At 37.1% G+C, this 72089-nt stretch overlaps 2 protein-coding genes and 1 long non-coding RNA gene across 7 annotated transcripts; 1 reads left to right on the top strand and 2 right to left on the bottom strand.

Moving 5' to 3' along the window:
* Nucleotides 1-29120: 29120 nt before the first annotated feature.
* LOC114420559 (homeobox-leucine zipper protein ATHB-13-like) lies at nt 29121-33141 on the top strand. Its single transcript, XM_028386423.1, has 3 exons — nt 29121-29159; nt 32100-32327; nt 32872-33141. Exons 1-3 carry the CDS (start codon nt 29121-29123, stop codon nt 33139-33141), a joined length of 537 nt encoding a protein of 178 aa, XP_028242224.1.
* Nucleotides 33142-34049: 908 nt separating this feature from the next.
* On the bottom strand, nt 34050-42381 carry LOC114419251. Of its 5 annotated transcripts, XR_003668219.1 has the most exons (10): nt 42251-42381; nt 42061-42158; nt 39352-39420; nt 39183-39250; nt 38479-38513; nt 37818-37997; nt 37173-37325; nt 34868-34943; nt 34635-34738; nt 34050-34378 (listed from the first exon to the last, which is right to left on the bottom strand). It is a non-coding gene; the product is annotated as an uncharacterized LOC114419251 (long non-coding RNA). The 5 variants fall into 5 exon arrangements; XR_003668217.1 differs by lacking the exons at nt 42061-42158; nt 42251-42381 and adding an exon at nt 40170-40811 and having other exon boundaries at nt 37173-37337; nt 39352-39461; XR_003668216.1 differs by lacking the exons at nt 42061-42158; nt 42251-42381 and adding an exon at nt 40170-40796 and having other exon boundaries at nt 39352-39451.
* Nucleotides 42382-46340: 3959 nt separating this feature from the next.
* LOC114420558 lies at nt 46341-69722 on the bottom strand. The gene is made up of 4 exons (XM_028386422.1): nt 69473-69722; nt 69128-69345; nt 46581-46643; nt 46341-46412 (listed from the first exon to the last, which is right to left on the bottom strand). The coding sequence occupies exons 1-4, from the start codon at nt 69720-69722 to the stop codon at nt 46341-46343; spliced, it is 603 nt and encodes a 200-aa protein (XP_028242223.1).
* Nucleotides 69723-72089: the final 2367 nt, after the last annotated feature.

Genomic DNA, 72089 nt, shown 5'->3' with positions numbered 1-72089 from the left:
ACCTTAAAAATGATCTTTTTTACTTAGTAAGAAACTGAAATGATAAACTTTCAAAAAACCTATTTTTGTGGACGGGCTTGACTAGGCGAGTTTGATTTTAGCCTTAGTTTCACTTTAGTTATTAGTCAATTCAATTAAGAATGAGAAATCCCAAAGAGAAAACGTCCGATTGATTTTTCGTTTTATTTTACTAAAAGGTATTTTTTGATTATTATATTATTTTTTTACCTCTTTTTTTATTTCCAACGTGGTTACGGCACGACCGAACGGTCGGAATTCATTTTAACCAAAATTAACGGATGATACAATTCAAACGATCGGTGGAAATTTATTTTATTTTTAGATTAGGCGAGAAATGACTTAAATAAATGGCTTAAGCACGTCAAAAGGGGTATAAAAAGTAAATGAAAACGAGAACAAAAATACATGAAACAAAATGTGGACCACCACGGGTACATAGAATTAATTGAAAAGCTTGGTTTAAGGTACTTACCCGTTGAAGACTGAAGAAAACGAAGAACAAATGATGAATCTTGAAGAACGGTCAAGAATCTTCGCGTAATTACTCACGGAAACGTTACGGAAGCGCTTCGGCTTGGATTTTCTTCACGGAACTAATTTTCCTCAGCTATTTCGAGAGAGAGAGAAGTGCCTAAGGGGCTGAACCCTTTTCTTCTTCACTTCATCCCCTATTTATAGCAAAATAGGGGAGAAGCTTGCCGCCCAGCTCGCCCAGGCGAGCTCAGCTCGCCCAAGCGAGCAAGGTTGCTTCCTCCAGAAGCAACAGCCTTCTGGAGGAATCTTCTGGAGGGCCCAAGTGGGCCTGGTTGCTATTTGCACCCCCATTTTTACTAAATACACCCCCTTCTATTTTTTTGGTGATTCTTTTTCCGTAATGTTACGAAACTTTACGAATTTCGTAACGATACTTATATTTCTTCCGCAAGGTTACGAATCCTTACAGATTATGTATTTACTTTTTTTTTTAGCTTTCGAAGAAGTTACGGAAACTTACGGATTGCGCAAAAACACCTCTTTTCGACTTCCGCCACATTACGGAATTTCACGGATCGCGCAAGCCTGCTTCCTTTAGATTTCTGAGACGTCTCGGGACTTCATTTATTGTGCAACAAAGGACGCCAAGTATCTCAAAGCGGCTAACCAAAGGTTGCATGTCATCAAGTAATAATCCCCGGACGAAATTAGGGTATGACAGTTGCCCCTCTTTACTTACCTCTCATCGGAGATAAGAGGAAAGCAAAGTTAGGACACTGATTTCGTCCGTCCTGCCCTTTCCGTGATGACGACTCTCACCTCTACTTCTTCTTTTTTCTTCTACACAAAACAAAATACAAAAAACAACCAGAACAACGAATATAATACACATATACACATATACACATACTTGGCGAAGGAACCGATCTGGAAAACAACAGAATAACGTGTTTCCCAGTCACCAGAAGCTTCGCACTTGATAATGGAGAATGCATGAACAGCGCTAGGCAATGACATTCATGGTGCTCCGAACAAAGGTGGAGTATGAAGGATTGCCTTGAGGGTCCGCACTTAGGCAATCATGAAACTCAGCTCCAAACTCGAAAGTGGAGGACACATGAACAGCCCTAAGCAATAACATTCACGTGGCTCTGGAAAAGGATGAGAATGGAGGATTGCCTTGAGGGTCCTCTCTTAGGCAATCATGAAACACAGCTCCAAACTCAAAATCGGAGGACACATGAACAACCCTAAGCAATAACATTCACGTGGCTCCGGATAAGGATGAGAATGGAGGATTGCCTTGAGGGTCCTCTCTTAGGCAATCATGGAACACAGCTCCAAACTCGAAAATGGAGGACACATGAATGACAACGCAATTCATTCATGGGGCTCCGAAAAAGGGTGAGAATGGAGGATTGCCTTGAGGGTCCTCTCTTAGGCAATCATGGAACACAACTCCAAACTCGAAAGTGGAGGACACATGAACAGCCCTAAGCAATAACATTCATGTGGCTCCGGAAAAGGATGAGAATGGAGGATTACCTTGAGGGTCCTCTCTTAGGCAATCATGGAACACAGCTCCAAACTCGAAAGTGGAGGACACATGAACAGCCCTAAGCAATAACATTCATGTGGCTCCGGAAAAGGATGAGAATGGAGGATTGCCTTGAGGGTCCTCTCTTAGGCAATCATGGAACACAGCTCCAAACTCGAAAATGGAGGACACATGAATGACTACGCAATTCATTCATGTGGCTCCGGAAAAGGATGAGAATGGAGGATTGCCTTGAGGGTCCTCTCTAAGGCAATCATGGAACACGACTCCAAACTCGAAAATGGAGGACACAAGAATGACAACGCAATTCATTCATGTGGCTCCGGAAAAGGATGAGAATGGAGGATTGCCTTGAGGGTCCTCTCTTAGGCAATCATGGAACACAGCTCCAAACTCGAAAATGGAGGACACATGAATGACAATGCAATTCATTCATGTGGCTCCGGAAAAGGATGAGAATGGAGGATTGCCTTGAGGGTCCTCTCTTAGGCAATCATGGAACACAGCTCCAAACTCGAAAGTGGAGGACACATGAACAGCCCTAAGCAATAACATTCATGTGGCTCTGGAAAAGGATGAGAATGGAGGATTGCCTTGAGGGTCCTCTCTTAGGCAATCATGGAACACAGCTCCAAACTCGAAAGTGGAGGACACATGAACAGCCCTAAGCAATAACATTCATGTGGCTCTGGAAAAGGATGAGAATGGAGGATTGCCTTGAGGGTCCTCTCTTAGGCAATCATGGAACACAGCTCCAAACTCGAAAATGGAGGCACATGAATGACAACGCAATTCATTGATGTGGCTCCGGAAAAGGATGAGAATGGAGGATTGCCTTGAGGGTCCTCTCTTAGGCAATCATGAAACACAGCTCCAAACTCGAAAATGGAGGACACATGAACAACCCTAAGCAATAACATTCATGTGTCTCTGGAAAAGGATGAGAATGGAGGATTGCCTTGAGGGTCCTCTCTTAGGCAATCATGGAACACAGCTCCAAACTCGAAAATGGGGGCACATGAATGACAACGCAATTCATTCATGTGGCTCCGAAAAATGGTGAGAATGGAGGATTGCCTTGAGGGTCCTCACTTAGGCAATCATGAAACTCAGCTCCAAACTCAAAAGTGGAGGACACATGAACGAAAATGCAATTCATGGGGCTCCGGAAAAGGGGTTGGCGGGACCGAACGGTCCACCGGGTTTTTCCACCTAAAAGGATAAGATGCCTTTTGCAAAGAAAAATAAATCATTCGCGAGAGCACCACATCTTAGAGAAACAATATACTTGTGCCAAGGGTAACCTTCCTTGTAACCGAGAATGAAGGGTAGGATGTCAACTTCTAGCTTTCAAATGAACACGCAGGGAAACATCGGGCTAAGCTGAAAATAAATCACTCATAGTGTATAAAACTCACAAGGCAAGTGTTTTAACCTATTCCCAAACCATAACTGCACCATGACTCTATTTTGCACACGATTTCCTATCGAATCAAAGATCAAACGCACGATCACGGACCAATAGGATTTTCTCGCAGATAGTGTTTTTTGGAGAGGAAGCTAGGTGTTTCGGTTTTTTTTTTCCTCTTTGTTCATGTGGGGTGGGATATTGCCAGTCAAGAATGATTATGAGTGGCAATCTGTTTTTGAAGAATTTTTGTCTTCTTTCTTTCATTGATCGAGAATCGCTTCTTTTCCCTTTTCACTTCTTTTCGATCTTTGATCGGGAATCCTTCCTTTTCTTTCTTTTGTTCCTTTCTTTATTTTCATCTTTTTCTTTTCTTTCTTTCCATTTCTTCCTTTTCTTTCTTTTCACTTTTCTTTCCCCATCCCCTTCTTTGGGAAATCGGGTTTTAGCATTCTATTCGCTCTCCCTTGAGGAGATTCCACTGTCCTTTGCTTCGGGGGAAAGAATGAGGATTCCCTTTTTTACAGGCCAAGGTTCAAAAAGGTCTAAGGTTGTGTTTCGATGGAGTCTTTCATCGTGGGAACCCAATCTTGATATCTGGGGCAAAACAAATTTGGATGACGAGGTGTCGGTCTCGGGCCGAACTTCCACATTATTCCATAAGGCACGCGTGACAATGATGATTTGGAAACTACGTGCAAAATTAGTCATGGCTACAGCCAGGTGGGCACTCAAGCATCCTGTTTATGGCATTGTGATTCTACGGTTGGGAATTTATACAAACAGACCCAACGTTTCCAAATTATGTTCTTTCATCAGTTCAATGCATTCATCCATCCTTATCTCGGTTCATTCCGGAAAATAAACTCTTAGCATCAGTCCCTTGTTTCCAGAAGATGCGTTTGCTCTTTACGAATGATTTATACTTCTTAACTATAACATGTCGACCCTCACGGTCTTTCTTTCTCTTTACTTTTTGTTTTATTTTTATATACGTTCACTAAAACTATACACCTGTGATCCTTTATGAGGAAAATCTTTCTTTGTACATCTATATTTTTATACATGACAAACTTTTTCTGTACACGCATTAGAACTCTTCTTTTTACGTCACACGGTCTATATACAAACCCTATTTACATTCAAAGATTTTTCATTTTTCCCAACACACACTTATAGTTCACACAAAAGTTCTTTCATATACACTCGTTGCTCACACACACAAGAATTCCTTTCCACGCATCATTTACACACAAAGACCTTCTATACACATTTTCCTTTTACATACATGTATAGATAAAAACCTTTTTCTTTTCTTTATGAACATGACTTTTATTCACAACGCTTCTCTCTTTTTATTAGGATTTTTGGTTCATTTTATTTTTAGGACGACGTTCCTAAATGAAAAAACTCTACACAGTTCCGGAATTTCAACAGACATTATTGACAACAATGAAACAAGTACCGACGTAACAACTCAAACGATATGTATGTACAAAACAAAAGTCAAAACATGAAACAAACGTTAGTCCCTTAGTTAAACAAAAATAAGATGATATGTAACAGAAAAAAAAAACAAATGGAAACAAAAAGAAATATGAATCAAGAGATCTCCCAATCATGTGGCCCCGCTCCCTCCTAAGAAATCCAGTAAATCGGTCATCTCCTCGTCCTCGCGGGCCTCATCTGCCTCGTCGGGAGCCTCTGCTGGTGCCTCCGCTGGTGCCTCTCCTGCCCGGGCCTCAGGCCAATCTCCAGGCCATGCGACCTCTGCCCTGAACTGGTCCGGAGTAGGGCACGGAAAAGAAGTAAAACCCTGGCTCTGCAGGCTGAGGCTCATCTGGTAAAGACAATCATGGGTCTGTACATGTGCCCGGTGGTTGGCCGCCTGCTGGCGAACCAAATGCCGCAAATACTGCTCCGTGTCAAATGATCCGGCTGGACCAGCCTGATGTGGTGGCAGCGCGTCCGCGGCCTGTGGTGCATCACCCTGGACCTGTCTCTGCGTACAATACTTCTCAATAAAAGCTCGGGTGATGGGCGGCCGAATCACCTTGCTAGGTGCGACGGGGACACCGAACGACTGGCAGAGTCCTGTGATCAAGGCGGGAAATCCCAAGGCTCTATTGGACTTATCTGGGTCCAGAGGGTCCTGGTAGGCGCCATACCTGCAAATATATAGATGGCATCAGCGATTAACTGAGCCACATGAATGCTCATCCGCGTCAGGATGGCGTACATCAGCTGACACTTCGGCAGGGGGAGGTCGGAATTATGGTCGTTGGGCAGGATGTTGCTGAGCAGCAAAGTCATCCATATCTGAGTCAGGGTGGTCATGTTGGTGCGCATGATCCGCACCCGTCTCCCGGCAACAGTCCGGGCAAAATCTTGCCCCGGTATACATAGCAACTGGGCGATGGCCTCCTCATCGAACCCATCGGACCAGTTCCTCCTCTGGCCATACTCACATTCCTGGCCCTCTTCCTGCACTAAAGGATATCCCAGGAGCTGGCCGATAGCATCTGCATCAAACGGGATCCACTGACCCCTCACCCAGGATCTCATATCACGCACGCCCTCCTCTGTAGGCCAAGCATTGGCGTAAAATTCGAGGACTATGTCTGGATCGAACATGGCCACGGGGGTGACCAGTGATGCCCACCGCCGGCGAACTATTTCATCCTGGAAATCGGTATACTCATCGTCCCTGAGCTGGACGCGTCGCTCCCAGAGAAATGACCATCCCTTGAGGGCCTCGAAGTGCTGCTGGTGTTCAGCGCTCCTAAAGCAGTGACTGTCATATTCGGGAGCGGAACGGGTTCCTTCAGTCGCTTTATCCTTCCTGGATCTCTTTGAGGCAAGTTTCCTCGGGGCCATTTCTTGTTGGAGTGAATAGAAACACCAAAAACGAAAGCAAAACGCGATCAGAAGTGGCTTAGGGGAGCAAGAAACCACAAGCCTTCGTGTTCTTTATCTTTTGAATGAAGGGGGGGGGGGAGTTTTTGGATGCCAAAAACGTTCCCCTCCCTCGTTTTTTATAATTTGGGTGCAGGGGTTACTCGCCCAGGCGAGCTAACCTGCCATATTTTTTTTTTGAGGGGAACATTAACCATGTCCCCTCCTCCCTTACGGGCTACCGTTTGCCTACTTGAACCTACTAAAACTAGAATTAGGTGTTGATTACATATTTAAAACAAACAATAGTAAAAGAAACCGCGAATGCAAAGGATACTGGGCTGCCTTGCAGCGATGTTCTCTACTTGTTTAGCGCCGGGAAAGGGCAACGATCGATCGGTCGTGACCCTATCCCCACTTGCATCTGTCCCCATGTACCTGCAAGTAGGAAACAAAATCTATGGCCAATCGTGTCCGTTCATCGTCTTACCTTGGTTGATTTCCGCAGTCAACTTGTCTTGACTTCTAACTGTGACCTGAGACGATTCTGCTCCTTGCTATCACAAGATATGCATGTGCATGTGCATGTATGAATGTTTCTAATGCGATGATTTTATTTTAGTGAAGGCTGGTTAGGTTCAATTTTAAATAAGCGTTTGGGGCACCCCATACACCGAGCGAAGAGGGCTCATACTTATAACAAATCTAAAACACAAAGTTTGAAACCAAAGGGAGGACTAAAACCTTGCCTATCTTTTCCTCTTTTTAAAAGAACAAGACAAATACAGAGGAAGAGAATCCCTGGAGGAAACCAGGAAGCACAAAAACTCAGAATTAAAAGACCATGCAACGGTCCTCTCGATTGCCCCAGACTTCAAGCGTAATATCGTTTAACTACATCGGAGTTCCAAGCGAAGGCAATTCTTCGCCATCCATGTGGGTGAGTATCAGAGCACCCCCAGAAAAAGCTCTTTTCACCACGAAAGGCCCTTCATAATTCGGGGCCCACTTGCCTCGATTATCTTTAACAGCGTGGGACATCTTATTCAGCACAAGGTCCCCCTCGTTGAACTTGCGCGGGCGTACCTTCTTGTCGAATGCGTTCTTTATCCTTCGTTGATACAAACGCCCATGGCTCATGGCAGCCAAACGCTTACCTTCAATAAGGTTAAGTTGGTCGTAGCGTGCTTGAGCCCATTTTGACTCTTCTAGGCCTGACTCCGCCATTATCCTCTGAGAAGGAACCTCTACCTCAAACGGGAGTACTGCCTCCATCCCATAAACCAAGGAATACGGCGTTGCCCCAGTAGAAGTTCGCACCGAGGTTCTGTACCCGTGTAGGGCGAAAGGCAACATCTCATGCCAATCTTTGTATGACACCGTCATCTTTTGAACAATCTTCTTGATATTCTTATTCGCAGCCTCTGCAGCCCCATTCATCTTTGGCCGATAAGGGGTAGAGTTATGATGCTGGATCTTGAAGTCTTCGCACATCTCCTGCATCATCTTATTGTTCAGATTGGTGCCATTGTCAGTAATGATCTTCCTGGGGAGTCCGTATCGACAAATCAACTCCTTCTTTATGAATCTAACTACCACATTCCTTGTGACGTTAGTATAAGAAGCTGCTTCGACCCATTTGGTGAAGTAATCTATCGCCACAAGAATGAAGCGGTGACCATTCGACGCTTTGGGTTCTATGGCCCCAATGACATCTATTCCCCACATAGAAAAAGGCCAAGGGGCGGACATAACATTCAGAGGATGTGGCGGAACATTGACGTTGTCCGCGTATGCCTGACATTTCCTAACATGAGCGCAGCAATCGCTTTCCATGGTGAGCCAATAATAGCCGGCCCTGAGGATTTTTCTGGCCATAGCATGCCCATTAGCATGTGTCTCAAAGGAACCCTCGTGGATCTCCTCAATCATGAAGTTCGCCTCTTTGGCATCTACGCATCGTAGGAGGGTCATGTCGTGGTTTCGTTTGTAAAGGATAGTACCACTTACAAAGAAACCAGTAGCCAATCTCCTTAACGTCCTTTTGTCATTGTTGGAAATCCCTGGTGGGTATTCTTTGTTCTCGACATACTGCTTGATGTCGAAATACCATGGTTTCCCATCCCGCTCTTCCTCTATTGCATAACAATATGCCGGCCTGCCTTGAGATTTGAATTCGATGTACGGCAGATCCCCGTGTGGGGCGAGTTGAAACGTGGATGACAGGGTGGCTAATGCATCAGCCATTTGATTCTCTTCCCGAGGTATGTGGTGGAAGGAAATGTTGTCAAAGTACTTGGCTAACCTCAAGATGTGAGTTTGATAGGGTATCAACTTCGAATCCCTAGTTTCCCATTCTCCTTTCAACTGGCGTATGACCAAAGCTGAGTCTCCATACACCTTGAGTAGTTTTACATCAAAATCAATGGCCGCCTGAACCCCGAGGGCGCATGCCTCGTACTCGGCCATATTGTTGGTACAATCAAAACCTAGCCTAGCCGTGAAAGGAATACACTGATCATCCGGGGATACAAGGACTGCCCCTACTCCGTGGCCCAAAGCATTGGATGCCCCATCGAAGCAAACAATCCATTTGTCTATGTCCTCGTGCGTCCGCTTCTCTTCAAACAGGGCCATGATATCTTCATCTGGAAACTCGGGGTGCATCGGCCGATTATCCTAGAGGGGTTGTTGGGCCAAATAATCCGCTAAGGCACTTCCCTTTACCGCCTTTTGGGTGACGTAAACGATATCGAATTCAAATAATAGTACCTGCCATCTAGCAATTCGTCCCATGAGGGCTGGTTTTTCAAAGATGTATTTCACAGGATTCATTTTGGAAATAAGCCACATGGTGTGGCTGAGCATGTATTGCCTAAGCCGATGAGATGCCCATACCAGAGCACAACACGTCTTTTCCAGCATTGAGTAATTCATCTCACATGCGGTAAAATTCTTGCTCATATAGTAGATGGCTTACTCCTTTTTCCCAGAATCATCATGCTGACCCAGCACGCATCCCATAGACTCGTCCAACACGGTCATGTACAGGAAAAGAGGTCTTCCTGTTACAGGTGGCATGAGCACCGGGGGATTCGCGAGACTCTGTTTGATCTTCTCGAAGGCCTCTTGGCAGTCGCTGTTCCATAGGACCGCTTGGTTCTTACGTAACAATTTAAAAATGGGCTCACAGGTAGGAGTGAGTTGCGAGATAAATCTCGCGATATAATTCAACCTGCCCAAAAACCCCCGAACCTGCTTCTCCGTGCGGGGTTCCGGCATTTCAAGGATGGCCTTCACTTTCTCGGGATCTATCTCTATCCCTTTCTGACTTACGATAAATCCTAGCAGCTTCCCCGACTTCACCCCAAAGGTGCATTTGGTTGGGTTTAGTTTTAATTGGTATTTTCGCAACCTTCCAAATAGCTTACGCAGATTGACAAGGTGTTCGTCCTCAGTCCGAGACTTGGCAATCATGTCATCTACGTAGACCTCTATTTCCTTATGCATCATGTCATGGAACAACGCCACCATGGCACGCTGATAGGTTGCCCCAGCATTTTTCAGTCCGAAAACATCACCTTATAGCAGAACGTTCCCCATAGGGTGACGAAAGTGATCTTCTCTACATCTTCGGGTGCCATCTTTATTTGATTATACCCCGAGAAACCATCCATAAATGAGAAGAGGGCGAATTTGGCTGTATTATCTACCAATATGTCAATGTGTGGCAGGGGAAAGTTGTCTTTAGGACTGGCTCGGTTCAAGTCCCGATAGTCTACACACATTCGAACCTTGTCGTCCTTTTTCGGGACTGGGACAATGTTGGCCACCCACTCCGGGTACCGTGCCACAGCTAAGAAACCTGCATCAAACTGCTTCCTTAATTCTTCTTTAATTTTTAAAGACATCTCGGGTCTCATTCTTCGTAACTTTTGCTTAACCGGAGAAGACCCAGGATTCAAAGGCAACTTATGCTGCACAATGTCGGAATCCAGACCGGGCATATCTTGATATGACCATGCAAAGACATCTTGATACTCTTTAAGAAGGGTTATCAAGCCTTGGCGGATAGGCGCGGTCATACCGGTTCCTACCTTTACTTCCTTCTTTTCCTCCGTGGTCCCCAAGTTTACCAATTCGGTTTCTTCTTGGTGAGGCTTCATTTCACGTTCTTCCTGAGCGACCAGCCTCTCCAACTCTGGTGACAGGATGTCCTCTTCCTCTTCCTCGTTTATCGTTTGGCTTATATCTCGATCGAAATCGATTGTCAAACCCTCGTTGTTAGGTTCCTCAAAGAATCGACCCTCACATCTATACCAAACAAGACAAAAAAAACAAAAACATGCAAAATGATATCAGAAAAGGTGGTACTGCAAGAACAGATGAAACAAGATCTCTTTGTTTATTTAATAAGGTAGGTTTCACAAAACAAAAGAGAACGGAAATCTATAGGCTCTAATTACATTGAATCGGCGGTATAGACTTCTGACTGGCTTATCACGCGCCAGTTCCCCACTTGGGAATCGAGGTGGCATGGTTGCACAAAACTTGGTGGGTCTTGAGGGAACTCCTCTTCTATCGCGGCCACCTCCTCCTCGGACACCATTCCAGCACTGGTGAAACACTGGCTAATACGGCCAGGCCATACCCTATCCGCCCGAAATCTTGACGGCACGTTCCTCCTCCTCGGCATTCCCGAGGCAGTCCTTGCCTAAACCCATTTCGGGCTCAAATCCGTTCCTGAGCATAACACGCGCCACCATTATGGCCGCTTTGGAGAAAGAAGGTAACGACGGACTTGGTTCCACAGAGGCGCAGCTCACCACCTCAAAGGATTGGAAAGCCGTTTCCAATGATTCTTCCGCCGCTTCTACGTATGGTGTGGAGGAGGGGCAGCTCACCAACATGTCCTTTTCACCCGACACTATCACTAAAAGTCCACCCACTGCGAACTTCAATTTCTGGTGAAGCGTTGAAGGGACCACTCCCAGGGCATGAATCCACGGTCTTCCCAAGGGGCAGCTATAGGCGGGATTTATATCCATTACTTGAAACACCACATTGCAAGTGTGGGGGCCTATCTGAATGGGAATGTCGATTTCCCCCATCACTTCCTGCCGAGTACCATCAAAGGCTCGCACCACCATCGAACTTGGTTTTAAACGTGACGCACTAAAAGGAAGCTTTTCCAAAGTGGTCTTCGGCATTACATTTAAACTCGATCCATTGTCGATAAGTACCTTTGCGACAACGTGGTCCATACATCTCACCGACACATGTAGAGCCTTGTTGTGTCCTCTCCCCTCAACGGGAAACTCTTCTTCCGCAAACGCGATGTAGTTGTTGGTGGCTATATGATTAACGATGCCTTCGAAGCCCTCCACTAAGATATCATGTGCTACATGGGCATCGTTAAGGACCTTCATCAACAGCGCACGATGAGGCTCGAAGTTTATGAGTAGTTCAAGCAAGGAGATCCTTGCCGGAGTTTTATTCAGTTGCTCGACTACCTTAAACTCGCTTTGCTGGATGAGGCGGAGGAACTCATGGGCCTCTTCCAAAGTCACTGTTTTTCCTTGAAGTCCTTCTTTCTTTTCGGCCCCTCTTCCCACTGGAGGATCTACTTCTTTCGAGGGGGTGGCTATGTCTGTGGGCTCTTTGACCATGGGCGCTTTCCCTTTAGAGGGTAATTCCGCCGGGTGAGGGGAGGCGAACACCCGACCACTGCGGGTTACGCCACTGAGGCCGATGATGTTGGTTACCTTAGCCGATAGGGGGTCAACTTCGGTTGCAACTCTTTCGCTGGACGCGGGAGGGGTATACTTCCACGGAACGGCCTTATTACTTTGGTATGCAAATGGCGTCGGCTTGGGCGCCGCCCGGGGGTATATGGGTGTGGAGCCGGTCTCTTTCCTAGTAAAACATATTACTAGGGCCTTGGGGGTTAGAGGAACCCTCTTCTCTTCCGACTGCATGCAAACTTGTGGTTCTTCCCCCCCCCCCCCCCTCCTCTATGGACACTTCAAGCTGCCCGCAATCCATGAGCCGCTGAAGCAATTCTTCTACCGCGGGACAGGTTTCCATGTCATGCGACTCCCCGAGGTGAAACAAACATTCATCTCTTTCGCCTCCACCACTGGAGACCATGCACGCCGCTTGCAGTGATTGATAGATGAAGCGCCTAGAAGTAGCTACCTCTCCTAACCTTTTCGTCCGTGGCGGCTCATCCTCTTTAACGGCGTTCATGCTAGTCCCTCCATGACTAGCTAGCGGGTTGGTTTTAACATTTGGGCCTTCCTCCTGAAATGATAGCCAGCCGGCACTAATCAGGTGCTGCACCTTATACTTGAACGGGATGCAGGAGTCAATATTGTGTCCGGAAACTCCACTATGGTACACACACTTGGCACCCGGGTCATACCACTTGGGGTAGGGTGACTGGAGAACCTTTCCGGGTATGGCCACCACCAAATGATTCTCCAATAATGAAGGCCATAGCTCGGAGTATGCCATGGGAATAGGAGGGAAGTTGTCTTTCGGGTGCTGTGCATATTTATAAGTCACGCCAGGGGCTGTATTATTAACTGGCCGGGGTGCGGCTGGAGCTGTGCGTTGGGCTGGCGTTCTTTCTGCTGCGGGTGGTCCTTTTACTTGATTCGGGAGGGAGTTCCCGGCTCGGATTAAAAAATTTGGGGGATTGGGCTGGTATGAGCTTTGGATATTTTGGGGTGCTTTCATCCATGTTGGGGCGGTGGTGACTGCGTGGGCATCTCCTTCCTTTTTCCTCGCGCCCACTACTGGGGCTCTTCTGTTGTTGTTGGGGGCCATATTGGCAGCATATTCGAACTTGCCTTTTCGTAGCCCGGATTCAATCCTTTCTCCGGCGAAGACGAGATCCGCAAAGTTTGCTGGCATGTAGCCTATCAGCTTTTCATAGTAGAACGTGGGTAACGTATCTACCATAATTGTGATCATCTCTCTCTCCGTCATGGGCGGTACGACTTGGGCTGCGAGATCTCTCCATCTCTGGGCATATTCCTTAATGGACTCATGCTCTCGTTTAGTCATACCCTGAAGCTGGTTCCGATCGGGAGCCATGTCCGTATAGTACTGGTACTGCCTAATGAAGGCAGTTGCCATGTCCTTCCATGATCGGATCTGGGAAGCTTCCAGATTGGTATACCATGCTACAGCTGCTCCGGCCAAGCTGTCTTGAAAGAAATGGACCAACAACTTCTCGTCCGCAGAATACGCCCCCATCTTTCGGCAATACATCCGAAGATGCCCCTTCGGACATGTCGTACCTTTGTACTTTTCAAAGTCCGGTACTTTGAACTTGGGAGGGATGACGATGTTGGGCACGAGACATAAATCCGCTAAATCCGAGAATGGGTAATTGCCGAGGCCCTCGACTGCTCTCAACCTCTCTTCAAGCGCCTCAATCTTTCCCTTATCTTCCGCAAGGGAACAGATTCTTTTACGGGTGTGGGTGAGGCCGGGGTATGACGGACTATGTTCGGTTGGGGTAGTTCAGGCGGGGACGGATCTTTGAGGTGGAGTAGGGGGCCAAGATGGGTATCTCCTTCCCCATCTTCTTGCCCGGGATAGTCTTCATAAGGTGGGAGTTGCCCCTCGAAAGTAGGGGCTTGGCTTAAATCTTCCGGGGTGGCACGGGGGGTAAAGTCCGGAGGCAGGCCATAAGGATAAGCCTGCGGACAATACCTTCGACCGAACACGGCCGTGTTTCTGTCTAGGCCCGGATTCAAGGCGGGCTGCAGCACCGGCTCCGCTTCCCTAACTGTACTGGAGGCGGTTGCGGTGGCTTTATCCTCTATTGTTTTCTGAAGTTTTAACATGACCTCCAAGATGGAAGCCATTTGATCTTTTAAGGCCGATAGATCGGCCTTCATCTGTTCCTGCACGCCCTCTTCATTATCCATTTTTCTGGATCGAGTGTTATAGGGGTGCCTTGGTGTTTTCTTAGTTATGATGAAATTCCCGAAGAAATAAACAACGGTGAGTATGCTACCAAAACATGAGTATGCAAATGGATGATCGGAGCACTTGGATCCACCCCAAGATTTTTAGATAACGTAATGAGTCCAGAACTTCTCATTTTATAAAAAGAACAAAGCTTTCATCTAGCCAAGATTATACAAAGGTGTTACAAAAGAACCTAACGATTCCTAATTATATGGGCCATCAAATCTATCATGTGCTGACAGCAATTGATTAGCCCATGGATCTCCTCGGGGGCAGTACACACTTCGGCCATGGCTTTTGCTTTGGCTAACAGACGCGGGAGGTCTTGACTTCCATTCAAAGTCAAGGTGAACCTATCCATCCACATAGCCGCTTCTTGATGCAACGCATCAATCACCCTCCCTCTTGCTTCTTTTTCGGCATACACTTGTGCAAAATCCTCCACTAGCTTTTGTTCATGGGCCATGGAATGGTTCAATTCTTCCTTGTATTGCCCTATGATAGCTAGCATGCTTTGCTCCGTGGCTTCCAAGTGTTGAGCCAAACTCCTTTTGGACCTCGCGCAAGTAACTAACTCTTCTTTTAATATCATGCCATGCACCCGTGACCGATCTCTCTCCTCTCTTCGGAGCTTGAGCTCATTGTTACTACCCCACAATGCTCCTCAGAATTTCTCTCGGCCATATTCCTCCTTGCGGGCCCTTTTGGTTTCTTGTTCAAGGGCTTTTGCAGTGGCCGCGTTTTCCTCTTGTAACTCGGCGCACTCCTTCCGGATGTGTGTAGCAGCTGACTTGAACTTCTCCTTGGTGAGTCTTGCCTTCCCTAACTCTAACTTTAGAGCTCAGACTTCTTCATCTTCCTCCGGAGCTTCGAAATTCTCCTCATCGATAACTTTCAATTTGGAGAGCCAATCTAACCCTCGCGCATGAATTCTTAGCCATCCATGATAACCTCCAATGACGCCATTTCGGATGCCCCTAAGCTCCTTGTCTTTCTTCAACGGATTCCTCCACGCCTTGTGGATTCTTTGTATAACCTTAAGACCTTGCGCGCCTAGATCCCTCACAAGGCAAGGCGAGAGACTTTCTTCGGTTGGCGCTCCCTTCATGTGGTACCCTAGCTATCTTATGGCGAGTGTGGGATTATAATTAATACAACCCCTAGTCCCTATCAGTGGAACATTAGGGTAGTCCCCACACGAGAAAAGAACTCCTTCCTTGCCTTCCTTCCAACGAGGAAACCAATTGATCGCGCTGCCCCCTATCCCAGCCAAATGTTGGTCCCAATCGACTCTTCCTTTTTCGGCGCATGAGCGATAGCTTTGAAGCGGACACGGGTGTCTCGTGTCTTGTCGGAATAGGTGTGAAATCAACCATACATAGAGAGCGGGTAAACAACAGACAATCCGCGCGCTGTTTTTCTCACACCTCCGGTCAAAGGTGTCAAACAAATCTGCCAAGATAGCCACCACTGGACTTTCCTTGCTATGGTGATATGCGAGGAAAGTATCAATGGCGGCTAAGTCTACCAAACCGTCGATGTTTGGGAAGAGGACAACCCCAAAAATCAGCAGGGCTAAAATATCTGCAAACGGGCCCCACTTCTCTTGGCTCGCCATATCCCTTGCCTTTCCTTCCAAGTATTTCCGAGGCAAGCCCACTACGCCGTTCTGAGTTTGCTTCGTGCGATCCAACTCCTTTGCTGAACCCCCAACCACAGCCGCAATCTTGCTCAAGGAAGGAAGAAAACCGGAGAAGAGATACGGTTTCCTCCCCCCTAGAGGGCATCCTAATATTTCCTCAAACTCTTCAATAGTTGGGACCATTTGGAAGTCCCCAAACGTGAAACACCTCAACGGCTGGTCATAGTATTGGGCGAGGGATACGACAGCTTCCGTAAATACCTCCGCTGCGGCCAAATCTAGAATCTTTCCGTACACTTTGCGGAAGGCTTGCCTTTGGAGAGGTCCCATCAATCGTCCTAATTCCTTGAGGCTAGTGACATCTAGAGTTTTAACCTTGACTTGATAAAACCTTTTGCCGTTTTGATTTGTCCCCATCATTTACCTAAAAAAAGGGTGGATCAAGACTCCGACATGAATGATGCAATGCGTATGCATGAAACAGGAGGAAAACAACACAAAGGGGGAATTCACACACACGAGACCGCAGAGATCCAATTTTAATGCTATGTTTGGGCATGATGGCGCCTCGACGTAGCATTAAAAAGGTTATGTATTACTTTAAAGAAACCAAACACCACTAGCAAAAACTATAAACTAGTGCTATTTATCAAAAGATGCATGAGAACAAATGGCACGGAGCGTGTTTGCTCTTTGCCCCTATTTGGGAACCTATAGGACAATATCTAGGGGTCTCTAATAACAATTCCCCAACAATTCATAACTCACACGGTTGTTTTCTAGAGGTATCATCACTCAAGATAATAATATTGTGGCGGTATGGAATTCCAGCGACAACATATTTATAAAGAGAGAAAGCTCTAGACGAGGTTTCACTATTATCAAGCAAGTCGGAGACCTAGCATGATGATAGATTCACCTCCACTCCTTAAATTCCCATGAACCCTGGTGTAGGGCCCCTTTTTACTCAAAACCCGTGGGTGCTTTAGAATGCAGTGTAAAGAATGCAAAATTGACAACAGTTTATTTACATTTTACACAGTTCAATGAAAGCACACACAAAGTTTCACAATTCCACAATTCCTAAGATAGGCCTAACTCACAAAAGTCCCCAGTGGAGTCGCCAACTGTCGCAACGTGCACTTCGTGGGCGAGCGAGGGCGAGGCTCACGGGTGCGCTTTCCAAAGGAGGAAAGATGCGCGGAGTCGCCACCAACATTTATTTGTGGAAAACGTCAGGAAAACCGAAGGAAACTGGTCAAAATGAAAATTCTAAGTTTGGGAGTTGTATTTACGCTTGAGGAAGGTATTAGCACCTCTCACGTTTGTCTCAAAGGACAACAGCCTATTTTTTAGAATTGTGGAAATCGTGTTACCTTAACTTTATTTCTTTTTATTTTTTGAGGTCGACAAAAGCGGGGCTTTTGCTCCTACGTACCCTCCTTTGGAGAGGAAATCAGACCTACGTAGTTCTTTCTTATGCATGAATCAAACGATTCTTTTTACTTGAGGGGTGATTATTTTAAGGCGTTGGACCTTAAAAATGATCTTTTTTACTTAGTAAGAAACTGAAATGATAAAATTTCAAAAAACCTATTTTTGTGGACGAGCTTGACTAGGCGAGTTTGATTTTAGCCTTAGTTTCACTTTAGTTATTAGTCAATTCAATTAAGAATGAGAAATCCCAAAGAGAAAACGTCCGATTGATTTTTCGCTTTATTTTACTAAAAGGTATTTTTTATTATTATATTATTTTTTTACCTCTTTTTTTATTTCCAACGTGGTTACGGCACGACCGAACGATCGGAATTCATTTTAACCAAAATTAACGGATGATACAATTCAAACGATCGGTGGAAATTTATTTTATTTTTAGATTAGGCGAGAAATGACTTAAATAAATGGCTTAAGCACGTCAAAAGGGGGTATAAAAAGTAAATGAAAACGAGAACAAAAATACATGAAACAAAATGTGGACCACCACGGGTACATAGAATGAATTGAAAAGCTTGGTTTGAGGTACTTACCTGTTGAAGACTGAAGAAAACGAAGAACGAACGATGAATCTTGAAGAACGGTCGAGAATCTTCGCGTAATTACTCACAGAAACGTTACGGAAGCGCCTCGGCTTGGATTTTTTTTCACGGAACTAATTTTCCTCAGCTATTTCGAGAGAGAGAGAAGTGCCTAAGGGGCTGAACCCTTTTCTTCTTCAATTCATCCCCTATTTATAGCAAAATAGGGGAGAAGCTTGCCGCCCAGCTCGCCCAGGCGAGCAAGGTTGCTTCCTCCAGAAGCAACAGCCTTCTGGAGGAATCTTCTGGAGGGCCCAAGTGGGCCTGATTGCTATTTGCACCCCCATTTTTACTAAATACACCCCCTTCTATTTTTTTGGTGATTCTTTTTCCGTAATGTTACGAAACTTTACGAATTTCGTAACGATACTTATTTTTCTTCCGCAAGGTTACGAATCCTTATGGATTATGTATTTACGTTTTTTTTAGCTTTCGAAGAAGTTACGGAAACTTACGGATTGCGCAAAAACACCTCTTTTCGACTTCCGCCACATTACGGAATTTCACGGATCGTGCAAGCCTGCTTCCTTTAGATTTCTGAGACATCTCGGGACTTCATTTATTGTGCAACAAAGGACGCCAAGTATCTCAAAGTGGCTAACCAAAGGTTGCATGTCATCAAGTAATAATCCCCGGACGAAATTAGGGTATGACAACATGGAAGAAAAATAGTCTACAGTAGGCATCGCTGTTTTCTAAGACCCACTCATCCTTACAGACGACTGAAAAAAGCTTTTAATGGAAGTCAAGAGCATGATATTGCACCCATACCGTTGACTGGTGAGCAGGTATACCACCGGGTTCAACACCTGAATACTGTATTTGGAAAGACCCAAAAGAAGGATAAAAGTAAGAGTTGCATATGGAAGAAGAGGTCCATTTTCTTTGATCTTCCGTACTGGTCTGATCTAGATGTTAGACATTGTATTGATGTTATGCATGTGGAGAAAAATGTATGTGACAGTGTGATAGGGACGCTTCTTAACATTCAAGGCAAGACGAAGGATGGCTTGAATACCCGTCAAGATCTAGTTGATATGGGGATACGATCACAATTGCATCCAAGGTCTGATGGTAACAAAATTTACTTGCCCCCAGCTTGCCATGCTTTGTCCAAAAAGGAGAAGATAAGTTTTTCTCAGTGTCTTCGTCGGGTGTGAAGGTTCCACAAGGATACTCTTCAAATATTAAGAGCCTTGTGCAGATGAAGGAGCTGAAGCTTGTAGGGTTAAAATCTCACGATTGTCACGTGCTCATGCAACAATTGTTAGCCGTGGCTATACGAGACATCTTGCCAAACAAAGTCAGGTTAGCCATAAATCGGCTGTGCTTTTTCTTCCATGCTATATGTAGCAAAGTCATTGATCCTGTGAAGTTTGATGAGCTGGAAAATGAGGCCGCAATTATACTGTGCCAGTTAGAGATGTATTTTCCCCCTGCTTTCTTTGACATCATGATTCACTTGATTGTGCATCTGGTCAGAGAAATCAAATGTTGTGGTCCTTTTTATCTACGGTGGATGTACCCTGTTGAGCGAGCGATACATTAAGATCTTAAAAGGGTATACAAAAAATCTATATCGTCCAGAAGCATCTATTGTTGAGAGGTACATTGCAGAAGAAGCCATTGAATTTTGTTCAGAATACATTGAGAAGGCTAAACCTGTTGGCCTTCCTGAGTCTCGGCATGATGACAGGGTAGGTGGTAAGGGTTCAAGAGGACTGCATGTGATGACTCCAAGTATAGAAGATTTGTTACAAGCTCACTTGTATGTCTTGAACAACAGTAATGAAGTTTTGCCATACATACTTAGGCATGAAGCTTTAGTCAAACAGAATAATCCAAAAATGTCAAAGAATTGGGTGTTAAAAAAGCATAACAAGACTTTTTGTGATTGGTTTAAAGATACAATCTTTGTAGATGACAATGCTTCAGAAACATTAAGAAAGCTAGCAGATAGGCCTAAAAGAAATGTTATAACTTGGCAAGGATACGACATAAACAAGTATTCATTTTACACAAAAGCTCCAGATGACAAAAGTACAATGCAGAACAACGGGGTCACCCTAAGGGCTGAATCTCAACACTTTGCAAGTGTGAATGACGCCAATCCCTGTGTAGCATCCATCCCTTACTTTGGGTTCATTGATGAAATTTGGGAGCTTAACTATGTGAAATTTACTGTATGTGTTTTTAAATGTAAATGGGTTGACAGCAACAGCGGTGTGCGCACCGATGATATAGGATTTACGCTGGTAGACCTAAAGAAACTTGGTTACCACAATGACCCTTTCATCATGGCAGAACAAGCTAGACAAGTATTTTACGTGCAAGACCCTTGTGATGAAAGGTGGTGCGTGGTTCTGCAGGGCAAAACAATTGGTGTTAATGTAGAAGATGATGATTCATACATGGACACCTATGTTAGTCCTTTGACCGCACAAATCACTCCTAACGTTGTCGGAGAAGAAGAAGCTGACGACTTTCATGCTAATCGTAATGATCATGATGAATGAGAATTGATTAACATCGTCTAATGTAATTTTCTGCAAAGACAGAGGTCACCAAAGCAAGTAAGTGACAGCTACATTTTTTCTGATTGAGGCATCGGTATTTTGTTTTAGATGGCATCCTTAGGACTTCATACAACTCATGTTTGTCGCCAGTTTCATCATCCACCACCCTTTTCTTCTCTGTCTTCTCACGTTTATTGTTGTTAAACCCATATTTATGCTCTCCTCCCTTCATGTCTTGTTTTATCACAACTTTAGCCGAATCTCCTATCTTCAGCAAAATTGAATCTCCTATCTTATTCTCCAATGACACACTTTGATGGCCTGTATCTCTTTTCTTCATATGTTCTAGTGCTTCAGCTTCAGAATGCATAGAGCAATCAGAACTTTCCAGTGATCACCAAAGGCTTTTGCATCAGCATTGACACTCTCCACCCTCTTTGCTTTATGCTTTTGTGCTGCATTTTGTGCTTCCTCCTTATAAATCTCACATTTATTAGAGGTTGCACTGGAACGGTCAACACCAATCTGTGCTTCTTCCTCGTCTACCAGCTCAATATCTTTCCTTTCAACTTTTGTTTTGTAAATTATAGTGTAGTTTACAAAAGCAAAGGTGAAACGAAAGATATTGAGTTGGTAGAGGAGGAAGAGGCACGGATTGGTGCTGATTCTTCTAGTGCAACCTCTAATAAATGTAAGAATTATAAGGAGGGAGCATGGAATGCAGCCAAAAGCATAAAGCAAAGAGGGTGGAGAGTGTCAATGCTGATGCAGAAGCCTTTGGTGATCACTGGAAAGTTTAGATAGCTCTATGCATTCTAAAGCTGAAGCACTAGAACATATGAAGAAAAGAGATACAGGCCATCAAAGTTGTGATAAAACAAGACATGAAGGGAGGAGAGCATAAATATTGGTTTAACAACAATAAACGTGAGAAGACAGAGAAGTTAAGGGTGGTGGATGATGAAACTGGCGATCATGAGCTGTATGAAGTCCTAAGGATGCCATCTAGATGTGTATGAAGTCGAAGGTTTTGGTTTTTGTATAGGCAATTAGTTATATTTTTTAAGGAGTGATTTGACATTAAATTGTAAAATTTAGAAACTAATTTATTTCTCAGACTAATTTATCATTTTCCACGTATTGAAAAATTAAATTAAAACTTTTTACATGTTTCAAAAATTAATTTATTTCTCAGACACTTTATTTACCCTTGAAATTTACTATCATAACTTCATTGTAAGTTTGAAACTATAAAAAGTTTTGTAACAAAAAAAAAAGAAATTATAAAAAACATTATTTAAAAATTGGTGAAAGTATAGACTATAGAGTCCTTCCTGCACATTAATTTAAACGAGAGATCGTACTGAATTTTAATTAAATGCTGAGATGTGGCAAACTATGAATTGAATCCTCCTTGAACTTGTAGGACACAATATGGACCTACCTCTTTAGACATGCAGTAAATTAGCCTAGTGAGAGTCAGAGCAGTAAAATGTTGAACATAAGACATGTACAAATTTGTTAAGTAATAACAGGTATGCAATAGCTTGTACTTCTCATCTCAACATCTAAACATACCAAAAGATCAGCAGTTCTATGTTGAGTTTTAGCCTTTTCCTTTTAGACATAACTAATGTACTCTTTTGTATCTTCCAAAACAATTATCAGCATAGATGAAAAGCCAATAAAACATATGTTTTAAAATTTTTAAATCAAATTTGCAAACAACAATTCAAACACTTCCTTCCATCTTGATGAATTTCTGAACCATTCAAATTTTGATCATACTGAACATACATAAAAAGCATCTATGTGTCAGGCTAAGCTAAATCGATCTCCCCATTCCGCAGGAATTCATCGATTTCACAGCACTTGACTGAAATTTGAAGAGGGGGCCACACCTTTAGCCCATTCCAATTTGTCATGGTTAGAATGGTCTAGTACAAGAACATACATAACCAGGTCAAATTCAGCCCTAAACTGAACATAACCTGTCCCAATACACAACAAGGAAGCGGTTCTTACTCCATGTATTAATTTACACAAGCAAACCTACTCTGCTTGTAGAGACAAAATCTGGAAATTATTCTTACTAAAAAACTTCTACAAAGAAAATCAGTTCTTAACTAGAAGCAAGGAGTGGTGGCGCAGGTGAAATAGAGAATCCTTTTTTGTTCTCATCCAACTGCTTCAAGAAGCACTCCTCCTCTATCTCACTCAAACATCCAGCTTCCCCTTCACTCCATGTATTAATTCACTTTGGTGAGTGTCTCCTCCAAGAGGTTAGCTAAGAAGGATATACATTTTGAAATAAAGACAAATATTAAAGAAATTTCCCTTCTTAGACAAGCTCCACATTTTCTCCTTTGTAAAAAGACACTTGTTAGCATTGCCACATCTCTTAGGCTTGAGTTTAATCCTCAAGTAAAGGAGTTGTTGGATGAGGGTTTGGTTCGCAAGAGATTAAATCCTTGTGCTTTGTTGGTGCCCAAAATAGGTATTATTAGGCACCAAATCCCTAAAATAGGTGGTGTGATGAATGTTTTGGGTGATGCAACACTCTTTTGTAAAATCACTCGTGCACCCAACATCTTCATGATTTGTGTACATAGGGACTCATTAGGTAGGTTTGTTCTTATTTTTAGTTTCAATACAAACTTAGACACTCATATGGGACACCTTAGGTTTGTCATACTTTTTGGTAGGAATAATCAACATGAAAATACAGAAAAAGGTATGTTCTATTGCTTTACTTTTCTTAATTTTTTAAATTGTGATCAAGGGGTTCCCATGAACCCTAAGAGAGTAAAGGTCATTCCTGAGTGGCCTGCTCCACCAAGTGTAAGAAAAATTTGGGGCTTCCAAGACTTAACAAACTTTTACAAAAGGTTTGCCCCATATTTTTCTATACTTGTAGCACCACTCATTGAGTTGGTGAGGAACCATGTTCCTTCATGGGAAGATGCCCAGGAAATGAGTTTTCAGACCTTACCTTACTTCAACATACTAAACACCACTAATACATATGTTTTTGTTCTTTTTGCAGGTGTTGAGGAAAAAAGCCCAGAGTTTCAAGAACCTCGGGATTTGAGGTCAAATCCTTTTCAAGGGGGAGGGAATGATGCAATCCTACCCCACAAGGGCATTGGATAGAAAAACTCCAAGTAGATTGGGCCAGAGATGCAAGAGAAGGCCCTAGGGTTCTTATGAGCCTTAGGGTAGATTTCGGGCCCATGGGCTAAGTACGAGCCACTTATCTTTGTAAATATTAGATTAAGGTTTCATTATTTTTGGGCCTTGTATTTAGGGCTCCATAATGTAGGTAGGGTACCCTAGAAATATAGGATTTTTCAGCCCTTGTATTAGGGCACCTAGACTAGTTTTTGTATTAGGGGTAGTTTTGTAATTTTACATGCACTAAGTGGATATTTGATGTGTGTGGTTGGAAATAAATTTAATTGAATTGGTAGAAGCCCAATCCAATTAAATTTTAGAGGGGGAGGTGAGCATTTGCTTACTACACCCCATTGTCACATCATATAGTCACACTTTGTGCATGTTCTTCATGCTTTTCATGCCTCATGACACCTAAGCACACTTAGTGGAGAATCTTGGAATTGATCTTGGATTAGTGGGCTGAACCATAACTAAAATTCACTAATCATAATTAGTGAAATTTTGGCTACAAAGTTTGGCTCCACAAATTCAATTTCAAATTCAAGTGAAATTTGAATTTCCCTCCAATTTTGTGTGACACTTAGGCTATAAATAGAGGCCATGTGTGTGCATTTTTTTTTCAACTTTGAACATTTGAATATTAAACTTCATATTTCAAAGCTCATTTAGAGCACAAAATTTCGTGCTCTTCTCTCCCTCTTCCTTCATTCTTCTCCTTCTTCCTCCAAGCTCTTATCCATGGCCTCCTATGGTGGTGAGCTTCTTCTAGACTTATCTTCTCCTTGAAGTGGCGTCTCCTCTCTCTCTTCCTTCTCCATTCCGCTACCATTTATCTTCCAAGAAGCAAAGGAATCCATTGATGAAGAAGATCCTAGACCTACAAGCTCCAATGGAGCTTACATCACAGACGTAAATATGTTGTCATGTGTTTGGCTTCATCTTACCAGTTAGTTACACAAAATCAAGAGTACTTTTGACAATCTTCATAATGAGTGTATTCAATCTAATCATTTCACTGCACATTCGTGATATAGATACACAGGCATTTTATTCATTCAAGATATGTTTAAACAAATTGTGTAAATAAATTGCTCTGGCCCCTGATTGATTTTTTTATCCAAATTTTGAACTTACCACAAATGATATATAGCATTTGCTTGCTCATTATGGTAATAAGCAGTATTTCTCAATGACCATATTTGAATAAAAAACTAATTTGGATCGCAAACTTAAAAGTAGTACTTCCAGCTTAAGATAGCCAATAATTTGAAGACTTAGGTAGCATTTGTTAAAATAAGTACAATTGGACGAAAAATTATATATGAATTTTTGCTATATGTTTTGTTATGTAGAAACAGAAATAAGACTGCAAGAATAATACAAATTTGAGTTCACTAAAAAGATAGAACCAAAATTCTCAAACAAACAAAATAAAAAAGATAGAACCAAAGACAAAAAGAAAATGTATAACATTCAGAATATGGACATTAAGACTCTCATTGGATAGATTTCTTATTAAATCTTATAAGAAAAGATAGTAAAAAGGTAAAATAAACTAGGTCTTTTTCATAAGTTAAAACTAGGTTATGCATAAGTTAAAATTAGCTTTTAGAGAAGTTAAACTAGATAACTTCTAAGTATTTATTGAGAAGTTTATCCAAACATGACCATAAGTGCAAAACATCTCCTAAATTCTCATGATTATAATTTATCAGAAAACACAATGTGAATGCTAACTATGAGAAGGAAAAGAACAGTGAAATTGGCTGAAAGAGAGTGATATTATTAATGACCCACTATCAGGCATCTGAAGTGTGGAAACCGTAGCCACGTAATTGAAACTCATCAACAAGTGTCAATCAGAGCAGAATGCAAATGTATGTAAGACAATAAAAATTGCTTCGACCAGTCAAAAACAAATTCCATCTACATGGTTGATGAAATGTTAAACCATCTAAAGTTATAAAAACTAGCTGTCTTGTCACCAAAAAGTAGAATAATGCCGAGATTGTTCATGTCACTAGAAGACACAACCAATGACAAGATAGCTCCTATTATTTTCACCTGATAGAAGCATGCATGGTGTTAATTTTTTTGGCCCTTCTCTTTGTCTCTCTTTAAATCACGAGGATGAGAATCGTGATGAAGAGTGGTTGTGGTGTCATGTGGAAGTGACACAATCCTAAAGGAATAGAATTATTGACTCTGCATGATGATTGATGCATATATGCTTCAATTTGTGCACAATTGGTGTAGTGATGACAAACATATTTTGTCTCCTCCTTTTTCACACCTTCAGTCTTCACCCTCCAGTACCCACATCTATGATCAAAGTTGGCACTGATCACAGTCTTCCTTAAAGCTGGTTTTATGTGAAATGGTCAGCATAGGCTTTGAGATAGGCCAAGAATTGTTGTTTGGTTGGATAAGAGGGAAAGTTTTGGGGGAAAGGCATTAGAGGGAGTTGGCAGAATTGCTTAGGTAGATGAAGGCATAGGCGGTCATAAGTCTTGAGCTGCCACATTGAAGCCAAGCAATCATCCCTTTCAAGGATTAGGCTTCGAATGCCTTTTTGTTTAAGACATGTTGCTGCAGCAAGCCCTGATGGACCAGCACCCACTATCATTGGTCCTTCCACAATGATTTTAAATTGCGGTCGCAATCATGGTTTCATGACTATTCTTGATAAAGGGAAAATCTTGTGGATAAATGCAACCACAATTGTAGTCACGTTGTGGTCAGACAAACCTCAAACACCTTGATGTTGAGGCCAAAATTGCAGTGGCCGACTGCTTTTTAAAACTTTGCATAAAATAAAAACATGATAGTACTTTGAGTGGAGTTGAAACAGATGAGATACAGTATGGTTTGATTGATCTGAAGATCAAATCAACATGGTTTTTAAAGGGTATGACTTGCTTCAAGGCTGAAAACAGTATGAACTTTGGTTTTGTTGAATGGATGAGAAAACAGAGTAGCATGGCATAAACAGAAACAAATAGACAACTAGTTAAAGGGATTTTGTATTGGGATTCGATGTATACATGTATGTATATATATTTGAATTGGTGATTGCTGATGAGTGTTAAAGGAGTTTGGTTTATAAGTGGGACAACTCCACCTTAATGATAACTAACATTAACAACAAACAAACTTTCATCACCCAAAAAACCAAATACACAACACATATTGGGAGTGGGAAAAATTTTGGCCTTATTATGTACAAACTGTGACTCAAATCCTAGAGATGGTATCTTAACTTATTATGTACAGCAGCAGCAGCCTATTTAACTCATAAGTGATTGGTCATAGCTAAAGTATGTAGGTGAATTTTATTTGTAACATGAGATTTAAATTATAGGGTTGTCACTTTAAAAAGAGAATTCTACCCTTCTATCACCTCTAACTTAAAATTTAATGTTACTGTTATATAAGACCAAAATATCATTCAATGGCCACACCTTCTGAAGTCCCTAGAGCTGGAGAAGAAAGGTAGCCAGAAATGGTGCTGAAGTATTTGCACATTGCAGTCTTCTTATTTAAGAAAATGATGCTAAGGACATTAACTAAGATTAAAGTCCAAACCATATGACTGAATGAAGCCAAATCCATCTACATTTATTTTTTAGGTTATATAAAAATTCAGGGAAAAGGAAACTATCCTATTCCAGAATAAGGCATGAAGAGTAATTTGACTCTTTTGAAGTTCCAATTTTCAAATATCTTAATCCAATCAACCTTTATGTCATAAATAAAAAATAAAAACCTTAGAGTCCTACTAGAGATTGACCCTAGAAGAGAATAGACACTGCACTAAACTACCATTATGCAGGTCATTTGCAGCAAGGACAGAAGGACCAGGATGAACCAAATTCAGCAGTGAGATGCCTCATAATTGTAATCAAACACATATGACAGAGTTTAAAATAAATTCAATTAAACACGCTTTTGACTTTATAGGCAATTTAGTGCATGCTTGTGGGTACTTTCTGTTCAGTTTGAACATGATGATGGGTGGAGACTTGCAAGCTTTGGATGGTTCAATTAGTAAAATTATGCTTTCTAGCGTGTGTGAGTGCATCATATCCCGCACCGTGCGTAAGCAATTTTTTCACCATCAACGCTTCATTTCATGCAATCAACGTTATGGTAGCACACCAAATTAAACATTTATTTTAGTCTTATTTGTGTAACCTTTATTTATATTATGTACGAAATACTTATACTGGTTTAATATATTTTAAATGACTTCAAAAGTAAGTTTTGAATTTTTTTTACATGTTTAACATCATGTTTTTTTTACTTTTGTTCTCTTAATTTATAGTAGTGTACCTAAGTTTGATATTTATTTTATAGTTTTTGAATACAATGAACTGTTGATGTCGATATTTGTATGTAACCCAAAATTACATTTTAATGATGTATACAGGATCAAGGCTTCTCCACCGGCCTCGCCTCCTCCTTCTCCTCCTCCTCCTCCTCCTCCTCCTATTTCCGATGCATCAGCTTCACCGTCTGCTGTGAAGCGGACACGCAAAGCCTCACGTCTACGATCCTTGTCTGCTAGACCAGCTGGTGTTGAGAGACCAGTGGTCCACATTGATCCTGCTACCGGCAAGGCTGACGGTCCCCATAAGAAGAAATTAAGAACTTATTTGGGGATTGTGGCGCGTGATAAGGTGAACATCACGTACGAGAACTGGAAGGAGGTCCCTACTGCTTAGAAGGACTTGATTTGGGAGGATATTAAGGTATTTATATTTTCTTATTTGATGTTGTCTAATTAATAGCCAAAAAATGCATTATTGTAACAAATAAACCTTATTTGATATTGTCAGGCGGAATTTGAAATCCCAGAGGATTCTGATAGTAGAACGAAAAGGAAGTTACTTCAAACTGTGGGCGAGAGATGGAGGCAGTTTAAATCAGACCTCACGAGGAAATGGGCCCTTGCACCCGATACCGATAGTGTGGAGACACTGTCTGTGAGAAATACGGGATAAGCAAGGAAGCTGGTGTTGCCAGACTCGCAGAGATTCTTCTTGGGAGGTATGTTCCTTGTCATTTAAGTTGTTTTTCAAAAAACATGAACTTGTTATACTTCATTCTACCAATTTGAAAGATTGTTGTTTTATTTTTGTAGGATGTGCGCAAAAAGGCACAGGCCATCCAGAAACAAAACACTGCCCCCCACGTTTTGTCTCGTGGGGGTTATGAATATTTGGAGCAGAAGCTCCTAGCTGAGAAGACGAAGAAGAAGCTCAAGGAAGCTGCACAGTTCGGAAGCGTTGATGGCGTCATCGACCCTCCATCCCCGGTCAGACGCCACGTGAAGTGGAAGATGACCCGCACGAAGAAAACAGGGGAGATGACGACTGAGGCTGCAGAGGAAATCGCTAAGAAGATCGTAAGTCATTTTCAAATAACCATTACAATTATATTTCAATAATTTGGGAATGCCATGTACAACTGTGTGTTTTCTGTACAGGATTCCTTTGAGGAGCAGGCGACACAGGGATCCTTCGTCCCCCATGGACGTCAGGATGTTCTGACCACTGCTATTGGACGTCCAGAGCACCCTGGACGTGTCCGTGCTGCTGGAGCCGGTGTCACCATCAAGTACTACTTTGGTTCGGCTCCATGGATGTCCTGCACCTCTTCCTCCCTACCTTCTGAGGAATTGCAGCAGTTGACCCAACAAATCAGGGACCAGCTAGAGGAGTCCATCACAGAGAGAGTGACACGGCAGGTCATGGCATCCTTCAGCCAGATGTAGTCCCAGCTTCAGTCGCAGATGCAATCTCAGGGACTTACAATGCCTCCTAACCCTCTGGTTGGTCCCTCCGGTCCTCGAGTGAGGACAAAGGGGAGTTGTGTTGATCCCTCAGGAAACGATCCTGAGACGGGTGACTCTGATAGGTGCGACTTATACATAGAAGCAGATCCTGCCCGCCTAGTTTCCATGGGGAGAGTTTATGAGGGATCCACTGTTGTTCATAACACTCCTTTGTTGCCTGGCCAAGTAAAGGTGAGTGTGGAGGAGGTTACACATGCAGATGCTCCAGTTCCTGTACCCACTGATGAGGTTTCCTTAGTGGGGCAGGCACTTCACACCTTCCTTGCTTGGCCGACACATTTGGTGAAGTCTTTATCACAGCAGATACATTATTCTTACTTTATGTTTGTTCTTTTAAAATTAATTCATTCAATGTGTCTCAAATTAGGCCATTTAACTTTGTTTCATGAACAGGTAGTTGTGTCTCCGGCAAAACCACCTCCAAAGCCTGATCCGGAGGTTGATGATCCACTTTATCTGATGACATTGACCATCCCAAAACTTTTCTTGAGGCCTTACCAGGTTACATGGGATGCCACCGTGTTCGGAGTCTTTAATCCAGATTTCCCGCTCTACATAAAGCACGAAGACCTCTCGGAAATCACACACGGTGGTCAATGTCTCAGCATATCAGTGTTACAGTTGTGGATTCTGTAAGTCATTTTATATTACTTTTAATTATCCATAGATATACCACCGGCATCTGACTAATACAAGTATGCGAGTGGGGAATTCTCATATCTATGGATTCCTCGAGCCACAGTCCATTCAGAGGTCTGGGCAATCACAATTTGAGTCTGAAAGTTATATAAAGACTTGGATGCAAAGTTCAAAGCGCGATGTCTATCTTGGAGCCTACCTAAATGGGTAAGTCACACAAAATAACTTAATTTAATTAATGTTTACTAATATACTAACTCATATTCGTCTCCACTACAGCGGACACTGGCAGATGGTGGTCATCCTGCCCAAGGAACACCTAATTGTCTGGTTTTGTTCATTGCATAACAGGCCAGACAACTACCTTAAGGGGATTATTAACAGGTTAGTGTTATTTTCTATACATTTGCATTGAAATACCTCAACAACAACAGTTTTTAATTGTAACTCATCTAGAACAGTGCTTTAAAAGGTCTTGATGATGCTCCACAGCCTAAATCAAAGGGTCCTACTAGGTGGATTGTCGTCAAGGTACGTCATTTACATAAAACTTCCACTTATATATATTTCTTATGTGTTTGTACACTAATTGTTTAATTAATATCCAAATTTCATTATGTATTTAGTGTAATAGACAAAAAGGAAGTACTGAGTGCAGCTACTATGTCATGCACTGGATGTCCACCATCATTTTAGGAACTTTTAGGAATAACTGGGAAGCAATACGTTTATTTCAAACAAATCCGATTTTTTTTATAATTTGTATTACATTATTAATTTATTATCATTTATTTCATCATGCAGTATTTTAACGATCCTAGACCATTGGAGCCAGAGAGATTAAAGGCGTTGCGGATCCAGTGGGCACAGTTTTATCTCCGATGTAGACATCAAACTTAGGGTATATGGACATTAAGTTTAGCTTAGTTTACTTTGGTTTAACATTTTTTACATTTCTTATGTAATTTGAACATTGATTTCATTTGTTTATGATAAATCAATTATTAATTGTTTATTGTGTGATTAAAACTGCTTGAAAGCAGGTTAAATGTTTATTTGTTGTGAATTGAGTCAGAAATTACATTTTACAGGTACAATTTTGGGTTTATTGTAAAAACAGAAAGGTTATATAAAAAAAACTTGAAAACAACATCGGTTATTAACAATAGCCGATGTTACTAAAGAAAACAACATCGGTTATTAACAAAAACCGATGTCAAATTTCAACTTAACATCGGTTATTTCTAAAAAACTGATGTTAATGTACATAGGTTAACATTGGTTATTTATAAACAACTGATGTTAATGTACATAGGTTAACATCGGTTATTTATAAATAAGTGATGTTAAACTGTATGCAATAACATCGGTTATTTATAAATAACCGATGTTATACATAAATTACTACAGCAAAATAGGTGCATGAATGATGAACGTTGACATCGGTTTCCTCTAAAAATTGATGTTAATGTAACCTATTAACATCGGTTTTAGCAGAAAACCGATGTTAATATGTTACATTAACATCGGTTTTCTTTAAAAACCGATGTTAATGTAGCATATTAACATCGGTTTTAGCGGAAAACCGATGTCAACGTCCCTCACGCATACACTTATTTTGTTGTACTTCTTTCTTTATAACATCGGTTATTTATAAAACCGATGTTAACATTTTTATGTTAACATCGGTTTTTGAAAACCGATGTTAACAACAATACATTCAACTTCTGTGCTTTCAACATCGGTTTTACAACCGATGTAGAAGATGTTGAAAATGTATTTTCTAATAGTGCTTCTAGCAATTGCAGGGACAAAAATGAATCACTAATTTCTGCTTATGTGATTCCTCAGGATATTGTAATTGCTTCCATCGGCTATAATGAGGTTGACCAACTACCTCAAGCAAATATTGGTTTTCCTTGTGTTTCAACAAAATTAAGGTCTAAAAGGGGTTCAAGGGATCCTGAAAGTCCATCCAAGCATGAAACTAAATCTTCAGTGCTAAAGAATAATGCATGTAGCACTAATGATAATCAAAATTTGAACAATGTGGTTGTGGATGACAGCGACAACACTGGAGTAGCATCTAATCATGGAGACAATGGATCTCAAGAAATAGATCCTCAAATTAGACAAAATAGTACTTCACAGGATTTGCCAGAACCACAATCTTTTTTAATTTTTCTGAAATTTTAGGCATGTTCCTAACTCTATGTCATTATTAAGATTACTAAAAAAGTTATAATATAGAGATTACTAAAATTTTTATAAATTAGTTCCACTCAACTCAAGCCTTGTTCCTTTCAATTTTCCACGAAATAAAAAATAAAGTAAACTCAACTCAAGCCTCAAATTATGGCAAACAAAATTAAATTTATTTCACTGAAAAAATTAAGGGTCATTAAGATTTTCTGTTTTTTTTCTATTTGTTGAATGATTTTTTTTTTGTTTTCTTTTTATTTGTTATGAAGACTATCTCGATGAAAAGTTGGAGGATAATTCATTTTTTATTATGCTCATAAAAATTATTTTTCAGCCGAATTTAATGCCTTTAGAGACAAAAAAAAAGTCATAATAAGTATAGACTATCCAAATTTTTAAGTTTTCTTTAGATGGATCACAGGCAAGAGATAAGAAAAGGAGGCTTAACATGGAACAAGTGAAGACACTTCAGAAGAGCTTTGAGTTGGGAAACAACCTTGAACCTGAGAGGAAAATGCTGCTTGCAAGGGCTCTTCGATTGCAACCTAGACAGATTGCTATATGGTTCCAGAACAGAAGGACTAGGTGGAAGACCAAGCAGTTGGAGAAGGACTATGATCTTCTCAAAAGACAATATGAAGCTATAAAGGCAGATAATGATGCACTTCAATTTCAGAACCAAAAACTTTAGACTGAGGTTTGTAATTTTCTTCCAACTTCTATGTAAGATTTTTCTTGTTTTAATTTTTGTTTCACATGTGAGAAGAAAACTTAAACAAGAACAGTCTCACAGACTCTTTAAAAGATATCATTTTTAATTCTAAAAGATGTATCTATAGTCCAAAATGCTTGGCATCTAAGTGACAGCTGGAACTCAAATGAGAACATACTCACATACTCTTTACTCTTGAGCATTTAAGATAATAATGTGCTTTGATTTGGGCATAAAGTTGTTTAGAGAGATCACTACTAAAAAAAAGGTCTTCTACATCGGTTCTAATGGCCTTTCTACATCGGTTATGACGCGTGGTGGTAACACAGTGTCGTTGAATACCAACATCGGTTGGAGGACCGTCTTTGAAGGCCGACCTTTCTACATCGGTTGTGTAGCTCAACCGATGTAGAATGTGAGCTTTCTACATCGGTTCTAAGGTTGAAACCGATGTTGAATGGTAGGGTTTCTACATCGGTTATCAGTCAACCGATGTAGAATGGGTAATAATGGCAAGATTTCTACATCGGTTATAAGTCAACCGATGTAAAATTTGAAGGATTTCTACATCGTTTATTACTGAACCGATGTAGAATGGGTAGGAATGACAAGGTTTCTACATCGGTTATAAGTTAACCGATGTAGAATTTGAAGTGTTTCTACATCGTTTATCACTCAACCGATGTAGAATAATGAATTTTTTTTATTATTTTTGCGAAATTTATAATTTCCCCTTCAAAAACTCAAGTGGCCAACCATGCCAAAAACTCAAGCTGTTAGTTGGAAGTTAATGAGTGATTTCACAATTTTCATATAAAATCTTTAAAAACAAAAAATGGTGAAATTGTTATCACATTTTTGTCACTATAGGTGAAAATAAACAAAAATTGAAACAGAAAACACTCTTATACCAACATGTCCTTAAATTAGCAAATATATCGTAGAGCATGAACTCAGTCACAGTTATACAAATCCAAGGGTCCAGAAGTAAAAGTGAACATATTTAATTCATGCCATTCAAAATATTAAACAGCCATTTAGAGACAAAAACAAGTTGATTAATATAAAAAATAAAAAAATACCAATATCATGAAAGTAGCGACACCAAGATTCTCTCTACGAAGTAACTCAACACATGCTTGAGCTACATTAGTTGTTTCCACCACAATATAATCAAGTCCATGGCATGCTGTTGATATTGCAACATCATATTTTGCTGCAAAGATTTGTAAGAAGTTAAACTAATGGAATGTGTTGATTATATACAAAGTAGAGTATTGATAAAGATAAAATTAATAGTATTGAGGCTAAATTGCAATTTTAGACCCCCTTTAATTCCTTATCCACAATTTTTGCCCCCCTGTTCTTTTCTAGCAATTTTAGTACCCACATGTTAGAAACTTCGCAATTTTTGTCTAATCCTAAAAGCAACTTCTAATATATTGTTGAATATAAAAAAGAAAAGACTTCACCTTTGGAACTCTCTGTGATTTCTTCTAAGACCTTCTCCTCATCAAGCAATCCTCTCAAACTCTTTGAACTCTTCCTTGCACTTCCTCATATCATTATCTAACTCCTATTTTATGAAAATGAAAGAAAAAAATAATGACTAGATTACTTCCTCAAAAGCTTATCATTAAGAATAATATGACCAGCAATATAATCATGCAAACTAATTCAATTTGAAAACCCGTGTCATCCAAACCTCTTGTCTTTTCATATAGTTGTTGTGCGTAGTTTCAAGCTCTTTGAGAGTTAGTTTACTATCTTGGATTTTATTCCTGGAATAAGATACCACCATGTTCTTCGTGAGGCAAGAATTCAAATTCACCAAATAAAGAAAAAAAATTACCCATTGAAACGTAAATGTGTAACCAAATTTCAGAAACCATTGTAAAATTAATGTATTTGAACTTTGAAGAATTAATTATGATAAAGGATACTCCCAAGGAATTTTGCTTAATAAAGCACGGCCCTTCTCAACAAACTTTAAGGGAAGATGTGCCTCTTTTTCAAATTCCAGCATTATAATCAGAAACTATAGAAATCAGAATAAATAAGAAGCACTTAGCTAAAGCTTATATGGAGAGAATTTTATATAATGGTTGAAGAAATAGTTCTCGATCAGATTTCATTTATCTTTGGATTAGTCAAGATGTTTATCCCTGAATAAACTAAAGATTAAGGAAAAAAATATGGAGAGAATTCAAAAGAGTTTCAAACAAACCCAATATTCAAAGGTAGAAAAACTAATAATTAATGGGTTTTTTTCTTCATCTTTTCTATCTATTTTCTCGAGTTCTAAATTCAATGTGGCTAAGAAAAGTGGAAAGGAGAGAAATTTATTCCAGAAGCTCAAACCAAGAATTCTAATTAAGAAATGATAAACTCACAATTCACAATGGCACTATCATATTATTATATATTATAAAATATTGATGCGTGTATTAATTTAATGGTCAATTGTTTAAAATGGCACTATCATATTATTATATATTATAAAGAGTATTATATTTAAAAACAGATTTATTTTTTTGTTTTTAATATCATTAAATTCTAATTTAATATAATTAAATTCATTAAATCTGACTAGGTAAATTATTTAGTAAAAAAACTATTTACAAAATATAAATGTAATGTTATTAATATATAAGTGCAGTAATAATAATAATAAGTTTTTAGTTCCTTTAACGGAAATTATCATTAAAATAATAGTTAAAAATTTAGTTTTGAAAATAATTGTTATTTTATTATTTTGTATAAGAATACATTTTTTCTTATTTTAAGACATTATAAATTTCCTTTACTACATTATTTATTATTTATTATTTTTCTCTTATTCTATTTAATAATAAATATATAAAATATAGTAATTGTAAACATAACAATATCTTAAACAATACATAATTTCTATTAAATCATATTTTCAGATTTCTTTTTTAATACACCTATTAAGAAAAAAGTTTAATTTACATTTTAAATAACAATCATAAATTTTAAAATAAATCATAAGAAAGTAAAAGTAAATAATTAATTTTAAATTTTAAATTGATAATTCATTATGTCTTATTTTATTAGTTTTCTTCATTTCTATTTAATAAATATACAAAAAATAATTATTATAATTATAATAAATTATTATTTTAAAAATTGATAATCTTTCATTAATGTTGGATCAATTAAAATTGTATCAAATCAAAGATTGTTATTAAATTGATAATCTTTAAAAATTATTATTTTAATTGATAATCTTTAAAAATTATTATTTTAATTTTTGATCAATGGCTAAATACGATTAAATCAAATCAAAGACTGTTATTAAATTGAAATTTCAATTATAAAAGTTTCAAATCTCCCTTATTTATACATAGATGTAGATATAGATTTTGATCTAGTTTCGGTTGTAGTAATATGGGTAACCATTGTAAAATAAGATACCACCATGGCTCGGGAGCTGTCTCAAATATGTAGAGCTGCTTCTACCAAATTGTTCTTGTTTGTTCAGTCATCAAGTTCCTCATCTCTTTTTTTAATACAAGAGTTAATCTTAACACAAGGAAACTAAATCTTGTCTTAAACAAGGAAATAATTAATGTCGTGAGAATGATAAGGTAATTATATGGTTATTATTTAAAATAAGGAGATCCTGAAAGATATTGTCCGTTTTGTATCCAATTCTCCCTGATTAATTATTTGCTCTTGTATCTCTAATTAGTGCATAGGATCTTCACTGTGACGAAATCTGAGACACGGCTAGCTATCATGAATGCACAATCGAGATTTAATTTTAGATAGGAACTAGTAATAGTATTTTTAGTGTACGTATGTTGGGATTCTCTGCTTGGTTAACTGTTAATCATCTAAAATAAATTCTACTATATACTAAATTGAGACTGAGAATAGTCAATGCTAAGAAGACAACCAAATTAAGAGACGAAAGAAAAGGTTGATTAAGTGCTTAGATATCTTACTTGAACAAGCAATCGAGAAGAGAGTGATGCTATGCTAACCTTGTAGTTAGTTTCAAGGCGGTGCATGACATAGAATCCAAGGATGCCTCCAAAGATTGTACCAGCCATGATCCGAATGTAGCCCCATTTCTGAGAAGCAGTTCTCATCATCGTTGTTTCACTCTTGATTAGTTCATAGAACGGTTTCAGGATCTGCGTTAAATGCTATCATGGGCTTACTGATTTGTGAGAATTATACTTAATGTATTCTAAAAAAACATGGAAAGGCCTGTAATGATGTTTATAAAGAGATGAAGGACTTGATTGAATTGTAGAGTTTCAAATTGGGACCAAGTATTGATGATGTAGATGTAAATTTGTGATACTACATGGCATTCTCAATCAAAATTTTATTCTGTCATACAAATGTGTTAATTATTTAAAAATGGGTATGTGAAGCTGTGAAACAATGTATAGAATATTTGTAACCCTTGACAGCAGGGACGCTCAGTTGGAGATGCTGATGCCCATAGGGCAAACCCAAAGGTAAAACAAGAGGAAAGAAATCCCAAAGAGAAAAGAAATCAAGAGCAAAGAAATCCCAAAGAGGAAATTCACCTAGAATGTTATCCTTTAATTATAGTGCCTATATTATTTGGTTAGGAAGGAAACCAAGAGCAAAGAAATCCCAAAGAGGAAATTCACCTGTGCCACACTCTTGCCTATTGCAATTGCAATGTCTTTTAGGACTGGACTATCTATCACAGCAAGAGAACCCCATGAAGCACCATTAGCTCCCAAAGGGGACCATGCACTCACATGAATTCCTTTCTCTTGGCAGAATTTTCTCAGATTTCCTTGTTGCCATGCTACGTTCATTTCAACCTGTAAGCAATAACAAGTTATTGGATGAATGAGAATGACAAATATCTACAGCATATATATTCCCTAAGGAATTTTGTATTAAGACCAAGAATTTGTAATTTCATACATGCACATGTAAACAAGTATTGTTGTCATCCTTACAAGGATTCAGAGATAATGGAGCATTAAAGAAAAAACCAGTGAATTTGTATACATTAGAAAAAAGGATAGATGTGACTATAACTGATAGTTTAAACTAAAAGTACTACAAAATTTAACATTGAATATGATGCGCATCAAAATTACTCATCTCTCCCCAACAATTATTCATCACTGTGCAATCTTCTATTGAATATATAAACAATTTCATTTGCGTAAGTATTGAAGGTTATGTATTAAAATTAAATTATCAAACAAAAGAGAAAATTAATTCCAAAGAATAAAAGTAAACATATATAGTTGTACAATGATTACTAATATGTTCAATGATTGCTACCCTAACCTTGGACAGTGTAGGCTTGAAACCTCCATCAGTTTCTGCAAAATAGAAAGTCTCTCAGAAGACCAAGCATCATTATGTTGTACCCAACAAAGCCAAACACATCAAAGCAGAGACAGCAGAAAAAAGGCCCCTCTAGGGAAATTAGGATACCTTCTTTTTATAGTTTCACTATTACCTTTGATACATTTTAAGTAACACACGGTTTAGAGTATTTCATATTTCAACTTGTAGGTAAAATTCATGGAAGGAAGGTGCAATATACCAACCAAATCACTAAAAAATTAATTGAGCTAGTTCCAAACCAAGCTTGAAAATTTTGGACTATTCCATCATAAAAGAGACACCAAGAAACATCATGCATTAAAGGTATGAAGACAAAAGGGAGATGCATTGTTCCAAATGACTACAAAATAATGGAGCTAGTTCCAAAACAAAGAGGAAAATTAGATGACTCCATCATCAAACAGAGAGACTAAGAATAATGCAGCTATGTACTGAATTGAGAATTAGGTAAGAAGTTACACATCTATATTGTTTTTTGGTGTATAAAGCTATTAGATATATGATAATCACGGGATCCATTCTTTTTGGTGAAATACTTCAACGAGTTTCACCAACCCACTAATTAATAACTAGATCTACAGCAAAAATTTATGAACAATGAAAATTGAGGAGGAGCTTGTGTTGTGAGAGAGATTGTATACATTATTAAATTAACTAGCATCTGTCAGCTCTTGTGATCTTCAGCCTCTTCACACTGTTCAAGAACATCCTGTATTAATTATCAAATACAAAAGGGTTAAAAAAATACACTGAAAAATGGAGCTAATAGGATTTAAGAGTTCAATTTTGAGACATATATGTATCACTTACTCCCACGACACATCTCCAACCATCATCCAGTCCCCTTCTTGATCCTCATAAGTTAGCACGTGAAAATTCCTAGAATTGCTTAAACAATTACCTTCCTAAGCTGTATTCAACTTTCATGGAGGCATATTTTCATAATAAGTTTCAATATTTAGCTTGCAAAAATAAGAAAAAACAGATCATATAGCTGGCAAATGATGGTGAAGGAGTGGGACTTCCAGAGCTCGAATCCATCGAGGAGGAACATCAAGGGAAGTAATGACAACCCATCTCACCATAGTAACACATTTCCTTTTTAATTTTTCAGAAGCAAAATTGCAGTCAACAGGCTTCATAAAAATAGAACCAAATAGGAAAGTCACACCACCGTTCAAACATGAATTTAAGAGACAAAAATCGCAAATCTATTCTGTCCATAAATAAAATATTCATTTTGCCAAAAAAGAAAAAACATTGAAGGAATATAAATTAAAAAAAATCCATCAATCTCACAGAACACAACAAATCCAACGAAAAACTCATCCACAACATAAACAAAAAAACAAAAAATCCCTAAACAAACCTAAACCGAAGATCCCCGTAACCGAACGTGAAACAACTCGATCCGAATACACAAAACAAAATTAACGAACGCAAAGGCTTTGGCGCACACGAAAAACACACAAAACAAACGCCAGTCACATCGGAGAAAAAAACATAAAATAAAAAGGAAGAATCAGAGGGAAAAATAAAATCTATAGTTAGAAAAGGAAGAGAGATGCGGAAGCGGCGTTTAGAAGGAAGAGAGAGAGAGAAAAATAAAATCTTTTACTAACACTTACGCTGCTTCGCTGGAAGTTGTTGTCTTCAATCAACAAACTGAAGCTGGAGCGGTAAAGGCTATTGACGAAGGCGCATTTGGGTGCAGCGGCGGTGGAGAAGGTGCCGAAAATCGTGGAGATGGCAAAATGAAAAGTCACGAGAGAATGGAAGAGTGAACAGCTAGAAAAATATTGTATTGATTTAGGGTTGCCAGTTAGCCCAATTAAAATGTGCCACGTCAGCAACAGAAAGTGGGTTTCAAAGACGGTCTTAAAAAAACGATGTTGTAAAATATTTTTAAAGTCGTTTGTGAGAAAACCGCCTTAAAAAAGTAACAACTGTTTACAAAAATGCCACCGCTTAACTTACTACATCGGTCTTCGTACGACCGTCGTAGAATCAGTGTCGTAAAAAGACTTTTTTCTAGTAGTGGATGGATATAGAAACCCTATACACATAATAGCTCATATAATATGTTTTGCACATCCCATAAACTGGGCACTTTGTTGCACAAACCCCCCACATGAACCAGCTAGCTAGAAGAAGCTGATCCAAATGACTAAACCTCTTGAATTATTTTAACATTTTTCTACTATGATGATTAGAAGATTGGGTTAAGCCAAGAAATGGACAGCTGAGATATGGAAGTGTTTGATAACTTTTGGACAAGAAAGGATATAGTAATGGCTGAAAGTAACATGTGTAGTGTAAAGAAGAGACTCAAAGGAAACTTCATTTGTGAAGAATACGTAAAAAAACTATGAAAATATCCTAAGAAGGAAGAAGTTAAAGGGACATAATAACATCTCTTATTTTCTATTTTTTTATTTAGTTTTTAATACTAGTAACTTTCTTAAGATTTCATTATAGACTTAAATTTTCTATTTGTCCCTGATTTTGGTTCAATATTATTCATTTTACTGCACCAAAAATCTTAGGCTAAATAAGGATCGAAATTATAATCAATTTATAAATACTCTCTTCTTCTTACTTAGTAACTATGAAACATAGACATTTCTTTTATTTGAAGTGTCACAATGGTAATGAATTTTTTTTTTAATTACACTTATCTGAACACTTTTTTATACATGTTAGAGAGTTTTTATTGGATTTTTTATATATAAGATTTTTCTTGTTTTAATTTTGGTTTCACATGTGAGAAGAAAACTTAAACTTGAACAGCCTCACAGACTCTTTGAAAGATATCATTTTTAATTCTAAAAGATATCTATAGTCCAAAATGCTTGGCATCTAAGTGACAACTGGAACTCAAACATGAACACACTCACATACTCTTTGAAAGACTGGAAAAAAATTTGCTTTGGGAATATCTGCAGAAAAAGAAGCACCTTCTTGCTACAACCCAAGGGAAGGAGTGCCTTGCAGTGGCATAATAATAAGGATTTTGAAAAGACTAGTCAGTCCTCCTCCTCCTCACATTGTTCATATGCTCCCATAGTCTTATATAACTAGATAATTTTTCCCCTATTGTAGACTAAAGTCTAAACTAAAATATCGTCATAGTGTGACTTGACTTGTACCCATAAGCATTTCCTCTAAACATACACATCTTAAGGTAGTGGCCTGCAGAGTTCGAAACCTCATGTATCTAACTTGAAGTATTCTAAAAGGGATAACCTTTACCGCATTTAGGCTACCTCCATTTCTCAATCTTAAGGTAGTGGTCTGAAGAGTTTGAAACCTCATGTATCTAACTTCAATTAAAGGGATAACCTTTACCGCATTTAGGCTACCTCCATTTCTCAATCTTAAGGTAGTGGTCTGAATTGTTTGAAACCTCACGTAACTAACTTCAATTATTGTAAAAGGGATAACCTTTATGCTAACAACGACACAAAAACAGAAAAGAAAAAAATCAAACACGACATGAAGTATTCTAAAAGGGCTAACCTTTATGCTAACCTTGTCTAATGCAAGACCGACACTGTTCTTTGCTGCAGTTAGGCCTCCTTTTTTCCAAATGCAGTTTCCCAAATGTAGCCAAGCGTCTGCAATTCAGTGGAGTCATCCCAGATGATATCAAGAAATACCCACGCTAAGCACACAAAGGAATACGCGATGTTGCCGGAGTAAAACTTACCAAGCTAACCGGAAGGACAATCGGTACTGCTGTTTCACAAGCTCTCAACACGCGCAAAATGTTTCCAAAAGCAATTAATGACCTCGACAGCAACACATCGTGCGAATTTTAGGGTTTATTAAACAAAGATGGTCCTTCAGCAAAGCCATTTTTGTTTAAATTTCCCCAAATTGCAAAAATGTCATCTTCAAGCCTTCTAAGATGGGTCTATACGACCATCTTTGAATTCGCGATGTAAAAACCGAAAATTTTGTCCCTAATTACAAAATTGTCACCGTGGTAAATTCTACATCGGTTTTTAATAACCTAGTAGCATTTGCATCGTAAAGTCAACTTTTTTTAGTAGCGTATGTAACTTTATGCATTTTTTTCTTTTCATTTCTTATTTTACTACCATGTTTATTTCTGTTTTGATCATTATCGTTCAACTATTTCATATATGTTTTTATATTTTTTCTTTTATGCTATATTTTAAATAAATAACGTGTACATTTTTATCCTTTCTCATTTTTTCAATAAAAAACCAATAATTAATTTGATTTTTACTCTATATCTTCAGCTTATAATATTTTGTTAACATTAAATATAAAGAGTCCTTATTATCGATTATATTTAGAGTAATAGTGCAGTAGTACTACTAACTTCCCTTAAGTTTGTTTCAAAATTATTTTCTTTGTGTATAAATATAACACTTTAAAAAATGATAATTAAATTAATGCAAAAAACTCACTAGTATTTTAAAGAAAAAATTATATTAAATAGTACACAATTTAAAACACCAATTAAATTTAATATATATAAGTAATATACAAATAAGATAATAATAAAATAAATATTACTTTTTATATTTATGATACTTAATGAATATTTATTATTCTTTAATAACTAAATTTATATGAAAAAATTCCTAATGCCTTATAATTGATCATTATGAAAAATATTTACCACTATTATTATTAAAAAAATTATCAAAATATGTGGAAATTATTCAATTATAAAATAATAATAATTATTATTAAATTAAATTGTATTTCCAAATTCATCAAAACTGACAAAAAAAGTAACATATAAAAAGTAAAATGTAATAATATAAAATAATTAGGACTACATACAAACTCTAATAGATATATAATTCTAAAAATAATTAAATTAAAACATGTAAAATCTCAAATATGTAAAAATTATTATAGTTAAATAACCTCAAAAAGTAATAAGTAATGAAGTTAAAATCAAAGAACAAAATAGTAATAATAATATTAAAAACTACTATCACGTAATTGAAACTAATATATTCAAAATGATTAAAATATGAATTTCAAATAAATTTTTTATTTTTACAAATCAAAGTATTTAAAAATATTAATTATAACACAAAAAAATTTAAGATAATATGAATATTACAAACAGAGATGAATAGTCAATTTTAAATAATTATTAATATATATTTCTTATATTTTTTAATTTATACATATCATATAAGTATTACGTTATTATTATTACTTGAAAAAATAACAATCAAAATAAATTTCAATAGAACTAGTATTTTTAAAGACAATATTTTCTCAATTTAAAATATAATTAATTATTTTTCTTAATATTAATATAATTATATTTATTAAAAATATTTTTTATAAAAATAATATATATATATATATATATATATATATATATATATATATATATATATATATATATATATATATAAAATTTAATCGAATCGGTGCATGTCACGGATTTAATAGTCATGTAGTAATTTTTACTTTTTTATTATAAACGGAAGGAATAATACCTCCCCTTTAAAAAACAATCTTCTCAAAATCAATATAAAAGTTAAAAAGAAAAAAGAAAAAGAGAAAAAAAAAAGAAAAAGAAATTAACGTATAAAGTTTGCAGCATGGATCATCACCCTCCAATACACGTACAGTGCATCCAACCGTTATGCTGATTAGTCATATCTTGCACTGCCCGGAACTATAACCTTATTAAAGTCATGGACCATGCCAAATATAGAATAAGGTATGAGAAAAAATTGTTGCAACCTGCAGATGGCAACTAAGACGCAAATGTAAACTTGTCAAGGTGGAACCAAGTTATATATTGAGGCACGTTAAAGTTTTAGGGAAGTTAACCGTGCAAAATGTCAACCCAAGCAAATAGTGTGAATGGTTCTCATAGTATAGTAAGCTCAAATTTTTAGTCAGTTTGACCCAACTTTTTTTCTTAACTTATATTAAAGTTATTTAAAATTTATTGGTCAAAAATAGACTTTTAATATTAATTTTTTTCAACTTTGATGTTGAAACCACCGACATTAATAAACTCAATGTTAACATCGAATTTTTAAAAACAGATGTTAACATATAATACACAATATCAGTTTTTTTAGAAAAGTCGATGTCGCATAATAAGTAATAAACAAAAAATGTAATATATACAAAAAAACAACATCAGTTTTTCTAATAACCGATGTTGTAGTGCATATATCAAAATCGGTTTTTAGAAAGATCGATGTTGTCGTACACCTAACAACATCAGTTTTTTTAAAACCAATGTTGTCATGTGCAACACAACATTGGTTTTCAGGAAAATCGATGTTGTCAGGTGTACGATAATATTGGTTTTTCTAAAAATCAATGAGAGCACTACAACATCGGTTTTTTTAAAAAAAAAATGATGTTTTTTGCACCACAACATCATTTTTTAGAGAAATCAATATTGTTTTTTTGCAATTTTTTAATATCCTGTGTATTTTTTAAATTTTACCCAAACCTGTATATTTAAAAACGGGCCCATCGAGATAGTTTCACAATACAAATTTTTATATTACGATTGAATAATTACTATCAATTATAAGAAATAGGTAAAGAAAACAATGATGTCAATACATAAAATCATCTAATATAATTGAATTTAATTAAACATAACTATATACAATTATAAAATTCCTTAAACACCTAGTATTTCATTTTTAACTTTGACATAAAATCTTACCCACTAAATGCAAATTGTCTTTAATCTCTTCGGTTCCAATGGTTTTGGATCAGTGATGTTGTATGATATAAGAAAATATAATTTAATCAGTATAAATAATAACAAGTATAACAAATGAAATTAGTTTTGAAGTTCCTAATTACCATTTCTCAAATATCCTTGAAACCTCCTAGGACTATCGTTGACATCCAATGCATCATATAGGAGCCACACTCAGTGCTTCCTTTTTGCTTATTACACTAAATTCAATAAGATCTTCAAAGTTAACTGAAAATTAGTGTACACAGTAATAAAATGTAATTTTTAAGACATTAACAATTTTTTAAATGACTTACTTTAGCTGCAATACATTTAGCAATTGCCTTGGATTTACTTCCTTGAATATCCTTGAATCCCTTTAAAGCACTGGTTAATAGAAACATGCATGCATATTATACAATTTTAAAATATCGATGTCAAATACTAATGATAAAGTAAATATCTTACCAAATACAATAATTGACCTCATAATAATTCCTTTCAAGTAGGTGTTGGACTTATTGTGCAACAAATAGAACCATACAACAACAATATCCTTAGGACATATAACGATCAATTGCCAATGTGAACTGCATTGGAGAACATTAAGTTATTATAATGCATACATTATTTAAATTGATTTATTCAATTTTACTTACCTATTCAAGTAAGCTCCTAGGTAGACATCTCTCTGTGAATTCTGCATCAATTTCTTCATATAATCCTTTGATTTAAATTGCGATTGCCTAGATCTCTGTATGGACTATGGCTCGAGGAGTCCATACACAGAGGCATTCCTCGCTCGCATACATATCTCAATCATATGCATATTATTGTTAAAATAAAGTAAATTATGAATCAATTTAAAACAATCAATTAGGTAATGGACAATAATGTAAAGTGACTTATAAAATCCACATTTGTATAACAGAGATGCTGACACATTGGCTACTGTGTGTTTTTTCAGAAAATTTTCATGCTTTATGTATAAGGGGAAATTATCATTATACACCCTAAACACAGCTGAATCCCATGATACCTACAAAGGCTTGAGGAAAATTTGCAGGATCATCAATGTCATCTAGTATAGGGGAACACCATAAGGTTTCAACCTATCTAGAGGTTTTGTGAGTTCTTCAACTCTCTGTTTATCCTACATAGTTAATAAACATAAGTCAATGACAATTAACACTTTATTTGTAACAAATCCTTTTTCAATAATAACAAACACAACAAAATGAAATACATGTTCTGAAAAAGGATGTACAAGATGTGTCACACAAGTAAGGAAGGTATTAAGAGTCGAACCTACTAACTAAACCTCTTGAGTGGGTATAAGGTCTCGAGCATCAGCATCTCGAACTTCACCAACACCAACCTTCACCTGATCATTGCCCAAATAGATGTTGTGAACGGTTGCCCTCATAAAATCTTCTAAGGGAAACCAAGCGGGGCAGATTGTCATCAACATACAACCCATGCTTGACTGATTCACTTCGGCCTAGGTCCTGCCTCGTGGGATCGACACAACTTCGTTTTGTGTTGACATGGGCAGCTGAAGGAGCAACCTCAGGCTCAAGAGGAGGTATGACCCCCTGGGATTGTATTTGGGACTACGTCTAGCTAAAGGACTACATTAGTTGCCTCGTCACTTTTTAAGTTATTGACTGCTCTAGCCCGTCCCTTATATTGTGTGTTAGCTTCTCCTTAAGATTTTTCTTGATTTGATCCAACTCTTCAGGGCTGATCGACGAAGATGTGTGTGAGACTCCTGAAGTTGGTCCAAAGTATTGTCTAATCTTCACAATGGCTCTAATAGCACAGACATGGCCAGGGTGCATTAGTCGCCCAATGGCAGTAGTCAGTACGTCCTAACGCCTATGGGCTACAAAGCTACCATGTGCAAACTGCTCTTTCAAGGAATCCTGCAATCAACAAAATATTGCATGAGTTTATGAACTATTGTTGTTATCATAAATAATGAAAGTTGAAACAAAAATTAACTTACAATCCTATCTGCAATTTCACATGCAGCCTCATGTGTCATCTGACCAGATTTTTTTCTACGAGTCATCTTCCACTTCATGTGTCGTCTAATGGGAGATGGAGAATCAAGGATTTCAGTGCTCCCAAATTGGGTTCCTTGCTCCAATTGTTTCTTTTGTTTTTCCTCCATTAAATTCTCTTCAAGATAGTCATACCCCCACGAGACAACACATGAGGGGCAGTGTTTACTTTCTGTATGGAATGCACCTTTTTTCTAACATCATGTGACAAATACACAATATATCAAAAACTGCTTAAATCAATTATAAATGTAAATTTGAAAATTTTGAAGGTTCATAACTAACCTCCAATGAAGGGTCTCTACGGCTTTGTCATCGTCGCGTCCTTGCCTTGTGCGAGAACCCATTTGGAGGTCAAATCTGACTTTAATTACCTTTATTGCTCTCCTACAACCTGAAATATTTTCGTCTTCGTCCTTTTATCAGACACTTTTGGAATATAAAATTTAGCCTGAGAAAAACACATGTAATAGTTAGTGAATAAAAATAATGTAAGCAATTTAATACAACCAATTACAATAACATACAAGATTTAATCGAAATATCTGAATGTCCTCCCAAATTAAATCTTTTTGAATTGCAAGAACTTGTTTCTAGTTTACATATGTAACATCCACCTTATCTCGAGCAATGACCCCCCAAATATGTCCTTAATTTCTTTTTGTGGGGACTTTTAACTTTCCAGTGGTAGGATCCACATGAACCAGTGGTCTCTCTGCCCCTCATGGTATAACAAATAGTGATTTGAGTTGTGTAGCTTTTCTAGTCCTCTTCCGTGTAGATGGTGAAGGTGTTGACTTAGGAGGAGGGGAGCTTGGTGGTGTAGCCATGTGCCTACTAAAATACAACATTAATCAAAATAAACTTAAAAGATACTAAGTTATGTAATTGTAAATATGGAAACAAGTAAATATAAAGAATGATTACACTATATGATGTTAATTAATTCTCCTTCATCATGATCATTACGATTTGCATGGACGTCGTCAACTTCTTCTCTATTCACCTTAGGCATGTTAATAGAGAAAATAGTGTGACAATTATTAAGGGTTGAATCATCATCTTCAACATTGAGACCAATGATTTTTCCTTGTAGAACCACTGACCACCTTTCATCAACAAAATCTTCAACATAAAACACCTATTTAGCTTGTTCTGCCAAGATGAAAGGCTCATTCTGATAAGCTAGTTTTTTCAAATCTACCAAAGTAAATCCAAAATCATCAGTTCTCACACTGATATTGCAATCAACCCACTTACACTTAAAAACAAACACAATGAATTTAGCATAATTAAGCTCCCAGATTTCTTTAGTGACTCCAAAGTAAGGAATAGATGCCAAACAAGGATTGCTATCATTTACAGTAGCAAAGTGTTGGAATTCAACTTTAAGTCAAACTCCACTATTCTGCATTGTACTCTTGTGATTTGGTGTAGAATGAATATTTATTAATATCGTATCCCTGCCAACTTGTAACATTTCTTTTAGGTCCATCTGCTAACTTCCTTAACATTTCAAAAGCATTATCATCACTAAAGATTGTACCTTTAAACCAATTTAGAAAAGTCTTGTTATGCTCTTTTAGCACCCTATTCTTGGTCACTTTTGGGTTACTTTCCTTGACAAACGCTTTGTGATGAACTATGTATGGCTCAACTTCATTATTGTTATTCAATATATATAGATGAGCCTGTTACAATTCCTCTAGACCCGGAGTTATGACATGTAGCCCTCTTGATCCCTTACTTCACACTATCTTGTCATGATGAGACTCAGGAAACCCAACAGGTTTTTCCATTTCAATGTACTCTGAACAAAATTCAATAGCTTCTTTTATAATGCAGCTGTCAACAATGGATGCTTAAGGATGATGTTGATTTTGTAATGCACCGAAATTTCGATAATTAAAAATACATGTTTAATGTATTTCTTGTGTTATTTGATTACTTGATTAATTTGAATTAGTTGAAGTGTTGTGTGAGTTATCCTTGTGCAACAACAGGGTGAGGAGTTTGATTGATCTGCGTTGGAACTGTGGCATTTTAAGATTGACCCAAAACCAGTTTTGGTAAAAGCATGATCTCAGATTTGTTAACTGTTGTATCGCCTTTAAATTTGGACTGTAGGCTATGGACCCATGCCGTCAGGTTTTAGCTATTGGGATTTCAGAAATAACATCTGGAGCTTGAAATTTTCACATAAGAAATGAAATATGTTGGAGTAGGAATTCGCCCAGAACTCGCATAAGTGAGTCTGAGTTGGGCCAGCTCACCCGGATGAGCAAAATTTTTCCTGAGCGAGTCTAGTAGGTTACAAATATGTCCAACATCGTAAACACATAGATTTTCCTCCCTTCTTCTCCCCCAAACACTCACCTAACATGACAAACCTCCTCCTCCACCACCCACGACCACCAGTGACCGCCATTTTCATTTCAGAGTACTCTGGACAAAACTCAATAGCTTCTTATGCAATGCAGCTTTCAACAATAGATGTTTCATGATGATGTTGATTTTGTAATGCACTGAAATTTTGATAATTGAAAATAGATGCTTAATATATTTCTTGTGTTATTTGATTACTTTATTAATTTGGATTAGTTGAAGTGTTATGTGAGTTATCCTTGTGCAAAAACTTGGTGTGGAGTTTGATTGATCTGCGTTGGAACTGTGTCATTTTAAGATTGACCCAAAACTTGTTATGGTGAAAGCATGATCTCAAATTTGTTAACTATTGTATCGCCTTCAAATTTGGACTGTAGGCTATGGACCCAGTCGTCAGGTTTTGGCTGTTGGGATTTCAGAAATAACATCTTGAGCCTGAAATTTGCACATAAGAAATGAAATATGTTGGAGTAGGAATTCACCCAGAACACGCCCAAGTGAGTCTGAGTTGGGCCAGCTCACCCAGATGAGCAAAATTTTGCTCGAGCGAGTCTTGTAGGTTGCTAATATATCCAACATCGTAAACCCACAGATTTTCCTCCCTTCTTCTCCCCCAAACCCTCACCTAACACGCCAAACGTCCTTCTCCACCACCCACGACCACCGGTGACCGCCATGAGCTACCATTGCTTGCCTCCAGACCACCACACGAAGAGGAACACTTTAATTATACCAGAATCTTCAAAACTCAACTCAAGGATTTGGTAGAGAGCGGAGTCTCAAATCCTTCTTTCGTGATTTCTTCTAGGTAAACATGATTTCTAAGCCTTCTCCTAGTTAGTTTTAGTTTATCTGTGCATCTCTTATGACTTGGGTATGGTTATTTGATATTTTTACACTTCCTTTGAAAAACCCTTGAAAATGAGATGTAAAAGTTACCTCTTTATAAAATAGACTTCATTTTTTTAACCTTCATTGAACCTTGATCACAATGAGGTGATTGAAATTTCAAAATGACGTCTCTTTGAAGTGGCTCTCAAAACACCACTTTTGAGATCTCAAAACAATGCTGCATGGAACTAACAAAGAGATATAGATAGGTGAGGAGAGTTTACTGTTTGTTTACAACTTTTGATACCATAGTTGGGGTCAAGGAACCCAATTATGGGGATGTATGTTTGTCATTGTGCATGTTGGTTTTCAAGAAAAAAAATGTGTTTTTAACTAATGGGATGTGATATATTTGTTATGGATGATTGAATTTGTGAATGATGTTGTTGTTGTAATTATTGGAATTTTTAGGAGATTGTGCCTAAAATTTTATATTTGTTCTTCTATTTACTTCTTTATTAAATTTTAAATGGGCATAAGAGTTTGTTTTTAGTGCCATAACTCTCCTCTTTAATTTAGAATTTTCCCTAAAATATCAGTCTCATGATATTGTGGATTGTTGTTGTATGAGGTTTGTGTTGTCTGAAGACTTGGGGAATGTGAATCCCAAGCATGAATTTATCATGTATATGGAATGCGATTGCTTGTGATGTTGATGATAATATTGATATGAGATAATGTTGATGATAATATTGATATGAGATGATGTTGATGTTGATGATGACATTAAGATGAGATGATGTTGATGTTGATGATGTCATCGTGATAGATGTATGTTGTGTATGTACATCGGGGGTGTAGTGACCTACTTGATATGCCTGAAGAGGGAGGGGGATTGGTTTAAAAATTTCAAGCATCCATGGAGAGGGAAGGGGATTGCTTAGAATTTTTAACTATTCATGTATAAACTAGCTTTTTCAATAAGTACTTGTAGTTTTTCATCAAGAAAAATTATGGTACTTGGGGGCTTGTCACTCAGTTTGAAACTTCCTTGAGACTCAGACTGATCACCATGGGGGGAAGTTGCTTGTGCACGACAAGATGACCTCGATATTTGCTGCCTAGTTTTCCTAAGTGAGAGTGTCATGTGGACACACTTAGGCTATTTCCTGACAAATAGTACCATATTGCATTTTATGCTTGAGTCAGGTGTATGCATGATTCTAAGTATAATTGATTTGAATTGTGAAAGGGTTCATGACTAGTTTGTTAAATGTATGTTGAAATGATGGATTATTGAGAATGATCTTGGTTATTTTTATTGTTTTATTGTTAATCATTGTCATCTAGTGTTTGTTTATCTTTCAAAATAAACTCACCTTTGCAATTTTTGTATTGTGTGGTTGGTGCCTATGATGATCGAGAACTTTCGTTCATGGGAGCAGATGAGTAGTAGTAGGTGTCTTGGAGAGAAGTCTTTTGTTGGAGCCGCCAACCCAACGTGATAACGTTGGAATTTATTTTGGGAGAGAGTTGTGTTTTGTTATCAACTCTTCCTGAGTTAGGTCCTTGACTCTTTTCAATTTGGCATGTAAATCTCAGGTTTAGATACACATAAAAATTGAATTATGTTCTGATATGTGAATGATGTATAGTGGTTTAGTGAATGATGCATGTGTGTGGTTTAGATACATATATATGTATTTGTTCACGTATTTGTCCATGATTTAGTGAATGTATATCACAAAAAAATTTACCCTCGTTTCCACAATCAAATTAATGAAGATTTCACTTAAAATTGAAATGTTGCATTCTAGAGTTAGTGATATTGTAGCAACAAGGCGGGTCATTACAAATTTTTTGCTTACCCTTTTAAGATCTCTATATATTGGTCAACAGGTACATCCATTGTAAACAAACGAGACCACACAATTTAATTTCTTCACCAGATTAACAATTAAGTGAACCATGATTTCAAAAAATGAAGTAGAAAAATACATATTCAACTGATAAAAGATAATATCAATCTTATTTTCTAAGTAATTTAACTTTACAGGGTCATTGACTTTGCTACATATGACATTGAAGAAAAAGCACAGGCGAGTTATGACATGCTTGACTTTGTTAGGAAAGATGTCTCGCGTCGCTATGGCTAAGAGTTATTGCATCAAGACATGGAAATAATGAGACTTTAAGCCAACTGATTTCATATCTTTCAGCAACACAAGGCTCTTAATATCTAAAGAGTATCCATGTGGCACTTTCAGACGATGCAGACACTGACAAAAACTTGTCTTATTCTTTCTTGACAAAGTATGACATGCTAGAGGCAAGTATATTTTCTTACCATTAGGCCTTGGATGTAACTTGATGAAATCCTACCCCGCAAGGGCATTGGATAGCAGACTCCATAAAGATTGGGCCAGAGATGCAGGAGAAGGCCCTAGGGTTCTCATGAGCCTTAGGGTAGATTTCGGGCCCGTGGGCTAAGTATGAGCCCACTTATCTTTATACATATTAGATTAATGTTTCATTATATTTGGTCCTTGTATTTAGGGCTCCATATTGTAGGTAGGGTACCCTAGAAATATAGGATTTTTCAGCCCTTGTATTTTAGGGCACCTAGACTAGTTTTTGTATTAGGGGTAGTTTTGTAATTTCACATGCACTAAGTGAATATTTGATGTGTGTGGTTGGAAATAAATTTAATTGAATTGGTAGAAGTCCAATCCAATTAAATTTTAGAGGGGAAGGTTAGCATTTGCTTACTACACCCCATTGCCAAATCATATAGTCACACTTTGTGCATGTCCTTCATGCTTTACATGCCTCATGACACCTAAGCACACTTAGTGGAGAATCTTGGAATTGATCTAGGATTAGTGGTCTGAACCATAACTAAAATTCACTAATCATAATTAGTGAAATTTTGGCTCCAAATTTTGGCTCCACAAATTCAATTTCAAATTCAAGTGAAATTTGAATTGAAATTCAAATTTTCCTCCAATTTTGTGTGACACTTAGGCTATAAATAGAGGTCATGTGTGTGCATTTTTTTCAACTTTGATCATTTGAATATTAAACTTCAGATTTCAAAGCTCTTTTAGAGCACAAAATTTCATGTTCTTGTCTTCCTCTCCCTTCATTCATCTCCTTCTTCCTCCAAGCTCTTATCCATGGCCTCCTATGGTGGTGAGCTTCTTCTAGACTCATCTTCTCCTTGAAGTGGCGTCTCCTCTCTCTCTTCCTTCTCCATTCCACTGCCATTCATCTTCCAAGAAGCAAAGGAATCCATTGATGAAGAAGATCCTAGGCCTACAAGCTCCAATGGAGCTTACATCATAACTGATCATGTATACCCATCTCAGCTAGATCTTGACGAGTATTGAAACCATCCTTTGTCTTTCCTTGAATGTTAAGAAGCGTGTCGATCACACTATCACACACATTTTCTCCACATGCATAACATCAATATAGTGTCTATCATCTAGATCAGACTAGTATGGAAGATCAAAGAATATCGACCTCTTCTTCCATATTCAAGTTTTACTCGTGAGCTTCTTTTTGATATTTTCAAATATACTATTGATGTCCTCCACCCGCTAAACAACCTACTGACCAGTTAACGGTATCAGTGTAGTTTCATGTTCTTGACTTCCATTTAAACCTTTTTTCAACTACCAATAAGGGTGATAAGGTTTTAGAAAATGTCGATGCCGAGTGTACACTATTTTTCTTCAATGTTTCAGTTGTGCGTAACTTATGTCTTCTTCACATATAGGGCATGGAAAATGGCCCTTAACATCGTATCCACTCAAATTCCCATATGATTGAAAGTCATTAATGGTACAAAATAGCATTGCATGCAACTTAAATGTGTCATTTCAATACCCATCAAGCAGTTCAACCCCCTCGTCCCACAACTTTGTCAAGTCTTCCATCAAGGGACCAAGATAAACATTGATGTCATTTCCTTGTTGTCTTGGACCCCAATATCATCACAAACAACATCAAGTATTTTTGCTTGATGCACAACCAAGGAGGCATGTTGTAAATTACTAGCAAAACAGACCATGAACTATGCTTAGTACTTAAACTAGCAAACAGATTCATTCCATAAATGGCATGTCCAAGCCTAATATTTCTTCCCTCTTTCCCGAAATCTGGATACAAACGATTAATCTTCTTCCACTAGGAGAAATTAGCCAGATGGTAGAGCATTCCATCACAATTTCTCCCATCTGTATGTCATCTAAGATCTTTTGTGTCATCTTCATTAGCAAAAAGTCGCTTAAACCTTGAAATGATAGGAAGATACCATAACACCTTCACTAGGGGGCCTTTGTTTGTGCTTTCGTCATTGCTACATTCATCATCATTCTTCAGTTTCTAATGTGATACCCCACACTTGGGCATGCATGAATTTTCTGATACTCTATACCAATCGGACACAGTATCTTCTACGCCTCAGTAACTTTTTGGAAACTTGTTTTCCTCTAGAAGCACATCCTGCACTACCTTGAGCAATGAAGTGAAGCTTTTGTCACTCCACGCATATCTGGCCTTCACACTAACCAAACTTAACACTGTTGACAACAATGTCAATGACTTCTTGCACCCTGGATACAATAACTTCTTTGAATCACTTTCAATGTATCATACATAAGGGCATGTGCTTGTTGAAAAGGCTCTTGTCCAAGATCATGAATCATATCCTCTAATCGATCTCCCATTTCTACATCAACCAATTTAGTTTGGGACCCCCTTTCCATGTTTGTCAATTCACCATGCTATATCCATGTCGTATAATTCTTCTTAATCCCATCACATAGAAGATGTTCCCATATGTCCTCTAGTACTTATCGTCTCCCATTCAAACAGTTTATACAAGGACAATAATGTTTTTCATCCTCACCTGATCAAGTTCTTTCAAAGGCAAATTGCAAGAACTGTTCAACCCTTTCCTCATTTGGTCGCATTCATCCAACTTCGATCCATCTAATAACTCTATGATACGCACAAAGTTACTCCATGAATGAAAACCTCACTGATCGAGGCCGTACCCGAATCAAATAAACATTAAAAATGCAGTATCTAGGAAGTGATCCTAGGTCGTCTCCCAACGAGCAATGGTCAACCAAATGTTCATAACAGATAATAATAAAATAGTAACAAATTGGGGGGGGGGGGGGGTTGTTTGTTTTTGTAAATTAAACAACAAGCAAATTTGAATTAGAAAATAATAGAATTAAAACATGTTGTTTCCCCTTGATTCACAAGCAAGTCTCTTATCCTAGGTTACGAGGATTTATCCCTAACCAATTCAACCACTTAATCCAACCCTAAATTAAATTACTAAGCGAAAATTAACATAAGGGTGTCATTATGTGATTAAGCAACACATACACCAATTAATCATGAACAAAATTGATCATTAAGTATGAACGTAAATTAAGCGCAGAGACAATTAATCAAGCACTAAGCATGCATGGACTAATAGCAACAAATACAGAGTAATTGGTGAAGAGGAAAAACTGATCAAAATTCAATAGTAATAACAAAACCTCAAATAGAGTTGTGCTTGATCCTCAAGAGAAAACAACGTTGGAGACTTAGTCTTCCATTAATAAGTGGAAAACGAAATTGTAGATTGAAGCATAAACGAAATTGCAGAAAACGAATTTTATTCTACGTGAATAGTGCGCATGAACAGTAAAAATTGGAATTCTAAGACCCTAGAATTATTCTCCTCTTCGAAAAACTCCCTAAACTAAAACCCTGGTGTTGTTATATAGGTTTTCAATCCCAAAGCTTACAAATCTATTTTTAGTCTAAGCCCATAAACAAGATAAAATAAAATCTGGACAAGATAAGATAAGATTGGATGAAATAAAATCTGGACGAAATAAAATCTAGATGAAATAAAATCTGGATAAGATAAGATTTGATAAAATAAAATTGTCTGCTCTCTTCAAGTCCAAGCCCAATTCCGAATTCAAGCCCAATTGCTTATAATTCTCCTGAAATTAAATTAAAAACACAAAATTAGTCAAGTAGGCCCAAATGATAAAACTGCATAATTAATTTGACAATTAAGGCTAATCAGTAATTAAAATGGTGACAAAAAGAGTTAAGAAATAGGAAAAAATAATGACACATCACTCACCTTTTCATTAAAGGTGTGGCTTTATCCCATCCAAGAGGACATTTTTTTATAATAGATTCATACATAAAGGTTAAATCTCTTTTCTTAGATTTGACGAAGATTTAGTAGAATTTCACATTGATCTCTAAGTATATGACATGAAAGCAGTTACATGAATTCCACCATAATCAAGTATGCACTCGAAGAACAAAGTGAAATGCACTATACCAAAATTTCATCAAATTTAAGAAAAGAGACTTAACCTATACATATGAATCTACTATTAAAACAATGACTCTTCCCAAACTGTCCAAATGGACAATTTAAGATTCAATACAATGATTAATCCAAAATGTTCGAAAGAATCATTGTATTGAATCTCAAACGGGAAACTAAGGTCCACTCATAATGAACGTAACTTGTACATAAAACAATAGTCATTAATCACATAATATAGGTTATAAAAGCATTGGTAACAAAAAAAACCTAAAAAGAGTATGAAAGGCATTCGTACCTATGATGACGGTCACTAACAATCTCCAACAATGAATGTCGTGATGACAATGCAAACAAGAAAAGGAAAAGTGCCTACAAATTGCATTGAACATTGAACATGTAACACCTTGAAATATTACTAATTATAAATCGATGTTTAATTATATTTATCATATTATTTGACTATATGGTTGACTTGAATGAGTTGAGGTATGACTTGAATTAGTAATGTGTGAATTTCTTGATGTGGATGTTGAGTTATGTGGAGTTTTGTTGAGCTATGTTGAAATTATGAGATTTTAAATTTTACCTAAACCTATTTCAGTAAAATTGCGATCGCGAATTTGTTAACCGTTGGATTGTCTTCAAATTTTGGCGGGAGCTTTCTAAGACAAATCTCCATAGTCTGACCGTTGGGATTTTGAAAATCACAACTTTTGATATCTTACTAAGTGCGAGGGGAGCGCTAAGCGCAATTCCAACCCAAGAGGGAATAGCGCTGAGCGAGAATTAGTGCGCTAAGCGCAATTCCAACTAGAGAAGGAATTGTGTTGAAAGAGAATTAGTGTAGAGGGAGTTGCACTTAGGATGAATTGTCGCGCTAAGCGTGAAAGGTGGACTCCCGCTTAGCGAGACGAGTTCGCTAAGCGAGATCTACAGATTATAAATACGTTCTTCAGCATGAAAAACATGATTTTCTCCCTCTCCTCCTCTCCAAATGCCACCCAAACCCTAACACCTCCTTCTCCACCACCCACGACCACCAGTGGCCACCAAGAGCCACCGTTGCTTGCCGCCGAACCTCCATACCAAGAAGAACACTATAATCGGAGCGGAATCCTCAAAATCCTCCTCAAGGATTCGGTGGAGAAAATTCTCTCAATCCTTCATTTTGTAGCTTCTCTGAGATAATCTTCACTTCTAAGTCTTTCACCTAGTTTGTTTGAGTTTCTCTTAGTATCTCTCGTGTTTTGGGTACTGTAATAGGGTGTTTTTACACTTCCTTTGAAAAACCCTTGAAAATGAGATATTGTAAAAGTTATCTTTTTATAACATTGATGTTATTTTTGTGACCTTCACTGAACCCCGGTCTCATTGGCGTGAGCGAAATTTCAAAATGACATCTCCTTTTAGTAGAATCCGAAACACCCCTCAGCCCTTTATGCTTTGACAGGGGTATTTGACTCTGAATATTGTTATTAACCTTGTTTTTGAAATCTATACTAAATTTTCTTCAATTTGGTACATAGAACCTTGCGTTTGGACTAATGAGCGTGAACGAGAGAGACCTCTGAGCGATGCAAAGAGAAACTGACGGAGGGCTCACGATAGGTGAGGGGAGTTTATTATAATTTACAGTTTTTAATACCATAGTTGGGGTCACGGAACCTAACTATGGGGACATATGCATGTCCCTGTTGCATGTTGGTTTTCAAGAAAAATAATATTTTTGACTAATGGGATGTGATACATCTATTATTAATAAATGACATTATTGTTTTTATTATACTTATGTTGTTTGAAGACCTAGGGAGTGTGAATCTCAGGCATGAACTATATATGTATGTATATGCGGAATGTGACTTACTGATGATATTGCTATTGATGATATTAATTGATATGAGGTGACATTGATGTTTATGATAATATTGATATGAGATGATGTTGTTATTAATGATTATGTTAATATGAGTTGATGTTGTTATTGATGATTATGTTAATATGAGATGATGTTGTTGTTGTTGATAATGTCATTGAGATGAGATGATGTTGATGTTGAGAATGATATTGAGATGAGATGATATTGATGTTGAGAATGACATTGAGATGAGACATTGCGGATGTTGATACTGACATTGAGATGAAATGTTGATGATGTTGAAAATGCATTGTGATGATTATGTTGTGTATGTACATGGGGGGTGCAGTGATCTTGCTGGATATCCTTGGTGGGAGAAATAGAGTGGTTAAAGAGTTTTAAGCATCTCTGGAGGGGGATGGCTTAGAATCTTTAATTATCCACAGTCAGTGCATTGATGGTTCCCATATTTCATACTTCATATGACATGGAAATAGTATAGACTTTGTCAACAACTACTTGTAGTTTCTCATGAGGAGGAATACTTGTACTTGGGGGCATGTCACTCGGTTTGGAACTCCCTTGAGACTCAAGCTGATCACCATGGGGGGTGGGGAGTTTCCTATGCACGACAGGGTGATCTCGACACTTATTGCCTACTTTTCCTAAGTGAGAGTGTCGTGTGGACACGCTTAGGCTATTTTCTTGGGGATGGTACCACATTGCATTTGAGAGTTGAGGTCAGGTGCATGCATCATACTGAGCATGATTGATTGGTACTATGGATGGATGATGACTATTTGTTGAGTGTGTGTTGGACTAATGAATGTTTGTGTAAGCTTATGATATTTGTTAATGTTTTCTTACTAATTGTGGTTATTTGATTTTTGTATTAATTTCTTTTATAATAAACTCACCCCTCATAATTTATGTACTGCGTGGTTAGTATCTGTGATGATCGCGAATCTTTGTTCGTGGGAGCAGAATGACAGCAGTACGATATGAGAAGTGAGATTCTTTTGTGGAGCCGCTGAGTTGACGTGATGACATTGGAATTATTTTGGGAGAGATCTAGAGTTGTGTTTTGTTAATCAATTCCTCCATAGCTAGTTCCATAATTCTTTTTGTTGAATTCAGGATGTAAATCATAAATTTAATTATATGTATGGAAAAATTTATTTTTCATTATGTGAATGATGTGTACTGAGTTACTATATATATATATATATGTATTCACTTAAGTAATGATGCGTTGTTTGGTAAATGTATATCGAGAAAAAAATTACTTTCATTTTTTCATAAGCAAATTAATGAAGTTTGCATTTAAAAATTGAAATTTTCACGGTTTAGAATGATGATATCGTAACGACAAGGCGGGTCATGATAGAACATGTTATTCAAAACTTCGAGAAACTCATCATGAATCAGACAAATAACTTTTTCATGAATGAAATACGAACACGAGTATTAGGCTACAAGGAAAATAAAAAGGAAATCAGAAGAAAAATGTCACACGAAGAATGGACAAAACAATTACAATAGTAGTAATAAAAATGGGATATTTGTTGATGTGTCTCAAAATTTAAGTTCTCGATTAACTTATATATCATTCACAAGTTTATTCCATTAATAAATATTCGTAAATAACATTTAATTCTCAAATTAATTAAATCAAATCAATATAAAAAATGCTAATAAAATCATTTAATCACAAGTACAATATTTATATATAAATTTTAAAATAATAATATTACATTATAAAAGGAAAAAAATATTAGAAAGGAAAATAAAAGATATTAAAATATACTGATATTTTGTTTGGTAGTGAAGAATTAATAAATAAAAAAATTGGTGGAAATGTGAATCAAAAGCTAGCTAGTATTCACTAGCTTTTCAAGTCTTTGGAAAATAAATAAAAACGTCAACTAGCAACTAGCACTGAATTGAAATATAAAAAACTGGCCTATTTTTTTCTTTATGAAAATTGAATTCAAAGACAACTAGCACAATACAATAGCCATCAAATGCTGTCGATGAAGTTAGAATCATTAATTTCCTAATTCCTATCCATCCATAATTGACTTTGTTCACCCAATTAAATAGGCAATTTCATGATGCCTTAAAAGAATAATTGCAAACCTGCTGATTTAAATTAACCCTTCAATTAACGACCATTTAAATTAACCCTTCAAGTAAAATGGCAAGTGCAAAATCGTATGAACTTATTATAGAGACGAGAGAGAAAGCCAGCAAGAATTTATTTCGTTAATAATAACTTGACATCACTCACGCTACTTGCAAGTAGCTAGCCAAGCACTATATCGTAGTAAGAAATACACAATCAGATGTCATGTATCTTTCAGCATGCTTTATCAGATTAGACAATAAATATTTCAGTACAATGCAATCAGTTTTATATATACGACTTTTATATGGGATCCTCAAATGCCTCGTGGGTACAGCTTCACAACAAATTAGGCTTCCCATAATATATGCGTGTACAAGATTCAAACTGCTAGCCCATATGGGTGTCTAAAACTAAAAAAAGAGTCATAAACAGTTAAAGAAATCGCTAGGATCAGAATGATAGAAAACATAACCTTTACTGCCAGCGTAACCTTTACATATATATATATATATATATATATATATATATATATATATATATATATATATATATATATATATATAAAATGAAAAAATACATTAGATGTTCTATAAAAAAAAATTACCATTCATTTGTTAACGTACAACCAGCAGTCAAATTAAACCAGGGTTTTTTCATTTGAGTTTTAATTGGCGTAGAATTTATCACTTCGTTTTTATCGACAATACAGAAGTTGCATAATGAACAGGCAAAGGAAACAGAAACGCAACAGGCAATAGAATTTATGACTACTTAATTAATTGATTATTGATTAAAAGAATTGAAAATTACCCTATGTTCTGCATTGAACTTTTGGAAACATCCATATCCATTACTTTCGTGACTATGCCATTGAATACTAATGAAGCATAAAATCCAAAAAAAAAGCACTTTGCCAAATTCTAGAAGATTGAACCTATGTCTTGCTATTTTAAGTCGCCTTTGTGTTCACGGAAGTTTTTTTTTTTTCATCACTTGAAGATAATATAATTCAAGGAGAAGATAAAGAAAAAAAAGAGAAAAATATACCAGAAGTTGTGGGTGAGTGAGAGCGACAACGAGAACTCTCCTTTTGTGACCTAGAGAGAGTGAGAGCAAGAGTGACAAGTGGAAGCGCCACGAAAGCAAGAGTGAGTAAGAGATGTTGCAAAGTGAGCTAAAGGGTTTAGGTGCCAAATCGATGTTATTCATGCATTCCACAACATCGAATTTTAAAAACTAATATTAACGATGAATTGACAACATCACTTTTTGCAAAACCGATGTTAACATTATACTAGCAACATCGATTTTCATAAAACTGATGTTGAGTTTCTGCTAGTAACATTAGTTTTTCAAAAAATAGATGTTAATGATATCCCTTTATTTATGGAAATGTCACTGTGATTAATTTAACATCGTTTTTTCTTGTAACCGATGTTAAATTGGCGATGTTGAATGTAAATTTTGTAGTAGTATTTTTTGTACAAAAGCCATTGCCAGAAAATTCTCTTAATGCTATCAATAATTGCACCTGTACTATAAACCCCTTCTATAACATTTCTCATTGTCGATTTCTTGGCGACTCACACACTACAACACTTCATAGCTCCTCGTTGGTCAAAACCTTCCATATGTAGTCCTTTTTGAGACATTCTCAAGCGGCTCTGACACCGCTCAACTTCTTTCAGGATCATTGGTTATTCCTACAAACTAACACGAGACTTTTTCGGCGTATTTAGTCCTCACTCACATGCTTGCCAAGAAACTTCCTAGAAGGTTACCTATCCCATAATTGCTCTAAGTCAAACACGTTTAATTGTGCAGTTCTTATGTGATGACACTACTACAAAATTGGCATTTAACATCAGTTTTTTTACACATTCAACGTTGGTTCAAAACTGGTGTTGAAACAACCATTGTTAAAAGTAGGTCATTTTTAACATCGATTAAAAATTGATGTTGAAGTCCACTATACAACATCCGTTCTCCTCAAGATTGATGTGGTATAGTATAAAATAGACAAAAAAAAGCAAAAACGATATCAATTTTTCCAGAACCGATATTGTATGGTACTTACAACATCGATTTTAGATCAACCGATGTTGTTTTTTGCAATTTTTTTAAATATTTTGTTTTGATAGAAAGAGCTAATTAATGTTCTAATAACTATTAATTCACAATTCAACTCAAACTATGAACTTTTTATTTTCAATATCAGTCCAGTTGCCACAAATATGATCCAACATAATTTGACCAACCTATAAATATGATCATAATATACGATTTTCAGATTCACTATTTCACTAGCCATTGGATCAAAATATTAAGTATAAATATAGTTTTATAATAAACCCCTAAATCAGAAGTAGCAAAGTTGGAGATATCATAAGTAAATTATAAACAAGATCTATCTTTAAGGGACTAAAGCAACTTCTTTTTCACTCATTCAGCTCCTTCATAAAATATGACTTAGGTCCTGTTTAGATAAATTTCTCCAATTACACTTGTAGAAAAGAAATTATTCATACATAGAGAAATGATATTACTATATATAATGGACTGTTCAACAAATTTGCTTCTTGTTTTCTAGTTACCTCTTTCAATTAGCAAGAATCCTTATAGTCCCCCAGGCCAATAGGCCATATATCTTCATTCTAAATTTAGAACTGGCAAGGACAATAATAAGCATTTCTTTGTACTATTTCAGTAAGACAAATCAAGGCAACCCACATGTGTACATGAACTAGATCTCTACAACGACAATGGTACGCACTCTTGCATACAAAACATCCTCCTACAGTTGTGAAACAAAGTGAGAAATTATAACAATTTTTTGAATGTACAACCATTTCAATTTTAAGGGTCTATGACTTCAAAGAGAAAATAAAAATTCAGTGAACTTCTTCCAAGACATATCCTTTATTTAGTTTCCTGAATGGACACCAAGTTACTTTTACAAAATATAGTATGATTAGTATCACAACAATAATATACCAACAAGATGAGTTGATTTAAGCACATAAAGACAGCAAAATAAGGCCAAACAAGACATACTTACATACCACTAATTACTTGAGGTCAAGAATGGCAAGCTTTATGACTTGATCTTTTTACAAATATGTAGCCACTGATTTTTTCAGACCCTTTTAAATCACTTTTTTTTATTGGTAATAAAATAGAAATGTCATGGGTTGTACCCATGCCTGTTGAATGTTACACCAACAAAGGTAAGAAGAAAAGACAATTATTTGGGTTCTCTAACCCAAAACATCAAGAAATAAAAAATACCACACTCACCAAGAAGAAATAAATTAGATTTGTAATGTACCAAGCTTCAAAATGTTCAATCATGTCTCTTGCTTTCTCTTCTTCTCAACTGAGTTGAAGTTGAAAATGTTCACATTAAGATCTATTGGAATACCAAACAATTTCATAAAACTTCATTTGGATCTCAACCCCCCCTCCCCCCAAAAAAGAAACAAAAAAGAAATAATTTTAAAAGGAATGCAAAAGCAATACTTGTAGGAACACAATTGCAACATTTAAGATTGCCATTGACAATCCTGAAAATACCAACAATTAATATAAATAGTCATACAGTCATATATCCAAGAAAGAATAAGGCATCAATCTTGCCCACCTTGCCCAAGCCCCAATGACTGAATATGTGTGGAAATTAAGGCATATGGAACATTGTAAGTGATCAGAAATAATTGATCCAAGAAGTCAAATTAAATTACGTAGAATTCTTAAATAGTATATGCACAAACTTGTGCACAATTAAGGGGATCATTTCGAAATTTTCATTTGTGTGACATCATGCTTCTTATAAGGAGTAGAAAATATGCCCATTTGAGCTAAGACTGTGCAGCCAAGATTGAGTCAAGACACTGTATGAGCCATTGAGAATTTTTAAATTAAAATCTGAAGAACATAATACTAGTGTTTATTAACGCACATAAGTCAGTTTAAGCTAAAGAGATCATGCAACCAAAATCAAGTCAATTAAGATACTTCATATGTATGAGCCACTAAAACCATGCAAAAGACAGAAATTATGTCACCAAGATAAAAGCACAACCAAATTTGAAACACACAATTCAAGTAAGATGGAAGGACTTGGGACATCATAACCATAATGAGCACTCACCTTTACAAAACTAAGGAATACATGCAATTACAAAATAAAATATTTAAACTATATTTATTATAAACATCTAGCAAGAAAGAAGCAAATAAAAAAACCTTGAAGCATTCACCTATCACAACACACATAAGGACCAATTTAAATTAAAATTACCTTTATCAGAGACTTGGGTACATATTAGACAATATTTGAAGGCAATATTGACCTTCACGACAGCATAAAAGGAATTTAACGATAGTTAATAGAGGCATTCAACGATGATTACAAATTGTCTTTATATCAAATGTTGTTAAAAGTTGAAACATTTAATGATGGTTATAAAACAACCGTCATAGAAAAGTCAAGCATTTTAAGACAGTTGTTTGCAAACAACCGTCTTAGAAATGGACATTTCTAAGACGATCCCAAAAAAGAATCGTCCTAGAAAGGGTACTTGCTAAGACGGTTGTTTGCTAACAACCGCTTTAGAAAGTGCACTTTTTAAGGCGGTTCTTGGCTAAGAACCGTCTTAGCAAGTACCCTTTCAAAGACTTTTTAAGACGGTCTCAGATAAGAACCATCTTAGAAAGTTGTTAGCTAAGACAATAATGTTTGTATATTCATCTACAATATTCTCTAAAAATTCAAAAGCCACAACATAGAAACCTTTAGAGTCACCAACTACAAATTGAAATCCCTCTCAAAATAGTCAAAATTCAAAGATTATACAGGGCACATCAACTACAAAGGTTGTCTGATGATGGCACAAGTGTTAGTCATCTTATACGACTAACTTTTGTATAGAAAACATTTTCCAAAACTTGTATAGTTTCCCCAATTTATAGTTATTTTGTAGGGATTTGTAAATAAATCTTGTTTTATTGTTATAGTTGTCTCTAGAATATTTTCCATTTGATTTAATGATGAAATCTGTTCAATTTCAAGTCAAAAGAGGCTAAAATCTTGAAGTGCTAAAAGGAACAGTCGCGCTAAGCGGACCATTTGGGCTCAACGTGCATCCATTGCTAAGCGCAACTTTAGCGCGCTTAGCGTGACAAAGGAATCTGGAAGAGCACAAGGATCAAGGCCGCACGCTAAGCACGAGATCAGCTTGCTAAGCGAGATGTTCGTCTCTTGCCTGGCTTAGCACATGACTGGCGCTAAGCTTAAATCCACTTACTTGCGCTAAGTGCGGCATCGCTATTTCAGAGCCTATTTTAGCCTGATGTTAGTCGTCTTATACGACTAACTTTTGTATAGAAAACATTTTCCAAAACTTGTATAGTTCCACAATTTATGGTTATTTTGTAGTAATTTTGTAAATAAATCTTGTTTATTGTTAAAGTTGTCTCTAGAATATTTCCATTGGATTTAATGATGAAATCTGTGCAATTTTAAGTTAAAAAGAGGCTAAGTCATGAAGTGCTAAAAGTGACAGTTGAGCTCAGCTATCAGTTGGGCTAAGTGCGCATCCATCGCTAAGTGCAGCTTCAGTGCACTTAGCGTGACAGAAGAATCTGGTAGAGCATCAATATCAAGGCCATATATCTTCAGCCAGGCTTAGCACATGATTGACGCTAAGCTCAAATCCACTTACTCGCGCTAAGCGCAAGGGTGGCGGTAAACGCAACGTCGCGGATTCAGAGCCTATTTAAAGTTTGTCTTGTGTAGAATTAGGGCAGAGGGAGAGAGAGAGAGACAGAGACACAGAGAGGAAGAAAAGACAACTTTTGCAGAGAATTCCAAAGCACACCACAGTGCCTATTTCAGGAAAGGAGCTATGGAGGCAGCCAAAGGAGCAGCTTTTGCAAAGAGACCTAGGTTTTGTAGTTAGAGAGAGATTGAGGAGTTGCAGATTGATTGTGAGATGCTGAGAAGAGGATGAGGGATCCCCCTTATTGTGTAAGGAGTAGTTATTCTCTACTCTTAACCTCATTATTGTTAGGGTTTTTCTGTAATGGTTGGCTAAACACCCTTGTTGGGAATTTCTAAGGAACAAATGATGTAATTACTTTAATATCTAATTGATTGTGTTTCTTGTGTTCAATGTTTCTTTCAGTGCTTAAATTCTGTATGCTCTTGGTCTGATCACCCATTTGTGTGCATAGTTAGGTGACTTTAGCATTGGGAAATGTATTATTGCCTTAGAACTTGATTGAAGCAGGATTAAAACTTAGTCTTACATGAGGGATCTGCGAATTAAGTTTTGGTTTCAAATATGTTGTTACAATAATGTTGTTTGATCTAAGCCTCGTCTTAAATGAGGGATCTGCGGATGAAGCTTAGGTTAAATTAGTCTAAACTTTCCTAAGCTATTTAAGCTGAGCCTAGTCTTAAATGAGGGATCTGCGGACGAAGCTTAGTTTAAGTTAGTCTAAACCTACGAGGGCTGTCTAAATTAAGCCTAGTCCAACAAGAGGGATCTGAGGATGAAGCTTGGATTGATTCAGCCTAACTAGGGATTGAGGTTTAGTAATTTAGGCTACATCATAGAACACAAAAGCATGATTGATTAGAGAAACATCTTTATATACATCAGCTTGTTTGTTAGAAAGACCCAACACTTTTACCTAGTGTTGTCAATCTTACTTGCATTTTTTACTGTTTTTAGCCTAGACTTAGTTTAATTCTATTCTAAACCATCAATTATCAATGTTTCTTTCAACAATTCCTTATTTCTGAATTTAACCCTGTCGAATACTAGTTCCCTGAGTTTGATACTTGGATTCATTCGTTTTAATTTTAAATACTTAACGATCCGGTGCACTTTCTGGTGAATCGAATTTCCCTTAAACATATTTGTATAAAGAAAAATTGGACCAAAAAGTAACTGTAGGGGAAATCCAACACCTGAATTGTCAGAATTAGGGTAAGGAATTTTGGAGACCAGAGCTGCATACTTTTGCATAGAATTCGAGATAATGCTTTAGAGGCAGTAGAGAGGCAGCATCTAAGCAAGGAAGCTAGGATTCATCACTTTAAGAGATTAGAGAGTGTTTGAGTGATTGTGAGGTGCCATGAAGAGGAGGAGGGATCCCCCTTCTTGTGTAAGCAATAATTGCTCTGTACTTTCTGTCTCATTTGCATTAGGGTTCCTTGTATGGCTGGTTAAACACCCTAGTTGGGAATATCTAATTAATTGTGTTTTATGTGTTCAATGCTTCTTTCAATGCTTAATTTCTGCATGCTCTTGGTCTGATCACCCATTTGTGTGTACAGTTAGGAGACTTTAGCATTGGGAAATGTACTGTTGCCTTAGAACTTGATAGAAGCAGGACTGAATAACCACATTACCAGGGATGGATTGTTGGGGTTTTGGTTTTCTGAATATGTTGTTACGATAATGCTGTTTAAGTTAAGCCTAGTCTTACAAGAGGGATCTGCGGATGAAGCTTAGGTTAAATTAGTCTAAACTTACGATGGATCGAGGTTTAGTATTTTAGGCTACAACATAGAACACAAAAGCATGATTGGTTAGAGAAATATCCTCACATGCATCAACTTGTTTGTTAGAAAGACCCAATGCTTTTTACCTATTGCTGTCAACTTTTATTTACTTGCATCTATTGTTTTTACCATAGAAGTAGTTTATTTCTGTTTTAACCATCAATTATTAATGTTGTTCCAACAATGCCTTACTTCTGAATAAAACTGTGTCTAATAAGTTCCCTGAGTTCGATACTTGGATCACACTGTTTTAATTTTAAATACTTGACGACCCGATACGCTTTCCGGTGTTTCATTTCCCTTGAATTTATTTGTTGAAAATTGGAGAAAAAGGAACCATAGGGGAAAATGAACAACAAGTCGCATAGCCTATCCAACAATGGTGCAAACAGAGGAGTATACACAGAACAAAGGCTATCTGAGCATTAATTAGTACCAATCTGGTTCCTACATTTCTATCAAGATTTTTTTCTACAAGTCTTATTGAGTTAAAAGATCATCATTTAAATTTTACACATAATAAAATTCTCTCCATGAAATTTACCAGAAATCATCCAAAAGAATACACAAATCAAATGGTGACTAATACAATTGGAAATTATAGTAAAAGATGACACATGATGTCTTTAAAACAAAATAAAGTGGTTGCACTAAAGCTACACTTACAGGAATGGGAACCATTTGGTTTAATCTTTTGCCAACTTCACCATCTAGAGATTCATCCGATATTTCCAATGAATCCCAGAAGTCATCACTAGTAGAAGTAGTAGGTACCTCTACTGATCCAGAAGACGAACCACAAACATTATTTTCATGCACACCATTTTTTCTTTCACTTGGAGTTGGACCATAATTCCCCACTTCTTTCATATTATGGGACTCACCTACAACTCATTGCCTACATGTTGATAATTTATCATGACAATTAAAAAAAATCCATTACACAAAATGTAAAATAAAATAAAATAAACAAAACATCACAAAAAACTAATACAGAACGCAACTCCGTACCAAAGTTATCATTCCCAGAAGCTACCATAGAAACAAGTTGCCATAATTCTTCTTGATAAGCTTGTGCAACAGCCTCGTCACTATCCACATACTGATGCTGACAAAAGCCTTCTGTAACATATTCAACTTGACTTAAATCAGGATCATATTGAGTTACAATACTAGGCGAATAATGGTGGGAAAGTGTGCAATCATCTAGGAGATGAAGACCCCAGCAAACAACATCGGGATCCAGTTCATATATTGCCATGTGCCTGCAAAACACATGTAACTCTAACTACTCTAGAAACCAACTTGCTTTACGTGTATTATGCCCCTAAAGAGTACAATTTCTGAAAATGGACAAAAATATTAATATGATTAAATGATGCTCTTTTTATCTAACTAATGAAACACAATTCATCATGGAAATATTGAAAACTAAAAGTATAAATCCATCATTTATCAAATTCACCCTAAAAATATCTTATTAGATCAGAGGCTTCACATCAACCCAGTTGTCCACTTACTCCATAAAACACTCAATCGAACCCATAAACCCACAAGAGAGAAAAAAAAATGGGATATCATCCACCATTAGACCCATTACAAATTCTTGTTTAACATGAAATCACAAAGACTAAAAGTTGAAACTTTTGCGTCCAATAACACAAAAAGAACCCTTGATTTCCACTGCCAATACATCAAACTTGAAACATGCACACCAATGATCACTAAAGAAAAAACCCTAAATCCATATCCAGACACAAAAATCCCCGATCACCCAAAAGGGGAAAAAATCAATTAAAAATAAAAATTGGAAGAAAGAGAAGAGAGAAATAGAAGAAAAAAAATAGCAAAAACAATGGAAAAAAATAACCTTGGGAAAAGGAAAAGGATGAGAAAGCAAAGAAAGGCGACAGGGAATGAAAAATGGGATTGGAAGATAGAGAGGGTGAAGAGGTTTGTTGAATGCTGAAGAAAACTAGACGAGAAAATGCACAATATCACAGAAACCAAGCAAATAAAACTCCGTTACTTTTACCCTGCAAGGTGACAAGTAATATCTCTAATTATATTAAAATTTAAATAAACAGGTATGCTTAATATTTATTATTATAATATTAAATTTTACTTCCAATTAATTAGACATGCATGCTTAATATTTATTATTATCTAAATAAAATTTATAAAAAATAAATATTTTAAATATGCAAATCATATCATTATAGAAATTTGTGATAAATGAATATACTTAAATTATAGTTTTGGTTTTATGGTAGGCAATTTAAATTGTAATATAAAGTTATTTTTATTTATTGATAAAACAATATATGACAACTAAATTTATAGATAGAAATTAAAAAATATATACATTAAAAGGGATAAACAGTTAAAAAAAAAGTTAAAAAAAATCAAGTATATAAATAAAGAAAAAAGGAAAGGTAATTTGTTGTATATTTATCCCTGTACTTGATTTAAATTGTTTATTTTTTTCAATTTATCTTATTTTACTTTTAAATGAAATTTTAATATTTAAATTTTTTTTATCAATAGATAAAATCAGTCTAATATCACAATTTAAACATTTAATGTGGAAGTGTTAAAACACAGCCAAAATAAATATCTCATACCATGTTGATAAGATATTCAGAAATCTAAAGCAATTTGTCAGGTCCATAGGCACTTAATTTATTCCGACACAAACTTACATAAAGATTATATAATGTGAATAATTATCATATGGTACGTTGGTCAAAGAGAAAGAACAACATACCTGGATTCTCAAATTTGGAATAACCAAGGCTAGGAAACATTCTCAATGAATCCAAAAGCAAATTTGTACTGGCCAAGGCTAGGAAACAAGCTATAGAAAAAAAAAAAAACGAAAAATCTTCTTACAGGGTGATTTGATAATAAAATTTTCAATCATAATGATAAATGCCAAAGCAGAGCATACTCAATAAAAAAATGAAAAGAGAAGTATCTGGAAAATTCTAAAATGTCCCTACCTAAGGCTGTGACACCTATCCATTTCCTTGGTTTTTCGGTCTTTTAGCCTTTCCATTTCCCACTCTCCTGCCTTTTACACGTGTTTGATTTCCCAGATTGTGCCTCTTACACGTGCTTGATTTCCCAGATTGTGCACGTGCTCCCGTTTGCTTCTTTACGTGGCTTTTAAAATTAAAAAATCTCTTCCATTTTATCTATCATGCTTCAGTTTGGGTTTTTTGCTTTTCATCTTTTCACATACAGACCAGGTTTAGCTTCTCTTTCGTGCTATTTTGATATATGTTTTGTTACATTGGATGTTAGCTTATCATTTTTTGCCTTCTCTTTTCTTACATGCATGTTACCTTATCATTTTTTGGCTTTTGTTTGGGTGCTGTTTTCATGTCTATTTTATTACATGCGTGTTACTTTTTCGTTTTCATGTGTTGGACGAGGTTTGGTTTCTCTTTTGGTGTTGTTTTCATGCATCTTTTGTTACATTCATGTTGCCTAATGTTTTTCAGAAATTGCATGTTAGCTTATCGTGTTTGTCTGTTCGTGCTAATTCTGTTGTTCTGTTCTGGTGCTGTTTCATGTGTGTTTTCTTACACGCATGTTAGCTTTTTGTTTTTCTGTGTCAGACGAG

The sequence above is a fragment of the Glycine soja genome, chromosome 7 (assembly GCF_004193775.1).
Source record: "Glycine soja cultivar W05 chromosome 7, ASM419377v2, whole genome shotgun sequence".
Classification (NCBI taxonomy): domain Eukaryota; kingdom Viridiplantae; phylum Streptophyta; class Magnoliopsida; order Fabales; family Fabaceae; genus Glycine; species Glycine soja.
This window is presented reverse-complemented; position numbering and strand designations above follow the sequence as displayed.

Coding starts and splice junctions, on each gene's coding strand:
- LOC114420558 (XM_028386422.1), bottom strand. CDS start 69,722: ATGGCAATATATGAACTGGATCCCGATGTTGTTTGCTGGGGTCTTCAT. Junction 69,346..69,472: donor TTCTGGGAATGATAACTTTG/GTACGGAGTTGC, acceptor AATGAGTTGTAG/GTGAGTCCCATAATATGAAA. Junction 46,413..46,580: donor ACCTTATACCCACTCAAGAG/GTTTAGTTAGTA, acceptor TTAACTATGTAG/GATAAACAGAGAGTTGAAGA.
- LOC114420559 (XM_028386423.1), top strand. CDS start 29,121: ATGACGACTGAGGCTGCAGAGGAAATCGCTAAGAAGATC. Junction 29,160..32,099: donor AGGAAATCGCTAAGAAGATC/GTAAGTCATTTT, acceptor GTGATTCCTCAG/GATATTGTAATTGCTTCCAT. Junction 32,328..32,871: donor ATGACAGCGACAACACTGGA/GTAGCATCTAAT, acceptor GATGGATCACAG/GCAAGAGATAAGAAAAGGAG.